The sequence below is a fragment of the Bos taurus genome, chromosome 7 (assembly GCF_002263795.3).
Source record: "Bos taurus isolate L1 Dominette 01449 registration number 42190680 breed Hereford chromosome 7, ARS-UCD2.0, whole genome shotgun sequence".
In the NCBI taxonomy this organism is placed as follows: domain Eukaryota; kingdom Metazoa; phylum Chordata; class Mammalia; order Artiodactyla; family Bovidae; genus Bos; species Bos taurus.
In genome coordinates this window covers 68,279,994-68,346,483 of record NC_037334.1, presented here as the reverse complement: position 1 = coordinate 68,346,483, position 66,490 = coordinate 68,279,994, and the positions used below count along the sequence as shown (strand labels likewise).

Sequence of the window (66,490 nt, the reverse complement as noted above, 5' to 3'; positions counted from 1 at the left end):
GGTTAATGAGCATGTTTGATGGACTGTATGGTAAGTGTTTAGTTTTGTGAGAAATTACAAAAGTGTCTTCCAAAATCGCTAAATAGCAAAATAGCATTTTTTCTTCCTGTGAACAATGAATGAGAGCTCCTGTTACTTCACATCCTTGACAGCAATTGGTGGTGGATTATAATGATTCTAATAGGTTTGGCCACCTGATATGAAGAGGCTACTCATAGGAAAAGACCCTGACGCTGGGATAGACTGAAGGCAGGAAGAGAAGGGAGCAACAGAGGATGAGATGGTTGGACAGCCTCACGGACTCACTGGACATGAGTTTGAGCAAACTCTGTGAGATAGTGAAGGACAGGGAAATGTGGCATGCTGCAGTCCATGTGATCACAAAAAGTCGGACATGACTTGGTGACTGAATAATAGCAATAGGTATGTAGTGGTGTCTCGTTTTTGTTGTTTTGTTTGTTTGTGTTTATTTATTAGCTGTGCTGGGTCTTTGTTGCTGTGTGCAGGCTTTCCCTATTTGCAGCGAGTGGGGGCTATGCTCTAGCTGCAGTTCATGAACTTATCGTGGTGACTTGTTGCAGAGCATGCCTCTACAGCATGCAGACTTCAGTAGTTGTGGACATGAGTTTAGTTGCCCCATGGCTTGTGGAATCTTTCTGGACCAGGGATCAAACCTGTGTCTCTACACTGGCAGGTGGGTTCTAACCACTGCACCCCCAGGGTTGTCCTCTCGTTGTTTTAATTAGCATTCCCAATAACACATGATATTAAACATGTTTCTCTATGTTTATTTGCCTTCTTTTTATCTTCTTTGGTGACATGTCTATTTTGATCTTTTGACCATTTTTTAATGAGGTTGTTCATTTTCTTTTTGTTAAGTTTTAAGCATTCTTGTATATTTTACATTACAGAGATAGAGATGTGTGTGCTCAGTCATGTCTAATTCTTTGCAGCCCCATGGACTATAGAGCTTGCTAGGCTTCTCTGTGGAATTTTCCAGGCAATAATAATTGAGTGGGGTGCCATGGCATACTCCAAGGGATCTTCTTGACCCAGAGATCAAAACCAAAGTCTCTTGTATCTTGGAAATTGGCAGGTGGATTCTTTACCACTGGCACTGCCTGGGAAGCCCAATATTTTACATTATAGTCCTTTATCAGATATGTTTTTTGCAAGTGTTTTATCCTAATCTCTGGCTTGTCTTCTCATTCTCTTGACAGTGTCTTTCACAGAGTAGAAGTCTTTAATTTTAATGAAGTCCAGCTTACCATTTTTTCTTTCATTGGTCATGTCTTTGGTGTTGTACCTAAAAAGCCATTGTCATATACAAGATCATCTAGATTTTCTCCTGTGTTATAATCTAGGTTTTACATTTGGGAGTATGATCCATGTCAGGTGTAGGGTCTGCATCTAGATTCTTTTTTTTTCAATGTAGAGATCCAGTTATTCCAGCACCATTATTGAAAAAACAGTCATTTGTCCATTGAATTCCCTTTGCTCCTTTGTCAAAGATAATTTGACTTTATTTGTGTTTTTCTCTTTCTTGGCTCTCTATTCTATCCCAATGATGTATTTTTCTATTCTCTGGCCAGCAGCATACTGTCTTGATTCCTGTAGCTTTATAATACATCTTAAAGTTGGGTAAGTCCAATCTTCTGACTTTGTTCTTCAATATTGTGTTATCATAATAAAGGACATAAATGGTATAGACCTAACAGAGGCAGAGATATTAAGAAGAGATGGCAACAGTACACAGAACTATATGAAAAAGATCTTCATGACCCAGATAACCACGATGGTGTGATCACTCACCTAGAGACAGACATCCTGGAATGTGAAGTCAAGTGGGCCTTAGAAAGCATCACTACAAACAAAGCTAGTGGAGGTGATGGAATTCCAGTTGAGCTATTTCATATCCTAAAAGATGATACTGTGAAAGTGCTACACTCAATATGCCAGCAAATTTGGAAAACTCAACAGTGGCCACAGGACTGGAAAAGGTCAGTTTTCATTTCAATCCCAAAGTAAAGCAATGCCAAAGATTGCTCAAACTACCACACAATTGCACTCATCTCACACGCTAACAAAGAAATGCTCAAAATTCTCCAAGCTAGGCTTCAACAGTAGATGAACCATGACTTCCAGATGTTCAAGCTGGATTTAAAAAAGCCAGAGGAACCAGAGATCAAATTGCCAACATCCACTGGATCATCGAAAAAGTAAGAGAGTTTCAGAAAAGCATCTATTTCTGTTTTATTGACTCTGTCAAAGCCTTTGACTGTGTAGATCACAACAAACTGTGGAAAACTCTTCAAGAGATGGGCATACCAGACCACCTTACCTGCATCCTGGGAAATCTGTACGCAGGTCAAGAAGCAACAGTTAGAACCGGGCATGGAACAACAGACTGGTTCCAAATTGGGAAAGGAGTACATAAAGGCTGTATATTATCACCCTCTTATTTAACTTATACACAGAATACATCATGAGAAATGCTGGACTGGATGAAGTACAAGGTGGAATCAAGATTGTTGGGAGAAATATCAGAAACCTCAGATATGCAGATGACACCACTCTTAGGGCAGAAAGCGAAGAACTAAAGAGCCTCTTGATGAAAGTGAAAGAGGAGAGTGAAAAAGTTGGCTTGAAACTCAACATTCAAAAAAACTAAGATCATGGCATCCAGTCCCATCACTTCATGGCAAATAGATGGGGAAACAGTGGAAACTGTGGCAGACTTTATTTTGGGGGGCTCCAAAATCACTGCAGATGGTGACGGCAACCGTGAAGTTAAAAGACATTTACTCCTTGGAAGGAAAGTTATGACCAAACTAGCATACTAAAAAGCAGAGACATTACTTTGCCAACAAAGGTCTGTCTAATCAAGGCTATGATTTTTCCAGTGGTCATGTATGGATGTGAGAGTTAGACTGTGAAGAAAGCTGAGCACTGAAGAATTGATGCTTTTGAACTGTGGTGTTGGAGAAGACTCTTGAGAGTCCCTTGGACTGCAAGGAGATCCAACCAGTCCATCCTAAAGGAAATCAGTCCTGGGTGTTCATTGTAAGGACTGATGCTGAAGCTGAAACTCCAATACTTTGGCCACCTGATGTGAAGAGCTGACTCATTGGAAAAGACCCCGATGCTGGGAGGGATTGGGGGCAGGAGGAGAAGAGGACGACAGAGAATGAGATAGTTGGATGGCATCACTGACTCAATGGACATGAGTTTGAGTGAGCTCCAGGAGTTGGTGATGGACAGGGAAGCCAGGTGTGCTGCAGTCCATGGGATCACAGTCAGAGATGACTGAGCAACTGAACTGAACTGATTCTGAGTCTTTTACATTTCCATATACACTTTGGATTCAGTTTGTTATTATCAATAAAATAACTTTCTGGGATTTGTGTTGAAATTGCATTGAGTCTAAAGCAAGTTGAGAGGAACTGACATCTTAACAGTATTGGGCTTCCTAATCCATGAACATGGAACAGATCTCTGTTTATATAATTCTTTGATTTCTTTTCAGAGTATCGTAGCCTTCCTCATGTTGATCTTATACATATTTTGTTAGGTTTATGCCTAAGTGTTTCTGTGTTTGTTAATATAAGTGGTGTTGTATTTTTTATTTCAATTCTTAATTTTTCATTGCAGTTATGTAGGAAAGCAACAGACTTCGGACGTTAACGTTGTATCCTATAACCTTGATTTAATTGCTTATTAGTTTCAGGAATTATTTGATCACTTCTTTGGAATTTTCTATATGGGCTATCATATTATATGTGAACAGAGAGAGATTTGCTTTTCTTTTGAATCTGTATACCCTTTATTTTATCTTTTTGTCTTTCTGCATTAGTGTGAATATCCAGTATGATGTTGAAAAGAAGAGCGGATAACTTTACCTTGTTTCTTAACTTAATGGAAAAGCACCTTGTTCAGGTTTTGAACAAAAGCCATGACTATGAGAACTTTATAAGATATCTTCATATGTGCACAATCCAGTCTCATGTGTATCTCTAGCCTTCTGCATTTTATTGGAATCATCCCCTCTGCCTGTGAGCATGACAAAGGCTCTTAACAATTTTCCCTTGACCATTCGATGCTTTAACCATATCTAGCTACCCCCCTTCCTCTTTCCTTTATATCTGAGCCAACTTTTCTGTTCCAAATGTCCACTTTCCTGCCTCCCATTTACTTTTAAGCTAATGCACCTGGCTTCTGGCTCTACTCCTCCACTGAAGCCATCAAGCACAAGTTCAGTGTAAGTGCAGTGGTTATGTCTCAATTCTTCCCATTTCTGACCTCTTTGTAGCATTTGACTCCACTGACCAAGCCATGCTTCTCACATGTTTCTCCTCCCTTTTGCTTTCAGGAAGTGGTGCCATTTATCCTGATTTTCTTCCTACCCTTATGCATTTGGTGTTACTACCTGTGGCTGGATCCTCTTTCTCTAATTCGGAAAGTGTTAGTATCCCCAGAACTCAATCCATTGCTTGCTTCTTTCTTGTTATCATCTCCCTCTTTACTGGAGATCTCTGAATCTCCATTACAGTCATATCTCTCTCCTGAGCTTTAGGCCCGCTTGTGAACTGCTGACTGGTCTTTTCCAGCTCTATTGGGCTTATCCGTGTGTGTCTATTTCTAGGTCTTCTATTTTTTAATTGAGATAATGTTAACTTATCATTATATTAACTCCAGGTGTACAAGACAATGACTTAATATTTCTATATATTGCAAAATGGCATACACAGTTAGAAAAGATTTTTTTCTTGTGATGAGGACTTTTAGGATCTACTCTCTTAACAGTTTTCAAATATGCTGTACAATATTATTAACTGTAACCACTATGCTTTACTTTATATCCCCATAGCTTAATTATTTTGCAACTGGAAGTTTATATTGTATCTTTTTCACTTTTACCCATTTCTTCTGTCCCCTATCCCCCATATCTGGTAACCACCAATCTTCTCTGTATCTATGAGCTTTCCTGTTGTTTAATTTGATGTTGTTTAATTTGTTGTTTAATTTGAGATCATACTTTGTCTTTCTCTGTCTGACTTATTTCACTTATCATAATACCTCTAAGTTCTATCCATATTGTTCTAAATGTCAAGATTTATTTATTTTTTATGGTTGAATACTATTCCAGTGTGTTTCTGTGTGTATGTGTGTGTAGTATAAATCACATAGATAGATAGATAGATCACTTATTTTTTAGGTGACTTTATTTATCTAATATTTATTTATTTGGTTGCACCTGGTCTTAGTTGTGGCATATGGAATCTTTGATCTTCATTGCAGCACGAAGGTTCTTTTAGTTGTGGCATGAGAATTCAAAGTTGCTGCATGTGGAATCTAGTTCCTGTACCAGGGATCTAGTTCTTGGACCAGGGATCTCCCCCTACCTTGGGAGCATGGATTCTTAGCCACTGGATCATATCTTTTTATATATTCTTCCACAGATAGACTCTTAGGTTGTTCCATACTTTAGCTATTGAAAATGATGCTGCAGTGAATACTGGGCTGCATATATCTTTTCAAATTGGTGTTTTAATTTTCTTCAAATAATTTCCCAGAGTGGAATTGCTGGATCATATGGTAGTTTTATTATTTTTAATTTTTTTGAGGAACCTCCACAGTGTTTTCCATAGTGGCTACACCAATTTACATTCCCACCAATGATACTCAAGATTTTCCTTTTCTCCACATCCTCTCCAAGACTTGTTATTTCTTATCTTTTCCATAATAAGGTGTGATGAGATATCTCACTGTGGTTTTGACTTGCATTACTCTGATAATCAGTAATGTTAATCCTCTTTGCTCTGCTTGTTGGCCATTTGGGTGTTTTTGAAAAAAATGTCAAGATCCTCTGCTGTTTTAAAATGTTTTTTTGCTATTGAGTTTTATGTGTCCTTTATCTGTTTTGGATATTAACCCCTTATCAGATATCTGAGGCCTCTGTTTGTCCCAGTGGTCTGTGTTTCAATAGAAACACATTGATCAACATTGCACAATCTTGATCACTGTAGCTTTGTAATTAATCCTGAGATTGGATAGACTGATTCCACCCACTTTGTTCTACTTTTCCAAAATTGTTTCAACTGTTCTAGTTGAGCATTACTTTCCTAGCATGTGAGATGAGTGCAATTGTGCAGTAGTTTGAGCATTCTTTGGCATTGCCTTTCTTTGGGATTGGAATGAAAACTGACCTTTTCCAGTCCTGTGGCCACTGCTGAGTTTTCCAAATTTGCTGGCATATTGAGTGCAGCACTTCCGCAGCATCATCTTTCAGGATTTGAAATAGCTCAACTGGAATTCCATCACCTCCACTAGCTTTGTTCGTAGTGATGCTTTCTAAGGCCCGCTTAACTTCACATTCCAGGATGTCTGGCTCTAGATGAGTGAGTTATTCTTAGTATTTTCGCATTATCATTTTGGTGGTTGTAGGGTCTATAGTGACATCCCTGGTTTCGTTTGTGTTATTGGTAATTTGTCTTTTCTGTTATTTATTTATTTATTTTGGTTAGTCTTACTAGAAGTTTATCAACTTTGTTGATCTTTCAAAAAAACAACTCTTTCTTTCCCTGATTTCCTATATTGTTTTTCTGTTTTAAATTTCATTGATTTCAACTCCTATCTTTATTATTTTCTTCCTTCTTTTGGCGTGGTTTCTGTCTGCTTCCTTTGGGTTTCTTTTCTCAACTTTTTCAAAGGTTCTTGAGGTTAGAGTTTAGATTACTAATATGAGTATTTTTCCTCTTTTCTAATGTATGCATAAAATTCCTATAAATTTCCATCTCCGTGTAGTTTTAGCTGTGTTCCACAAATTCTGATATAATTTTTATTCAGCTCAATATATTTTTAATATCTTTGATCCATGAATTATTTAGAAATGTATTGTTCAGTTTCTGTGTTTGAAGATTTTCCTGTTATTTTTGTCTTGGGCATTGTCTGTCTTGATATGTGTTTTGTGGTAACTTGATGAGAATGTATTCTGTATGTGTTTTATAAATGTTGATTACATCCTCTTGGATGATAGTGTTGTTGAATTCTCCTATATCCTTAATGACTTTATGTCTAGATATCCTTTCAGTTATTGAGAGGAGGTGTTGAAGTTTTCAACTAGAATTGTGAGATTTTCTTTTTCTTTTTTTTCAGTCAGTTTTTGCTTCACGTATTTTGCAGCTGTTATTTGATGCTTATGCATTTATGATTTTTATGTCTTGCTGGGCTGGTCTTCTCATCTTTATATAGGGCCCTTTTTGTGTGTCTGGTAATATTCTTTGAAAGTCTGCTTATATAATGGTAATATAGGCATTTGTGCTTTCTCTCTTGATTAACATTTAGATTGGTGTTTGCTTGATACATATCATTATTTATTTGCTACAGCTATCATAACAAAATGCCATAGGCTGGGTGGCTTAAAAAATATAAATTTATTTATTTTTTCACAATTCTGGAGTCTAGAAGTCTAGGACAAGACATCACCAGCTTTGTTTTTTCTGAGGTCTCTACTGATTATAGATGACTGCCAAATCTCACTGCGTCTTCACTCCATCTCCCCTCTGTGAATTTTTGCGTCCTAATTCCTCCTTTTGGGATAGCAGCCATATTGAGTGAGGGTCAATCCTGCTGCTGCTGCTGCTGCTGCTGCTAAGTCACTTCAATCATGTCGGACTCCTAGCGACCCCATGGACTGCAGCCAACCAGGCTCCTCCATCCATGGGATTTTCCAGGCAAGAGTACCGGAGTGCGATGCCATTGCCTTCAATCCTAAAGATCCTCTTAACTTAGTTTTCTTCTTTAATGGCCTTATCTCCAAATACTGTTACATTCTGAGATTCTGGGGATTAAAACATCAACATTAACTTGGGTGGTAATACAATGTAGCAAATAACAGTGTATTTTTCTTATCCTTTTATTTTCAACCTGCTTATATTTGTATATTTGAAGTATAGACAGCATATAAAAAGAAAATCTTTCTTTTTGGCAGGGGTCAGGGCTATGTTGGGTTGTATCATGTGGGATCTTTTCATTTTGGTGCATGGACTCTAATCGTGGCACATGGGCTCAGTAGTTGTGGTGCTCAGGCTTAGTTGTTCCTCGGCATGCAGTGTCCTAGCTCCCTGACCAGGGATCTCACCCATGTCCCTTGCATTGCAAGGCAGATTCTTAACCCCTAGACCACCAGGGAAGTCTCCAAACTGGTCTTGCTTTTTAAATCTACTCTCTTCTCATCTTTCTTTTTTAAAATACATATTTAGGCCATTTTTACTTAGTGTTATTATTGATATGTTAAAGCCTAAATCTCCCATTTTGTATTTGTTTTCCTTCTCTTCTCTTTTTTTCTTTCTATTTTCTTTTTTTGCCTTCTTGTGGATTACTTGAACGTGGTCTAGAATTGATTTTTCTATAGCATTTTTGAGTGCATCTCTTTGTATAAAGCTTTACTGGTTTCTCTATGTATTGCATTATGCATGCATAACTTATAGCAGTCTACTCTTGTCATTATTTTATCAATTTGAGTGAAGTATAGAAACCTGAACTTCCTTAACCTTCTATTTCTAATATGGTTGTCTGAAATATTTCCTTTACATTAACTAAGAGCCTCAGCAGATAGTGTTATAAATTTGATTCAATAAATTGTAAAACAACAGAATATTCATCAATATTTTTGGTTAATATCTTTCTTCTCTCTGGTTTTCCTTCATTTGTTATTTCCTTTTTGATAGATAACTTCCTAAGTCATTCTGTTAAAGTAGATCTGCTAGCAACAGATTTTCTTTCATTTTAGAGTGTATTTCTTTTCCCTTTTGTTCCTTTAAGTATTTTTGCCAGATACAGAATTCATGTTTGACAGTTGCTTTTTTATCACTTCAAAATGTCTCATTTTTTTTGGTCTGCATGATATCAGATGAGAAATTCACTGCCACTAAAATTTGTGTTTCCCCATAAATAAACATCATATCTCTTTAGCTGCTTTCAAGATCTTTTCTTCATAATTTTAGAAATTTGAGTTGATTTTTCTTGGTGTTGAATTATTTATTTCTCTCCTTTGAGGCTTTCTCAGTTACTGGAATCTGCAAGGTTATGTTCTCGCCCAGTTGGACCATTACTTTATTTTTGGCTGCTCTAGGTGTTTGTTGCAGCACACAGGCTTCTCTAGCTGTGGCCCTCAGTCTCTAGAGTGCACAGGCTTAGTAACTGCAGCACACAGGCTTCTCTAGTTGCAGCAAGTGGGCCTAGTTCCCTAGGCATAGAGGATCCTAGCTCCTGGACCAGGGATAGAACCCTTGCACTGGAAGACAGATTCTTAACTGCTGGACCACCAGGGAAGTGACTGGGTCCTTACTTCAGTCCATTATTTCAGTTCCACTCTTTCTGTCCTATCCTTTTGAAATTCCACAGAAGTGATTGTTGTGATCAATCAAGTCATTGCTGCTGCTGCTGCTAGGTCGCTTCAGTCATGCCCGACTCTGTGCGACCCCATAGACAGCAGCCCACCAGGCTCCCCTGTCCCTGGGATTCTCCAGGCAAGAACACTGGAGTGGGTTGCCATTTCCTTCTCCAATGCATGAAAGTGAAAAGTAAAAGTGAAGTCACTCAGTCGCATCCAACTCTCAGCGACCCCATGGACTGCAGCCTACCAGGCTCCTCCATCCATGGATTGTCCAGGCAAGAGTACTGGAGTGGGTTGCCATTGCCTTCTCCACGAGTCATTGAGTCTCTGTTATTTTTTTTTATTTTCTCTGTGTTACTTGGACTGGGTAAATTAATCTCTTCTCAAGTTCTCTGCTTCTCTCCTCTATTATCTCCATTCTAATATTGGGTTCATTCACATGGCTTTTATTTCAGCTATTTTGTCATATTTTTCAATCCCATGGTTGTCATTTGGTTCAATTATGTAATTTCCATTTATTTGTTCTTAATTCTAGACATTTTTAGGGACAAGGATACTTCTTTAAATGATGGCATTTACTTATTATTGGTATTTCAGTACACATCTCTAAAATATTAAATAAAATTTGTGTGCAGTTACCACTACTGCACCTAAAATATTAGTGGTAACACTTTAATATCAGCCCATATTTCTTTAATTTTTTCTCCCAAGTATCTGTTTATGATTGAGTGATTCAAATCAGTATTCAAATAAGACCCTCAGATTGCATGTTGTTTAATCTTTTAAGTGTCTTGTCATCGAGAGCAGTGACTCTCCCTTTTTTTATGCCTCTGATCTGTTGAAAAACTAGATGAGTTCTGTAAAATGTCCTACCTTGTGGGCTCTTCAGATTGTTTCATTCCCTTTAAATTGTAAGTTAGAGCTAAATGCTTGATTAGATCCAATTTCAATATTTTTGTTAAAAGTATTTCAAAAGTGGTGTTATTAAAATGTTATATCTAATAACTAAAAATTTGAAGGCATTGACTAACTATCCAGTAAATAAGGCTTATTTGTTATTTAAATAAGTTATAACATATCCTTACAGTGTGCAACTAATCCTGAAGATATTAAAAACATGAAGTAAAAGATGATTTAAAATTAAAAGTTCAGACTATGAAACATGTAATTTAAAAAGCTGGTCACTAGAGCATAGGTACTGGTTATGAGTGGCAGGAGCTGCATCACAACACTATCAGTTAGTGGTGGGATCATTGGCTATTTGTCCTGTATTACTTTGTAGGAAATAAAAAGAGAGACATAATGATCATACATTACTTTATAATAATCCTAATATTAAACCAATGCAAATTATGTTTAAACAGCATCCCCAGAAACAGAATGGTATAAAAAGAGTATAAACCTTGGCTTCCTGCAGGTTCCTCAGCTCCTGCAGAATAACTTCTTCAAATGCAGAATGTCTGGCTAGCTTTAGGCTGTTCTAACATTAGGAGCCCAGAAACCTGGGAAAGGAGACAAAAGATGAGTGAGAAATGACATGTAAAACAACACGTAACTTCTCCTTTTAACCCAGAGATTTAGGGAGCCTTCAGCACACAAATGCCCACCTCTCCCCACCATGATTGAGACACGCTGGGCGGTCACCACACGCTAGGCACAGTTCAGACTGTGTCACATGGGCACCCCCCTCATGCCTAGGTTAAGGGACACGCACGGCCAGCCAAGACACAGCTGTGAAAGGAGGACCTGACTGCTGGAGCCTTGCCATTTGCCCTCTGGGCTACTTTTCCCTGTGTGGCAATCCCACCTTTCCAACTTCTTATTTCCAAAGAACTTCCTCCTCACCGTCCCCTCTTTGGTTCTTTGTCGTTGTTGTTGTTCAGTCACTAAGCTGTGTCTGACTCTTTGCGACCCTATGAACTGCTGCCTGCCGGCTTCCTCTGTCCTCCACTATTTCCCAGAGTTTGCTCACATTCATGTCCATTGAGTTGGTGATGACATCCAACCCTCTCATCTTCTGTCACCCTCTTCTCCTCCTACTCTCAATCTTTCCCCACATCAGGGTCTTTTCCAACACGTCAGCTCTTTGCATCAGGTGGTCAAACTATTGGAGCTTCAGTTTCAGCATGAGTTCTTCCAATGAATACTGGAGGTTTTCATTACAAAGGTTGATTTCCTTTGTGATTGACTAATTTGATTTCCTTGCAGTCCAAGAGATTCCCAAGAGTCTTCTCCAGCACCACAATTTGAAAAGTATCAATTCTTTGATGCTCAGCCTTCTTTATGGTCCAACTTTCACATCTATACATGACTACAGCAAAAACCATGGCTTTGATGGCAGAGTGATAGCTCTGCTTTTTAATTTGGTCTCTAGGTTTGTCATAGTTTTCCTTCCAAGCAGCAAGTGTTTTTTAATTTCATGGCTGCAGTCACTGTTCACAGTGATTTTGGAGCCCAGGAAAATAAAATCTGCCACTGTTTCTACTTTATCCCCATCTAGTTGCCATAAAGTAGTAGGACCAGATGACATGATCTTAGTTTTTGAATGTTGGTTTTTAAACCAGCTTTTTCACTCTCCTCTTTCACCCTCAACAAGGCTCTCTTTAATTACTCTTCACTTTCTGCTTACATTAGAGTGGTATCATTTGCATATCTGAGGTTGTTGATATTTCTCCTGGCAATCTTGATTCCAGCTATTTCATCCAGCCCAACATTTCACATAATGTACTCTGCATTGAAGCTAAATAAGCAGGGTAACAATATACAACCTTGAGGTACCCCTTTCCCAATTTTGAACTAGTCATTTGTTCCATGTCTGGTTCTGTTGCTTCTTGATCTGCTGTTTTTCAAGAGACAGGTAAGGTGGTGTGGTACTCTCATCTCTTTAAGGATTTTCCGCAATTTGTTGTGAACCACATAGTCAGAGGCTTTAGTGGAGCCAATGAAGCAGAAGTAGATGTTTCTCCGGAATTCCCTTGATTTCTCCATGATCCAAGGAAAGTTGGCAGTTTGATCTCTGGTTCCTCTGACTCTTCTGCCTCTTTGAAACCCAGCTTGTACATCTGGAAGTTCTCAGTTCATGTACTGCTAAAGCCTAGCTTGAAGGATTTTGAACATGACCTTAATAGCATGTGAAATGACTGCAACTGTATGGTAGTTTGAGCATTCTTTGGCATTGCCTTTCTTTGAGATTGGAATGAAAACTGACATTTTCTACTCCCGTGGCCATTACTGAGCTTTCCAAATTTGCTGGCATATTGAGTGCAGCACTTTAACAGCATCATCTTTTAGGATTTAGCTAAATCCTCAAATAGCTCAAATGTAGTTTCATCATCTCCACTAGCTTTGCTCATAGTGATGCTTCCTAAGGCTCACTTGACTTCACTCTCCGGGATGTCTGGCTCTAGGTAAGTGATCACATCATTGTGGTTATCTGGGTCATTAAGATCTTTCTTGTATAGTTTTTCTTTATATCCTTGCCACCTCTTTTTGATATCTTCTGCTTCTATTAGGTCTGTACCACTTCTTTCCTTTATTGTGCCCATCTGTGGCTCAGCTGGTAAAGAATCCACCTGCAATGCAGGAGACCTGGGTTCGATCCCTGGGTTGGGAAGATCCCCTAGAGAAAGGGAAGGCTACCCACTCCAGTATTCTGGCCTGGAAAATTCCATGGACTGTATAGTCCATGGGGTTGCAAAGAGTTGGACATGACTGAGTGACTTGCACTTCACTTCACTTAGCTTGAAATATTCCCTTGATATCTCCAATTTACTTGGAGAGATCACCAGTCTTTCTAAAAATATTGTTGTTTCCCTCTAGTTCTTTGCATTGTTCATTTAAAAAGACTGTCATGTGGCTACCCTCCCCCATGCTCATGGTAAAGGGCACCCAAGGCTAGTCATGACACAGCTGTGAAAGGAGGACCTGACTTCTGGCACCTTGCCTTTTGCCATTCGAGTCCTTCTCCTTGTGTGGCTATCCCACCTTTCCCATTTCTTACTTCCAAAGGACGTCCTCCTCAAGGTCCCCTCGTTGGTTCTAACTGTATATTTACTTGGCGCATTGTTTGAGGGGGAATGCGGTAGTGACCAAGTGCCCAGGCTAAAGCCAGACGGTAAAGTCTAGCTCCATCACTTGTTGGCATGTGTCTTAAGGCAAATAATTAATTCTCAGACCCAGTTTCTCCAAAGTATCATTAGAAATGGAAAATGTGGACTTAAAAGCTTTCTAAATATTTAATATGCTAGTTTCCAATGGTAGGATTTGGGGCTGAAACTGATGAATTTTGTTCTCCTCTCCTTTCTCCTCTCTACTCTCCAAGAATTTAACAGAGAACTGTATTAGAGTAATTTAGAAGGTATATGTTTTCCTTAAACTGCTAGGTAAAGTTTAACACAGCTAAAAGAAATCAAAGAATAAATAGCAATTCTTTTTGTCTTTGCTTACACCCAATCCCCAATTTATCCAAGGGATAAATTGCTGAATAAATAAATAAATTGTCATTAGCTGAATGCATTCCAAAGCTGTTTCTTTGTACTTTGTTTCATTTTAAAAGAAATATTTCTTACATTCTATAGAGCTTTACATTTTAAAATATATTTTCACATACTTTATTAGACAGTGATTTTTTTAAGTTTGCTGTTTGCTTTATTGGGGTAAAATTTACACACAATAAGATTCACCAATTTGAAGCATTGGTCATATTGGCAAAATGCATACAATTATGTAAATACCGCAAAATGCAGACATGCCCAGCGCTCCAGCAAGTTCCCTTGTCCCTCTATGCAGACAATCCCCACCCCCTCCCCTTACTTCCCTCCTCAACCAAGCCACTACTGATCTAATAATCTTCTGTCTCTGCTGTCACACGATTTTGCAATCTGGTTTTTCACCCAGCATAATATTTTTGAGATTCAAGTTGCACATACTGGTAATATGTTCTCTTTTATTTTTTTGCTGATTAGAATTTTAGAATATGTGAACAGTCCAGTTTTTGGCTACTCAGAATAATGGTACAGACATTGATGTATTCATGGACATGTTTGTGGACATGTTTGTGGACATGTTTTCATTTCTGTTGGGTAAATACCTAAGAGTGAAATTGCTGAACCTCACAGCAAGGGTATGTTTAACTTATTACTAACTGTTCATGGGAGAATGTTTTGATATTATGAAAACTCTGTGCCAGAGGAAAGCAGCTCTTCCAGTTTTACAGAAAAGGAAACTGAGGCATGAAAAAAAGAATGGGGATTTACTCAAACTTTTCCACTCAGAATTGTGACATCCTAAGACTGGGCCATTTGAAAGACATACCCATTTGAATGCAGAGTTCCAAAGAATAGCAAGAAGAGATAAGAAAGCCTTCCTCAGGGATCAATCTAAAGAAATAGAGGAAAGAAATAGAATGGATAAGACCAGAGATCTCTTCAAGAAAATTAGAGATACCAAGGGAACACTTCATGCAAAGATGGGCACAATAAAGGACAGAAATGGTAGGGACCTAACAGAAGCAGAAGATATTAAGAAGTGGTGGCAAGAATACACAGAACTATATGAAAAAGATCTTCATGACCCAGATAACAACGATGGTGTGATTACTCACCTAGAGACAGACATCTTGGAATGTGAAGTCAAGTGGGCCTTAGGAAGCATCACTATGAACAAAGTTAGTGGAGGTGATGGAATTCCAGGTGCGCTATGTCAGATCCTAAAAAACAATGCTGTTAAAGTGCTGCACTCAATATGCCAGCAAATTTGGAAAACTCAGCAGTGGCCACAGGACTGGAAAAGGTCAGTTTTCATTCCAATCCCAAAGAAAGGCAATGCCAAAGAATGTTTAAACTACCGTACAATTGCACTCATCTCACATGCTAGCAAAGTAATGCTCAACATTCTCCAAACCAGGCTTCAAGAGTATGTGAACCATGAACTTCCAGATGTTCAAGTTGGATTTAGAAAAGCCAGAGGAACCAGAGATCAAATTGCCAACATCCACTGGATCATTGAAAAGGCAAGAGAGTTCCAGAAAAACATTTACTTCTGCTTTATTGACTACACCAAAGCCTTTGACTGTGTAGATCACAACAAACTGTGGGAAATTCTTCAAAAGATGGGAATACCAGACCACCTTACCTGCCTTTTCTGAGAAATCTGTATGTAGGTCAAGAAGCAACAGTTAGAACTGAACATGGAACAACAGACTGGTTCCAAATCAGGAAAGGAGTACATCAAGGCTGTATATTGTCACCCTGCTTATTTAACTTATATGCAGAGTACATCATGAGAAATGCCAGGCTGGATGAAGTACAAGGTGGAATCAACATTGCCGGGAGGAAATATCAGTAACTTCAGATATGCAGATGACACCACTCTTATGGCAGAAAGTAAAGAAGAACTAAGGAGTCTCTTGATGAAAGTGAAAGAAGAGAGTGAAAAAGTTGTCTTAAAACTCAATACTCATAGAAAACTAAGATCATAGCATCTGGTTCCATCACTTCATTGCAAATAGATGGGGAAACAGTGACAAACTTTATTTTCTTGGGCTCCAAAATCACTGTAGATGGTGACTGCAGCCATGAAATTAAAAGACACGTGCACCTTGGAAGAAAAGCTATGATCAACCTAGACAGCATATTAAAAAGCAGAGACATTACTTTGCCAACAAAGGTCCATCTAGTCAAAGCTAAGGTTTTTCCAGTAGTCACGTATGGATGTGAGAGTTGGACTATAAAGAAAGCTGAGTGCCGAAGAATTGATGCTTTTGAACTGTGGTATTGGAGAAGACTCTTGAGAGTGCCTTGGACTGCAAAGAGATCCAAGCAGTCCATCCTAAAGGAAATCATTTCAGAATATTCATTGGAAGGACCCATGCTGAAGTTGAAGTTCCAATACTTTGACTATCTGATGCAAAGAACTGACTCATTGGAAGAGACCCTGATGCTGGGAAAGATTGAAGGTGGGAGAAAAAGGGGGCGACAGAGGATGAGATGGTTGGATGGCATCACCAACTCAATGGACATGAGTTTGAGTAAGTGCCGGGAGTTGGTGATGGACAGGGAAGCCTAACCTGCTGCAGTCCATGAGGTCACAAAGAATTGTACATGACTGAGCAACTGAACTGAACAGAAGACTGGGCCATGTATTTCTAGTATTCATTTGTCTTCAGTTTATTTTCTGTTTTCTTTAAAAACTTTTGCTAATGTAAGAATATAAGCTAAATATTATAGAAAATTTTAAAATATAGATTATAAAGAAATAAGGAACCACAAATCACCTGTTTTCTCTGTTCACAGAAGGGCATTGTTAACATCTTTTATATGACATTGCCTGGGAAATCTCATGGACAGAGGAGCCTGGCAGAATACAGTCTATGGGGTTGCAAAGAGTTGGACATGACTGAGCAACTAACACTTTATATGACTTCAGGCTTGTATCTGGGTGTGTGTTTTTCTTCTTACAAAATGATTGTGCACAATCATTTGTATCTTTAATGTCATACTCAATCACAAATCATTTTTCTCACTTCTTTCAAGGAAATCTTTTTACCTCAATAAGGGTACACCTGTAACATCCTTTTAAATTGTTGCTGAATCTCTATGTAGATGATTCAGTCTAACTCTTCATATCTATGGCACATGACACTCACCTTATTTTCAGTTTTGTGATATTATTAACCATAGTCTTGTATTTGTTTTTAATAATTTATTTGTATCACCACCTTTTTCTAAACCATACTTTTGTGTTTTGAAATGGTCATTTGATTGAAGAGTTGGTGTTCTTCAAAAGTGTAACTTTGGTTTCTTTCCAAGTTACCCTGGAGATGTTGGTAAGGTGTTTAGATTTGCTATTTTAGATGGAGGAATGGAAAGATGGAGCTTATTTAATTGAAAATATATTTATCTGTTATTCAAGACACTCCAGTGATGGGTTTTGTACTTGTCACAAATATTTTTTTTGTTTGGATATGAACAAAAAGTTTTGCCTCACAAAAGAGGAACTTTGAGTAAAAACTTGGCAGCCAAGTTCTGAAAGAACAAGCTTTCTTTAGCAATGCAACTCCAGAAGTTTCACTTCTTCCTCTTCCTCTTCTCTTCCCAAACTAGAAAACTCTTAAAATATAAGGACCCTGTTGAAAAGACCTTCAATGTTAGAGTGAGGGTAGAGCTGATGACAGGGAAGGAGCCAGTTCAGTAGTCACAATGACAGTGATAAAAATAATCCAGTTCCTCTCCCAAAGCATCCATTCTCAATTGTCTCTGTGAGGTCATATGCACTAAACTTACTCTTCTTGAGTTCCCACAAAGAATAACTCCTCTCAAAGCCTCTTTGCTAAAAACTCAATAGAACTGGAAAGTCAATGGAAGAGATTAATTTACACTTAGAATTTTTTTTCACTCCTACTTTTTCATTTTCTAAAAGGAATATCTTCAGAGACTTGAGGTAGAAGGAAGTTTAGGTAACATTTAGTACAGTCTCCTCATTTTATAGATGAGGAAGTAGGTGGAGAATATATTATTTAGTTTCCATTATGATCTTTGTTTTCTTTTTCACTCTTAAGTTTTAGTTTTTCAGTTCTTATATTATATATCTCTTCTTGAAAGGAGTTGTTGCCCTAGTAACTCTGACTCACAATGACTGACTTGGGTTTTTCTAATAGAAAAGCATTTTCATTCTCAAGAGATGATGTTCAAACCCATCATAAATTTTCATAAAATTTTTAAATAAATGTAATCCATTTTAATTGAATACAAAATATAAGGTAGTTAAGATGCCAACAGCAATCACTCTCTCAGCAATAATTGTCGAGAAAATATGAGATAGAAATCATGTTAGCTATAGGAAACATAAAATATGTAGTAAGTAACCTAAGCAAGGAGACACAAAAGCTTTATGAAGAAAAAATTTAAAGTATGTTATAGAACAGAGGAAAACCTGATGTACTAAGTTCATAGACTGAATGACAACATTTGTAAAGATATCATTTCTTTCTTAATCCATCAGACTTAGCATTTGTAAATATATCAGCTTCCTTAATGAATCAGATCACAAAAGCTAATTTAATAGAAACATAACAGGATCTTTTTTCCTCCAGTATTATTGAGAGATAATTAACTTATAATATTATATCTAGATATTTATATACATTGTAAAATGATCACCACAATAAGTCTAGCTAACCTTCATCATCTTACAGTTACAGTTTATCCTTGTGATGAGAACTTATAAAGATTTACTCCCTTATAGAAACTGTCACATATACGATATGAGATTATTAACTTTTGTCACCATGTTGTATATTATATCCTCAGAACTGATTTATCTTATAACTGAAAGTTTTGACCTTCTGACCACCTTTACAGATTTTGCCTACCATCTGTCCTAACAGGATCTTTTAAAGCACTCAAGAATTGAATCTAGAATTTTCATAAATTTATAAAATCTAAATAGCTTTAAATTTTTTAAAAAGAGAACCAAAGGAAGTGGAAGAGTTTAGAGTCACCCTTCTTAATATTAAGTCCTGATGCAAAGCTGTTATAATAAATAATGTACAAGAACAACAAGAGTCCCCAGCATACCAGAGTAAACAACATAGAACACACATACATTCACAAACTTTATCTGTCTAATATTTTACATAGCATATGTTAGAGATGGCATCACCAATGAATGAAGAAAGAACAGACTTTTAGCAAAAAGTAGTAAGAAAACTAGCTTCAGTTCACTTAAGTTCAGTTGCTCAGTCATGTCCAACTCTTTGCAACCCCATGGACTGCAGCATACCAGGCTTCCTTGCCCGTCACCAACTCCTGAAACTTGCTCAAATTCATGTCCATTGAGTCGGTGATGCCATCCAATTGTCTCATTCTCTGTCATCCCCTTCTTCTCCTGCCTTCAATCTTTCCCAACATCAGGATCTTCTCCAATAAGTCAGTTCTTTTCATCAGGTGGCCAAAGTATTGGAGCTTCAGCTTCAGCATCAGTCCTTCCAATGAATATACAGGGCTGATTTCTTTTAGGATTGACTAAATCTAGCTTACTATATATAAAAAATAAACTTTAATCCCTACCTCATACCATATATATGATGAAATCCAGAGGAATTAAAGACAAATTTCAAAAGTAAAACTATAAACAATAGAAAAAAAAAACAGGCAAATATAGTAGTAACTTTGGAAAAGGAACTCTCAAATAAGACCTTCAAAGCAGAAGTCTTGAAGATAAAGTTTGGTGGATTTTAATACATCGTTATTAAGTATTTCAGTTCATTGAAGTAGTCAATGGACAATGCCGGCAGAGGAATGACGTAGCAGAAGAAATTACTTGTAAATTTCAGATATGACATTACAAACACACACACTCAGATTGAGAGACAGAAAGGAAACAATTTGAAAAATGGGCAAAGATAAGAGAAGTCAGTTCACTGAAAGGGAAACGCAAGCAAATGCTGGTAGGTGAGGAGACTATTAAAGTCAAAAGTAGGCAGAGAAATCCAAATGGAACAAATACATTTGTCAGCTTGGCAAAAATTATAGAGGGATTATATTGCTAACAAGATAATAGAGAAACCACTTTCATACACAGCTGGTATAAGTGAAACTATGAGTCATTACAGAGAGAGCTTCATCAATACATGTTGAAATTAAGTGTGGTACTGCTGCTGCTGCTGCTAAGTCGCTTCAGTCGTGTCCGACTCTGTGCGACCCCATAGAAGGCAGCCCACTAGTCTATAATTTAACAATTCTTTGTCTGGTTACCTACCTCTAAGAAGCTATTTCTCAAGTCCATGTCAGGCCATATATGAGTTTGTTTATTGAAATTTTTTTTGTGTTGCAGGGAGTTGGAGGTAAACTATGTGTTCCATCATTAAGAAAATTGATGGCTCTAATATGGAATATACTATAATGATATACAGCAGTTAGAAACAATGAGGAAAATGTACATATGATAACATAGTTATAGCTCAAGAACATCAGACTGAGTAAGCAAAGAAGCTGAATGAGATCTATGGCAAAATATTTTGTGGGTTTAAAACATAATATACAAAGAAATACTATATATCTTTCAAGGATACTTATATGTCCAATGACATTTACACAATGCATTAAATAAAAACTGGGATCCATGTGGAGATAAAAGGGAGGAGCTGACTCATTGGCTAAGACCCTGATGCTGGGAAAGATTGAAGGCAGGAGGAGGAGTGGGCGACAAACAATGAATGATTGGATGGCATCACTGCCTCAATGGAGATGAGTTTGAGCAAACTCTGGGAGAAGCCTGGTGTGCTGCAATCTATAGGATCACAAAGAGTCATACACGACTTAGCAACTGAACAATAACAACAGCAGACCTAAGATGATATTATGCCTTAAACTGTACTATGAAATCAACTCTGTGGCAGTGGGAACCATACACACATTTACTCACACAGAGAACACTTATTCATTCAACAGCACTTACTGAGCACCTATTTGAAGACAAAATCACCAAATCTCACCACATAAAATTAACCATGTTTAACATTTTGTATACCTGTGCTTTTTTCTCCACCTCCTTCTCCTATTTCTGAATTCTTGACTAACAAAGATTATACTATTCTGCTGAAACACATTTTTTCCTATTGAGTGATATCATTCCCAATGCTACAAAACTAGCTTTATTCCCATCCTGAAAAATGACCCATTCTCTTGACCACTATCATCTGCCTTTCTACTTCTGGTATCAAGACAACATTTTCAAATAACTTACTTTCACATTCACTTCTCAAGTTAGGACAGTTGCTACTTCTTCCAAACTTCCATGAAAGCTGTTTTTTTCAGAAGTTGCCAATTTTTTTTTAATTTTAATAAAGCGGTATTTTCTCTGTTTAAATAGACACAGTTTATATATACCCTGGTATATAGCATGATAGCAGGATCTAGGTACTAGGGCTACCGGAAGATTTTAGTACAGTCCTTGTGTTCTGGGAGATCACACTCTGGTTGAAAAGTAGACATGGAAATGGATACTTCTATGTGATGTTCTTATTAGAGAAATCAAATGTGACCAGGTGCTCCTGGAACTCACCTGGTAACTTTGGATTCAGGAGGACATTTTGGAGCCTCTCTCAGTCTGAGCATTGAAGGTGAACCCCTTAAATAACATTAAAAAATTCTAAACAAGTAGCTTTCAAACTTAGTTGCACATCTGGCTTAACAAATACTAATACCTAGGCCCTACCCAAGACCAGTGAAATCACAATGTCTGGGATAGAACCTGGGCATGTATTGGAAGTTCCCCTTGAGATTCGAAGGTGCAGCCAGATCTGAGAAGCACGGATCTAGGCTGATAGACAAACATGAGTGAGGTTAAAGGGTGCAGAGTGGTAAGCCATGTGGATAGTAAGTGTCAGAGCCTCCAATCCTGGACTTTCTCATTTCAAAGAATGTTTTCAACCCCTCCTGTTGCTGCTTCCACACGACTGCAGTGTTTTTAGGACACGTGACATCATGTTGCAGTGAAGCAGTTCAGTGGTTTAGAACAATACAGTGCTGTTTGTGTTTCTGTTTGCTTCCATGGAGGGTCATAGTGGAGGAGTTCATGCTTGATGTCATTCTCACCCTGGGACCCAGGCTTGTGGAGCTTCCACTGTTTGGAGCCAGTTCCTCTGTCAGGGGAGGGAGGATAGTGAATTGTACACCAGTTCTCACACTTCTACCTGCATGTGACTCATGACACTTCTGCCTACATGCACAGGCCAGATCAAGCCTGGTGGCCATCTGACATCATGGGGGTGGGGAATGCTCCTTCACCATGAGCCTAAAGTTAGCTGAAACATTTGTAAAGGCAACTATCACCAAGTTCTCTGATATCAAGTTGCGCTTAATTGCCACAGGCAACCAGTTACATTCATCTGCCATTCCACAATTTAATATATCCTGGAAGTAGTGATCTCACTACATTTGGGCCAATTAGGATATCCCCAGGGGAACTGAATGCTGTACTTTTTCTTTCTTACGTCTAATACTTGCACTTTCAAGTTTTTAATCCAAGTTATGAACTTGCCAGAGTTGTGTTTCCAAGATTTCAGCACTTCCTGTATTATTCAGATGGAAACCATCTTAAATCTACAGAGGGTAAGTTTAGACTAACAATGACTCTTTGAAATAACCAGAACATGTATCCACACAGGCTCCATTTCTCCTTTTCTATTTGTGGATTGCCCCCACCCCTCAACCCACCCTAGCCAAGGACAATTTCCAAGGCCTATTGACTCATGCCTATTTCCTCCCATTTTTATTTCCTTTGCTTGTAAATTGAAACAGTGTTTCCTAATTCTTTATGGTTTCAAATAATTTACCCATTAGTAGTTTCATTTAATCCTCCCCAAGTCAAATTTATAGTGAATGGTTTATTCTTTTTTTTTTTTTTTTTTAACAGATGAAAAAAATGAGGTTTAGAGAGGTGAGATAAGATCTCAGGAGATTAGTTTCTCTTTTTCATGAACCAAAACATTCTTTCATTTATTCACTCAGCAAAAAATTATTATCTATTGGAAGTATTTGGCCAGCTGCAGAGAGAGCATATTCAGGGTCTCTTGTCTTAGAGGAGCGCTCTACTAAAGAAAGTGTTGTGTATATTCTGCATAGTGGGGTCTTTCTTCTCATGGTCATGACTGATCCTAAGGTTCTAACCACAGACCTGCTGCTGCTGCTGCTGCTAAGTCGCTTCAGTCGTGTCCAACTCTGTGTGACTCCATAGACGGTAGCCCACCAGGCTCCCCCGTCCCTGGGATTCTCCAGGAAAGAACACTGGAGTGGGTTGCCATTTCTTTCTCCAATGCGTGAAAGTGAAAAAATAAAGTGAAGTCGCTCAGTCGTGTCTGAATCCTAGCGACCCCATGGACTGCAGCCCACCAGGCCGTTCCATCCATGGGATTTTCCAGGCAAGAGTACTGGAGTGGGGTGCCATTGCCTTCTCCGACAGACCTGCTAGTAAACTACAAACTAAGGTCTGACATGGGAAATAAGAACTGGGGGGGACTGGAGTCCTCTTTCAGGGCTACGGAATTTATAATTGAGAGAATGGGTCACTGAGCTTGGAGAGCTGAGGTGAGGTTCACAGAGAGGGGCTGGAATGTGTGATGTGGACCAGTAGCAAGCTGAGGTTATGAGGAAGATGATGAGGAGTGGTTCAGAGAGGTACAGGAAGAGAAGAGCAGAGCAAGTGATGCCTTGGAGGTGCCTGATGGGGCAGTGATTCCTGACCATAAGGGCCCTCGTCAAAAGTCACCTTTTTCCTGGGACAGTATGAGTGACCCACTGTCCTTGTCCTCAAGTAAGCTGTAACTTACTCTCTAGTACACTAGAGAGAAAAAGTTATATTGTGAGTTATATTTTTACCATACCCCCCTTTCTTTGCATACATAATGTAAAAGATAATACTTCTGTACAGGTTTGTAGTTGGGATTATATGTGAACAACACAGTACTTGGCACATAGTGGCAGCTGAGTATTACTTCCTTCCCATTTCTCTAACAAGCAGGGCTCTATGGAGCTAGAGAAGACTACTTGGAAGAAAGATGTAACAGAGGCTTGACCATGATGGATGGTAAATTAAGTGATCTTTCTCTTGACTTTCATTTCCAAGATTCATGATTCCCCGTGTCTCTGAACTAGCCTCTCCCAGTTAACCAATTTTCTTTACCTTGTACCAGTCTCTACAAAAGAATGGTTTAAATGACTGGCTGTACCCATCAACTCAGATGCTGGACTGGATCCACACAGGAAGGGATGGTTCCACAAAGGAAAGGCTGTTGAGTAGGCAGGGACAAGACACACCGTGCAACAGGTCTCTGTGTCTTCTGCTCTCCTCAACACTACCTAAATAGCAGCTACTTGAATAATAATTAACATTTGTTAGGTGTTCACTGTTTACCTGGTACTATGCTAAATGGTTTCCATGGATCATGTTGTTTAATATTCACAGCAGTCCAAGATGTAGGTACTATTATCTCCATTTTAGAGAGATGTAGTCGTGCTAAGGACTTCCCTGTAGCCCAAATGGTTAAGAATCTGCCTGTAGGGAAGGAGATCAGGGTTCAATCCCTGGGTTGGGAAGATCCTCTGGAGAAGGAAATGGCAGCCCACTCCAGTATTCTTGCCTGGAGAATCCCAGGGACAGAGCAGCCTGGCGGGCTACAGTCCACGGGGTCACAAAGAATTGGACACGACTGAGCAACTAGCGCATCCACATTCATCATTCACAGTTGTGCACAGAGAGGTTAAGTAAACTGCTCATAGCCACACAGCTGGTTGTGGTTGAGAAGGAATCCAGGCAGTCTGAATTTCCATCCCACAGAAAATCACAGAAAGTATGGAGGCTAATGCAAGGGTGATAAATGAGAGGAAGCTTGCTGAGGGGGGATCCTCATTGTTGACAATAAGCAGAAGCTACCCTTTTCCTCCCACTAAGAGAGTCCATAAAAATAGCTCCCTTTTCAGGCTAAAATCATTTCCTGATTTCAAGAGTCATAGACTGTATAAGTTAGAGGAAATTTAGAGACCTTACAACTAGTTAGCTCTTAAAAATATTTCCCAGTTATGAGTTTTTTTTATAAGTTTTACTTTCAGGTTCCATGATCATACACAAAAGATAGAAATCAACTATATTTCAGTTAAAAAAAGAAAGACAGTGAGTTCCTCTTCGCCCTCATGACTCCTTCATGTGGCTTTTCAGGTCCTTGGTGATCTGACCCCAGCCTGTGTTTCAGCATGCTAACTGGTGCTTCCACTTCTTTCCTCTGATTCAAGTTCAGACATAGTGAAATACACCATCCCCCGCCTCATCCCCCTCCCAACATAAATCAATAATACTTGGATCACTCCATGATCTCATTGTTAGTCTACAAAGCCCTGTGTGGTGGTGGTGGTTGTTTTTTTTTTTTTTTTTCCCATCTTTTTTTTTTTTGGAGAGAATGTTTAAGTTCTACCTTTTCTTTAAAATATTATAATATGCATGTTTAAGTGTTAGTAGCTCAGTCATTGGAGAAGGCAATGGCACCCCACTCCAGTACTCTTGCCTGGAAAATCCCATGGACAGAGGAGCCTGGTGGGCTGCAGTCCATGGGGTTGCTAAGAGTTGGACACAACTGCGCGACTTCACTTTCACTTCTCACTTTCATGCATTGGAGAAGGAAATGGCAACCTACTCCAGTGTTCTTGCCTGGAGAATCCCAGGGATGGTGGAGCCTGGTGGGCTGCCGTCTATGGGGTCCCACAGAGTCAGACATGACTGAAGCGACTTAGCAGCAGCAGCAGTAGCAGCAGCAGCTCAGTCACGTCAACTATTTGAGACCACATGGACTTTAGCCCGCCAGGCCCCACTGTACATAGGATTCTCTAGGCAAGAATACTGGAGTGGATTGCCATTCCTTTCTCCAAATATACATCTTTAGATAGCTTAAATAATATAATAAACACTTTAATACCTGAAATTCTTTAGTTAGGCTGAAATGCCTTGCAGCTATCACCACTGGTAGGCTCCTTCCTCTGCCTGAAATCCTTCTACTCTACCCCAGTCCTCTCCAATGTCCTTTGGGTCTAGGCTTAGAAAGTGTCCTTGACTGTCTTCTTCCACCTAAAACTTGGGCTAGGAATCTTTTCCTAACACTCCTTTCCCTGTCACATCTTATCACAGTGTTCTCTGTTGTCTGTTAATTTGCTCGTCTCCCATTAGGAAGCACCAGCCTCTGAGCTTGTTAAGGACAAGATTGGCTGGGCTAACATTGCAACCTGACACACAGCGAGAACTCAGTATATAATTTAGAGGTTGACAGTTCTTTACTGTGAAGACCAGATAGTAAACATTTCTGGGTGTGTGGACCATACCGTATCTGTCCCATTCACTCAGTTCTGCCACTGCAGCATGAAAGCAGCCAGATAAAATAAGTAAATGCATGAACATGGTTGTGTTGCAGTAAGACTTTTTTTTGCATGGGCTGGATGTGGTCCGTGGGCCATAGTCTGCTGACTCCCACTATAACTGATGAAGAAATGAACACATTAAAATGAATGAGTGGGATTACATTTAACCAGAGAGGAATTACCACAAGGAGCCCTTTATCAGAAAACGTGGACTCTATTTTCTTTCTGTTACTTGAAAGATTTGTATCCTCTGTGGCTTCCAAGGCCTTGTCTTAAAATGGCGCCTGAAGATACCACCTCTCCTTTAAGATTTGAAACTATCAGGTCCTTAAGAGTAATCTATGTCTTATTTGTCCTTACTCCCAGAGCCCAGAGTCTAGCAGAATTCCCACATGCCTAGAGTAAAATAGGTGACAATCACTAGTTGGGGCAAAGCAGATGATTGGTAAAGCAGATAGTTGGGCTAGATAATAGTATAAACTCCTAAAACTAAGTGTTAGTTAGTCCTCCAGACAAATAACTGCTATGCAGAGGTCCTTTTAGGTTTAAACTTGGGGTCTTTTGGTTCCAAATGATGGAAGACTCAACACAAACTGGTTGAAGCCCAAAGGGAATTTACTGGCACATTGATGTGCCTTGTTTCAGAGGGTCAAACCTTGTCAGAAATCCACTCTAGGGCTCCACTTGCCTTCTGCTTGATTGGTTCTCTTATCAGACAGGCTTCAGCCATTGGTGGCATGATGACTAATATTGGCTTCATTCTTTTGTCCACACAGTTCAAAGCCAGGTGGAAAACAGGAAAGTCCCTATTCTCAAGAGCTCCAGTAAATGTGACAAGACTGTGTGTCCTTGGCTTTGTTTGGGTTGCCTCTCCATCCTTGAGCCAATCACCACAAATGAAATCAATGCCAGCTGAACTTTGTTGACTGAGAAAGAGGGAGAGCTTATTCTCCAGAGGCAAATTGCATGCACATGAAGTGAATACACTGCGTACGTAGAGAAGGTGGCAAACACATGAAGCGTCCAGAACTGCTATGGCACCCCTCCCCAAAACAGTATGCTTTCATACGATGATACAAGCTGCTGCTGCTGCTGCTGCTAAGTCGCTTCAGTCATGTCCAACTCTATGCGACCCCATAGACAGCAGCCCACCAGGCTCTGCCATCCCTGGGATTCTCCAGGCAAGAACACTGGAGTGGGTTGCCATTTCCTTCTCCAATGCATGAACGTGAAAAGTGAAAGTCAAGTCGTTCAGTCACGTCTGACTCTTAGTGACCCCACAGACTGCAGCCTACCAGGCTTCTCTGTCCATGGGACTTTCCAGGCAAGAGTACTGGAGTGCGGTGTCATCGCCTTCTCCAATGATACAAGTTAACTATCCAGAATTAGGATGTTTATGAATTCCTGACGTCTGTCCACTGAAGCTATCTTAGGAAGAGAAAACATTCAAGCTTATTCACATTTTCTAATGTGGGCACTTCTAAATACCTAATTACTATTAACATTTTCACTTATAAAATAAAGGTACATGTACTTCTTTAAAAATACACTTAATATATTTTAGAACAGCTTTAGAGTTATAGAAAAATTCTGAAGAGTGTGCAGGGAGTTCCCATATAGCCAATATTTAGTTTCCCCTATTGTTAACATCTTCCGTAAGTGTGGTATATTCATGACAGCTACTGAGTGAACATTGATAATTATTATTACCCAAAGTCCAAAGATTTCCTTAGTTTTTATGTAATGGCCTTTCTCTCTTCCAGGATTCCATTCAGGATACCACATTACTTTCAGTCGCTGTGTCCCATTGGCTCCTCTTAGCTCTAAGTTTTTTTAGACTCTCCTTATTTTTGGTGACCTTCACAGTTTTCAGAAACACTTGTCAGCCCCTTATTTAATTGTGTCTGATGGTTTTCTTGTGTCTAGACTTAGGTTGCGGAGAAGGCAATGGCATCCCACTCCAGTACTCTTGCCTGGAAAATCCCATGGACGGAGGAGCCTGGTAGGCTGCAGTCCATGGGGTTGCACAGAGTCGGACACGACTGAGCGACTTCACTTTCACTTTTCACTTTCATGCGTTGGAGAAGGAAATGGTAACCCACTCCAGTGTTCTTGCCTGGAGAATCCCAGGGACGGTGGAGCCTGATGGGCTGCTGTCTATGGGGTTGCACAGAGTCAGACTCGACTGAAGTGACTTAGCAGCAGAAGCAAACTTAGGTTGTGAGTTCTTGGGAGGAGACCACAGAGGTAAATTGTGTCCCATTTACCTCGCATCTCTTAAACTGTCAACATAATTGATCTCTCTTGACATTTATCTTGACCTCCTGCCTCTGGCAGTGTTTGCCAGGTTTCTCCACTGGAAAGTTGGTCTTTTTCTCTCCCTCTCCGTTCTGTATTTTCAGGGAGGAAAATCACCGTGTCCTGCCCACACTCGAGGAGGGGAGTTTTGCTTCACCTCCTTGAGGGGTGAGTATCTACATCAATTATTTGGAATTCTTCTGTGAAGATTTGTCTCTTCTCCCCCACAAACATATTGATTATTTACTATATCAGTATGGACTCACAGGTTTTTATCGTTTACTACTTTGGGTTATAAAACAGTACTACTTCTGTTCAGATTGTTCCAGCTCTGGTCATTGTGAACTCGCTCAGTTGTCTCCTCTGTCCTTTTTTAATTATCCTATTTTAAATTAATGGATTTTTTCTCCTGAGCATTCTCTACTTCCTAGCACTGCAAGAAGCTCCAAACAGATCTTAAATATTTCCTGCCTCACTCCCAGAATCAGCCATTTTCCCAAGATGCTCTAGTTCCTTTTGTTGGAGAGCAATGTTGAAAACTAAGTCTGGGTGCTAATTGTGCTCAATATGTACATTTAAGAAAATATATTCTAAATGCCATAGAGTATGTTAAATTATTTAGAAGAATCTAGTTATTTTAAAAGACTTATTACTAAAAATATAGTCAATTCCATAATTTCCTTTGCATAAAATTTTAACTTCTTGAGATCTTTCTTTTCTTCTTGAAATATTGTTTTTACATCTGTATTACTATTACTATGCTTATGCTGATAGTGTTTGGTTAATTTAGACATTAAATATTGACCTCATATAAGTGCAAATAGTATTTGCCTCTCTTCCACCACCACCCTACTTTCTGTCTGCCCATCTTCCCATGATGCCATATGACAATTTTCTGTCAAATCAGTAGCAAGATTTTCTGTTATTGTGACCATCATTTCCCCCTCTGACTTTTGGAAGCATTCCTGCATTATTTTCTAGATTATCTATTTAGAAGACCAATGCCTTTCTGATACTAAACACTTTCAATACAATATGTATTTCTTTGTTTTCACTCTGGAGCCTTTTAATATCTTCTTCTTATGTCTAATATTCTCATATTTCATGATAACATACTATTTTTGTGGGGATCTTTTTTCATGAAATTTAAGATTTGGTTGGCCCTCCCAATGAAGACTCATTTTTGTTCGTTACAAAAATTAAGAAAGCTATTTCTTTAATAATTTCCTCCTCTCTGTTTTCTGTTTTAATATTCTGAAACATCCCTAACCATTAGACTTTATAAGTAAGGTTATGTTTTCTAGAAGACTTAAGTTTATTTTTCAAACCTTCCATAACATTTTGGTGTGAGTATAGTCTTTTTAATTTCTAAGATATCTTTCTCTTCTCTGATGTTTTCTTTTTTATAGTTTCTCTGTCCCTTCTCCTTTTTCCTTGAAAGATACTTGTAACTTTTTTTGTTTGTTTGCTTGCTTGTTTTCTTCTGCTTTCTTTGATGTCTATGTATCCTTTTCATATGGAAGACTTTCCTGAAATGTCTGGAGATGGAAATGGCAACCCACTCCAGTACTCATGCCTGGAAAATCCCACGGACAGAGGAGCCTGGTAGGCTGCAGTCCATGGGGTCACTAAGAGTCGGACACAACTGAGCGACTTCACTTTCACTTTTCACTTTCATGCATTGGAGAAGGAAATGGCAACCCACTCCAGTATTCTTGCCTGGAGAATCCCAGGGACAGAGGAGCCTGGTGGGCTGCCGTCTATGGGGTCGCGCAGAGTCAGCCATGACTGAAGCGACTTAGCAGCAGCTGGAGATCCTCAGATGTCTATTTATACCTAAAAGTGAAGGCCTAAACACTAATTAGGAGAGGTGCATACAGGACTTAAACTCATGCTCTGATGGATGGCTTTATTGAAGGGAGGTTGGGTGATATTGTTGGGACAATGAAACTCTCAGTATCTTTGAGTGTTTTATTTGGACCATTCAGTTTATTCAGATTTTATATCCCCCAGGTACCTGGGAATGAGGTGAGAAAGAATTCCACAGTTTAGTGAGCATTGGTCGAAAGGACTTTCTCTGAATCCCTCTATGTTCATCCCTTCCTCCCTGTTCTGCCTTCTCTGAGTCCAGTGTTTCCCCAATATTTGTATATTCATTAATCCTTCAGTGTGAGAAATGTGAAGGTTTAAGGCTCATTTGGTTGGTTACAGTTAAATGAGATATATATATATATATATTTTAATTCCAGAACATTTGTGCACCCTTAAATTCCCTCTCTGGGGCTAGATAGGAGCTAGACACTGATATACTTGGTCTTATGGTGTATTGCCCTAAGGGTCACAGATCAAAGGAGTGTGCAGTGATTAAGATCAGGGGCTTTGGAGTCAGAAAGTCTTGGCTTGAGTTCTGTTTCTACTATATTTTTGCTGTGAATGTCATTTCTTTAGCTCCCTTTAGCCTCAGTTTCCTCATCTGTTAAATAGGAAAAATATCTATTTCTCAGGGTTGTGAGGATTAAATATAATACATCTACATCATTAGCATTAGCAGAGTGCCTATCATTTAAGCATCCAGTAACTAATGAAATAAATCTATTTTAGAAAACACATCTGATAGGTGAGCATTGATTTTATTCCTCATCTAACTGATTCTGCAGTCCTGGATATATTGCTGAATCCATAGAGTCCAGAAGCGCCATAAGTATCACGAGATTCAAGCCCTGAAATCTGGTTCGTGAATTGTCTTGTGTGCTCTTCCCCATCAAGTGGTTTCACTACAAGTGGTGGAATTGGGCCCAGACGTGGACTTTTTTGTTATCTGAGCCTGTCTGGTATTTATCACCATATGCTTCCTCTATTGAATCTCTTCTTTCCTTGCCCAGTAAACTTTAATGGTATTTTTGGCTCATGTGATGGTTGATGGCAGCCCTGCTTTTATTTCTTTATTTTTTTAATTTAATATTTTTTCTTTAAACTTTTAAATTTATTTTTGGCTGCACTGGGTCTTCACTGCTGCACATGGGCTTTCTTTAGTTGAGGTGAGTAGGGGCTACTCTCTATTGTAGTGTGAAGGTGTCTCACTGTGGTGATTTCTTGCATTGCAGAGATCAGGCTCTAGGGGTGGGTGGGCTTCGGTAGTTGTGGCACGTGGGCTTAGGGGCTCTGTGGCATATGGAATCTTCCTGGACCAGGGATCAAGCCTGTGTCCCCAGTACTGGCAGGCAGAAGCTCAACTACTGGGCCACTAGGGGAGTTCGACCCTGGTTTTACTTCTCCATTATTAGGGCAAGGGGGCTAAGGTTCTGGGAGAGGGAGAAACCAGAATGGCAGCAGAGCCAAATTCCCAAGTTCCCACAGTTTATGAGTGTGCATGTACATAAAATTGGTGCTCATGTACATGTAGGAAACCCCCTGTATAAGTGGACAACGGAGTCCATGCATGTCCACACCATCACTCCATGTGTCTGCACACACACTAATGGCCAGGAGAAATGTACTCAGCACATTTCATCATACATCCCAGATTGAGAGAGGCCATTCAGGAGAAAGAAAGGGAAGATTATGAGGCAAAAAGAGAAATGAAACCTAAAGGTCCCACCCTGTCAGCATTAACTGGAGTATAAGAAATGGAATTCGGACAGACAGACAGACAGACTCCTGACATCTGCAAACAGCCAAAATGTCCAAAGGGCCTCTGATTCTCTGGCTGGTGATTGAACTTGGGCGGCTTTGTCTGAGTAAGTGTTCTCAGTCCTTCCATCCAGGAGTCCCTGTGATGGATTCCCATGGCTGATCTATAAAACAGAAATCCATTGCATTCCTGCATCCACTCAGCTTCTCTTCTTGGAAGGTCTCTCTCCCTTTCTGTGACACAGGGTTTATCCTGAGATTGCTTTGGATGTTTTAGGGTGGGGGTATTTATGTTAATACCAGAAATGGCAATTTAAGAAGAAATATAGATAAGGGATGGGATAACATGGGGAAAAGAAATGTCCTTTACAGGCGTTACTAGCACAGTAAATGCCAGGGGGATTTGTTCTGCTAAGAGCTATTATTATAAATCATATTTTATCTTTATTTTTAGGATTTTTTATTTGCTTCTTGGTTTATTTTGCGGGGTGTCAAGTGTCCAGATAAGATTTACATTGTCCACACATCATCTCCGGCTTTTGGACGATGCAAATGTACACACTTGGTGTGGATTGGTGCAGACACTCACATCCTGAGTTATAGGACGGGATACTGTGGGCTGAGTTGAAGTCACATCTTGGTTATTATCCTTTGACACTGAAGACTATGGCCCTTTCATGTAAGAAAGGAGGGACCTGGATAAGACCAGTTTCCACAGTCTATGACTCTAGGACTAGACAACATCTAGCGACAGGGAGGCCTGGCATGCTGCGATTCATGGGGTCGCAAAGAGTCGGACACGACTGAGCGACTGATCTGATCTGAATGTCCCTTACAGTTTAAACAGTTCCTAGTTTCTGCACATGAGTCTTTCAGATGTGCTGCATGAGAAAACACCTGTATTTCAAGAAAACAAGCCTTTGTCTTATTGCTCTTTGCTTATTATTTTCCTCTATAACTCCATGCATTCTCAGGTCTCCACCTAAATCAGGCTTTTTTCTGACCACTGGTAGCCTCCAAACTGGTTTCAGTGAGTCTGCTATGAGTTCCTGTCCTCCCTGAAATCTCCCCATTAAAGAACTCATTACCCTGACCCTATAGTAGTTGTTCATTTAACCACCTCTCTCTCCAGATACATGTGGGAGTTAATGGAATGAAAGCAGTTCCTGTCGCTTTCTTTATCACTGTTTTTGCCTGGCCTTATCTTGTCCTGTGGGCTGGCAGTGTGGAGGGTTTGGTGATGGTTGCTATGGTCACCTTTCCAGCTACTGGCTGGACACTGAGTGAGTGAGCTTCTCCAACCCTACTTGAAGAAGACAGTGCCTGGTGGATGATTTCTTTTGTTTTTTCAATTTGTGCCTTTTCTAAAATGACCCTTTAGAAGACACTGACTACTCAGACTCATTAAGGATCAGAGCTGAATCGCTCTTTAGAGATGCCAAATCAAACCCTTCACTCTGTCAATGATACAATTGAGCCCCAGATTGAGGAAACACCTTGGATAAGGCCACCAGCTAGAGAAGGAACCCAGCTGGTGCCAGAACCTAGACTGTACCCACCATTCTGGGTAATTGCTGAAAAGAGAAATTGATTTAATTTCTTTGTTTCAGGGTAATTTTGGAGCTGGAAAGAACAGTCTCTTTTCTATTTCTACATTCTGATATGCTTGGTGATTTGTTTTAATAGCTTATTTGTTTCATGTGGGCTTTAATGCTCCACCTCATGTGGACCTGAGAACTATTTCTGAGGTGAGCACGATCTCTCCCCTTTGCCGCATGAAGATAATGAGGTCAGGATTATTGTGGCTTTCCTCCAGAGAACACAAAAGCAGTAACTGGCAGAATGAGGTTTTCATTGTAAGCATAATGGGTGTTTTTCTGCCATGCCTGCTTCCTTTTTTTAACATTAATTTTTGACAAATAAGTAATACAGAAATACCCTTGGTGAAACAACTAAATTGTTATAAAGCTAATATCCCCTTTGACACTACTACCCTCAACCCCAGTCTCCGATCAAGGCAATGCTGACTCAGTGAGTTGGATGTGTGTCCTGTCAGCCACTTTTCTATGCATTTACTTTCATATGTCTGTGCCCGCAAATCCTGCAAACATTTTTTTTCAATGGTTTTGTATTTTAAATGTCATTTTGAAATGTCCACTTTTTGTGCATTAATAAGCCTTGGAGTTTTCACACCATTAGTTATCAATCTGTCTCATCCTATTAATCTTGTACGTGTGGCTCAATGGAAGGACGGCGCCATAGGTTAGCCGCTACCCACGTACACATGTTCATTCCGTCGCACACATATGACCTGGCAGTAAACATTTTCAAATTGCCTTCCTTGTGCATGTGTGCTTTTCTGCAGCAGAAAACACACCATGAAATTTTTCAGGCTTAGTTCCATTTGAGTGTTAACCAAAACTGCAAAATTGCCCCAGAGTGTGGCTGTACCAATTCACATCCCATTTCACTCCAGGTTACTCCAGTCATTTGCTTGATCCCTGACTGGGCAACACTTGATATCATCAGTGTTCTAAATTTTTGCCAGTCTGATAGGGGAAATTTACTGGCCACTCATATTTCCTCATCTGTCTATGAATTGCCTGTTTTGTCCTTTGCCAGTTTGTTTCTATCTGGAAAAGGCTTTCCTTAGTGAATATGGGGTGCCTCCTTCTGTACTGTGATAGTTGGGAAAACAAGCTGTTGGATCTCCAGTGGAAATAATTCTGTCACATATTTTAAAAATTAATTTACCAACTAGTTCTGAGAACAAGCTCATATTTTAGAAATTATTGGTCTTTGGTGCACATGTTCTGCACTGCTATGACAGTTGAGGATGATGACAATTATTCCCCGCCCCGCCCCCCACCCCCCACCCCCTGGCTTCATGGGGTGGGGCAAAATGGGCTTCTACAGCATTTACAATGTGTGGAATATCTACTGTGGCGAGGTAAAGAGACGACAGGTTCAGAGAAGGTCCCAGGCAGGTCTGAATTTACAACGACCTTTCATCCTGAGAGCAAACTTTGGAAAACCCAGCATGCACATTCTCTGGCTTTCTACCTGGGCCACTGTTAGGACTCATGCTCATCTTCTCTCAGATAAGGATAGCTGGAAGTTGCTGACTGCTGTGCCAGGGAGGAACACAGTGCTGCTGGCCACGTCTTACACAATTCAGCCGTTGGGGTTAACAGAGTTAGTGAATGGAGAGTCTTACAGGAGGGCACCTTGAAGAAAATAATGAGCAGAGATCAAGGTACCCAAGAAGGAGCAGGATGTCATCCTGACGATCTGGAGCTATGGCCTGCCTGGCTGTCCCTTCAATAGCTTGGTTTGATTGAGAACAATCACTGATGATCAATTAAACCAAAGGGCTTAATATTTGCAGCAGTGGAAAAGTTTCGTAGATTCTCACAGATGGAAGTTATCTTAGAAAAGGCACAGAGTGAGTGTTCAGTGACCTTGGTTGTCATTTGACCTTGACCTTGGTTGTACATTACCACGGGCCTCAGTCTTGAGATTCTGACTCAGGTTGGGCAAGATAACAAGTATTTTTAACAAGCTCCGCAGGCCATGCTGATGATCAGTTGAAATTGGGAAACACAGATATTGCATTTCTAAAATGGTAATATATTCCATTGCATATAGCTAACATGATCAACATAATCTTCTAGCACCTTTAAGTCACATTTGCCATTCTAAAGAATTCCTATGATTCCTCTCCAGTTCTAACTTAAAAAAAAAAATCCACAAACTTCCACCTTATTTCATATTCTCTAACAACAAACACATGGTCTAGAGCAATTAATTTCTGAGCAAACTCTAGGAGATAGTGAAAGACAAGGAAGCCTGGCATGCTGCAGTCCATGGGGTCACAAAGAGTTAAACACAACTTAGTGACCAAACAACAACAGCCTGTCTCCCTGCCATAGTACACTCTGGGGTCAAAGACAGCGGGAGACCCATTTGAGGCATTCATGTCAGTAGTACATGATCACTGCCTATTGACATACACTGGGTAGAATGCTGCTTACACCTGTTTATATGAGAGTACTGTTAGATTGACTTTACTTTCACTTTTCACTTTCATGCATCGGAGAAGGAAATGGCAACCCACTCCAGTGTTGCCTGGAGAATCCCAGGGACAGAAGAGCCTGGTGGGCTGCCATCTATGGGGTCGAACAGAGTTGGACATGACTGAAGCGACTTAGCAGCAGCAGCAGTTAGATTGAAGGGTCAGAATTTTCCACTGGAGAATTTATTTTATTGAATGGTACTCAAGGTCAGCAAATCTGCAAATTAGCAAATTAATCAGCAAATCTGCAGCAGAAATGGGTTCAGACTCATGTAGTCAGCTGCTCCCACTTGAGGGATAGCAGAGTGTGAAGTTAGGAGCTTAGTGGCAGCAAAGGACAGGCCAGAATTTGGGCTAAAGAAACATACAATACAACCTTCTTCATCTTCCTGGAAGCATCTGCATGCATGATCCCTGTGGAGCATATTTGAGAGATTTCAATACCTCACAACTTAATTTTCTCATCTTTCCTCACAGCTCCGGCAGCATCACAGACTGTTGTGAGAGCATTTTTGGGTCAGCCAGTGACTTTGCCGTGTACATACTCATCCTGGTCTCCGAATAGTAATAGCATGTGCTGGGGCAGAGGCCAGTGTCCCAAGTCCAAATGCAATGACGAGCTTCTCTACACTGATGGGACAAAGGTGGTCTCAAGCAAGTCACCAAAATACCAACTTCGGGGGATTATCCAGAGAGGGGATGTCTCCTTGACCATCATGGACACCAATGAAGGTGACCAGAATGTGTACTGCTGTCGCATAGAGGTGCCTGGCTGGTTCAATGATGTGAAGAGGAACATCCGCCTGGATCTGAGGAGAGGTGAGCACACAGAGGTTGTGTCTGTGGGTGGAGAAGTTCGTGTTGGGTCATGGAGTCAGAGGGTGGTGGCAGAGAGACTAAGCTGCTTAAGCAGTGAGTGGACAGATTAAACCTGAGATGTGTTTGTGTCTAGAGGAGCCACAGTCTGGAGCAATTGCCTGTGGGAGCTGAGGAACCCACAGAAATGAATGAAAGGGTAGAGGGTGAGGAGTAGGGCGTGGGGAAAAGAACCAGTGAAATTCAAGGTCAATATGAAGAGGGCAGCTGCTTCTTGCCTAGGGAACTGAAGAAATTTGGGCCCAGGGCTTTCAGAGCTGCCAGTTTTTATGTGAACTGTATTGATTTTTGCATGTTGGCAAAGATCACAAAACTTTTACAAACACTGAGTGAACAAAATACAATGTTTTGTTCATGCATTGCTGTTGCTGCTAAGTCGCTTCAGTCGTGTCTGACTCTGTGCGACCCCATAGACGGCAGCCCACCAGGCTCCCCCGTCCCTGGGATTCTCCAGGCAAGAACACTGGAGTGGGTTGCCATTTCCTTCTCCAATGCATGAGAGTGAAAAGTGAAAGTGAAGTTGCTCAGTTGTGTCCGACTCCCAGTGACCCCATGGACTGCAGCCTACCAGGCTCCTCCATCCATGGAATTTTCCAGGCAAGAATACTGTGTTTATGCATTAGCTTCATCCATAAACCAACAGTGGGCTACTTCCAGTGAGGGGAAAGGGCAGGAGATTTGGAGACAATCATAAATAGCAGTTTTCAGCTGGTTTTTCCTTCTGCTACTATCAGCTGCTTTTGATGAAATTTGAAATATGGCAAAACTCCTAAAGATTTGAGCTGCATGCATGCATGCAGGGTCTATGGTTCAATTACATAAACAATAATCACCATTTCTGCTAGTCTGGAATGGAGCCTCTCAAAGGCAGCTCTGTGCTCAGCCCGCACCAAGGACCAAGGATTCTTGGGCTCTGTTCTTAATTGGACTGGCATCTCAGAAGGCAAGGTCTCACTAGCCATATGCATAAGAAGCTTCTCAGGTGACTCTCATGGGTTCTAAAATTTGAGAAGAACTGATGTGGATGCTTCTAGTTAGAGAAATTTGATAAGCATTAGTGTATTTTTCTCCCAAAGCAACTTTGTGAGATAGAAGGTATTATTTGGATTTGTTGAAGATAAATGATGCCAATCCAAGTCTTTGCTTTTCAAACCTGATATAACCAGGTATTAATATTATTTTATAAAATACTGGTTGACCTCAATACTCTACGACATCATTTCTCAGCTCACTTGAAACTAATGATGTCTTTCTGGTCCATTAGAGTTAATGGAAATTTGGCATATTTAAGAAAGGGTGGTATGTGTAGAATATCTGTTGCTAATGAACCCAAATTCAGATGTTTAGCAGGTGAGCAGTTTTGGCATGAATCAATCTTTACACTCTGAAATCATTTGTTTTAGATCTTGAGTTTTATTGTGGAAAGAACACCTAGAATAAGGTCTGTTCCCTTCACAGATTTTCAAGTGTACCATAAACAATTGTTAACGTGGGTACAATGTGTGCAGCAAATTTCTAGAGCTTATTCACCTTGCTTGACTGAAATGTTATACTTGGGTTTCCTTTTGATGCAATCATTTATGCCATATTTTTGCAACATCTACTAGGTAGATCTACTGTAGATCTACTAGGAACATCTACTAATACCATGATAGGTATTAGATTTGTAGAAGAGAACAACATAAATTCCAACTTTTCTCTTGTGGAGATTACAATGTACTAGGAGAAGCAGACATTATACAACAATCAACAAATAAATGTGTCTTTAGGAAACGCTACAAAGTCTGTGGTCAAGTCAGTCAGTTCAGTTCAGTTGCTCAGTCATGTCTGACTCTTTGCAACCCCGTGAATCTTAGCACGCCAGGCCTCCCTGTCCATCACCAACACCCAGAGTTCACTCAGACTCACGTCCATTGAGTTGGTGATGCCATCCAGCCATCTCATCCTCTGTTGTCCCCTTCTCCTCCTGCCCCCAATCCCTCCCAGCATCACAGTCTTTTCCAATGAGTCAACTCTTCACATGAGGTGGCCAAAGTATTGGAGTTTCAGCTTTAGCATCATTCCTTCCAAAGAAATCACAGGGCCAATCTCCTTCAGAATGGACTGGTTGGATCTCCTTCCAGTCCAAAGGACTCTCAAGAGTCTTCTCCAACACCACAGTTCAAAAGCATCAATTCTTTAGCATTCAGCTTTCTTCACAGTCCAACTCTCACATCCATACATGACCACTGGAAAAACCATAGCCTTGACTAGACTAACCTTTGTTGGCAAAGTAATGTCTCTGCTTTTCAATATGCTATCTAGGTTGGTCATAACTTTTCTTCCAAGGAGTAAGCGTCTTTTAATTTCATGGCTGCAGTCACCATCTGCAGTGATTTTGGAGCCCCAAAAATAAAGTCTGATACTGTTTCCCTATCTATTTCCCATGAAGTGATGGGACCAGATGTGGTCAAGTATGAGTGTGCAAAAAACATTGTTATTGTAGACTGCGGATGACCTCTTTGCAGAAGTGACCTTTTAGCTGAGACATGAGCTTTAAAGAAGAGTCAGTCTAAGGAAGAGAGGGACTAGGAAGCAGTCAGTACAAAGTTCCTCCAGAGGGAAGGTCAGTAATATAGTTTAAGAACCGAAGAAAGGCCTGTGGGCAAGGGAATGTGAGAATAGAGTGGAGGCATGGGGTTGGAAAGAAAGATCCAGATCAAGTGGGACCCTGTGGGTGGGGTTAGGGATTGGATCTTCACCAGAAGGGCAAGGAGAACCCAGTTAAAACAAAGTTTTAAGTTGGAGACTGACATAATTTGGTTTGTCATTGTCAAAGATTACTCTAGCTAGGGTGTAAAAAATAGGTTGGAAAGGCCAAGCGTAGAGTTTAGAATCCCAGTTTTCCTAGGCATTTTGATGGTCCAGGCTCATGGACCAGGTGAGGCTATAGAAACACAGACAAAGGGATGGATGCCAGCAACACCTGTGGCGTTTCCCTCTTCCTCCGTCTCCACTTGGTACCAGACATATCGTGTATTGGTTACAGCCCCCACAACTACGCCCTCGACAACCACCCGCCGCCCAACCACAACCACCACCACCACCGTCGCCACCACCACTGCCATGACAACAGCCACAGCCATGCTTCCAACAACAGTCGTGACCACCTCTGACCTCACGTCCACACCACCACTTCAGATGAGAACTACAGCTGCGCTCACAACCACGGCCTCCATGTGCCCTCTGACAACACTGAGCTCCCTTCTGGAGGAAGACACGATACTGCTGACCCTTGAGCCTTCCACTGAGGGGCCCACCCTCACGGCAGGTACTTGGCTCACCTGGCCATTCTTTCCCTTCTGCTGCTCAGGTGTACCTTGGGTCCCTTGGCAAAGGGTTCTCCTACTGAATGGGGCAGCTCAGCAACTTGCTCTAGAGTCTGTGAGTATGTGTGTGTGTGTGTGCGTGCGCGTGCGTGTGTGTGCGTGTGCATGTGTGTGCACGCATGTGTGTGCATGTGTGTGTGCACGTGCATGTGTATGTGCGTGTGTGTGTACATATGTGTGTGCGTGTGCGTGTGCGTGTGTGTGTGTGTGTGTGTGTGTGAGTTTGTCAGGGCTGGGCACCACAGACTGGGCATTTTAAACAACAAAAGTTTATTTCTCACAATTCTGGAGGCTAGAAGTCTGAGACTAAGGGGTCAGCAGGGTTGGTTTCTTCCGAGGTCTTTCTCCCTGATGGCTGTCTTCTCGCTTGGTACTCACATCCTCTTTCTCCTTTGTGTATCTGTGTCCTGATCTCCTCTTTATGTGAGAACATCAGTCATATTTGAGTAGGGCTGTCCACATAGTATCACTTTTACTTGTTTAAAGGCTCTATCTCCAAATATAGTCATGTTCTGAGTTACTGGAAATTAGGGCTTTAAATATGAATTTACAAGCAGGGGTGGGAGTGAGGCGGAGGTCAGAATTCATCCCATAACTCTGTGTGTGCATGTGTGTGTGTGTGTGGGGGGGGTGTAGTTTCATTAAATTGTTCCTTTTCATTGTTTTATGGTTTCCTTTTTTGTTCCTATTTTTTTCCTTTGTGTTTTTGAAAAATCATCATTTTTAGTTCTCAACTTGACCTTCTAGGAGTACAGATACTTAGGAAAGAACCAGGAAATGTCACTCTGGGTCAAAGACCAGTTCCATCCTGCCAGGGCTCAACTGTCTACTTAGGCATTAGAGGAAAGACCTCCAGATGCCTTAAAATATTCCTTGATGGTGAACTTCCTTCCTTCCTTCCTTTCTTTCTCTCTTCTGTCCTCTCCTCCCCTCTTTCTCCCTTTCTCTTCCTCCCTCCCACCCTCCCTCCTGAATCCTTATTGATCCGACACCTTGGAATTCTTACTGAGTTACTAGCTCCATTAATTATGGGTCCTTGTCAAAGCTTTCACCATGTTTCAAACTCTAATTCTGAGGTAAAGATATTAGAAAACAATCATGAGATATCTCGAAGGCTTAGGCATTTCAGCTGCCTCAATAAGGCCTGGATTAATTTAAACAACTTTACAGTAATGAATTGGCTAATTCCATTACACTGTGAGTACCGACCTAAGGTTCATGAACCCTAAGCAAATTTGTATGTTTTATTCCTTTAGTCCTTAAAATAATCATCTTCAAATACATTTACAGTTCCCTTAGATTCTAAAAATTACTTACAATCCTTGAAAAAAAAAAACTTGAAATATATATGTGTTAGTCGCTCCGTCATGTTTGACTCTTTGCAACCCCATAGACTGTAGTCCACCAGGCTTCTCTGTCTATGGAATTGTCCAGGTAAGAATACTGGAGTGGGTAGCCAATATGTCCCTTCTCTAGGGGATATTTCTGACCCAGGTCTCTGGCATTGTAGGCAGATTCTTTGCCATCTGAGCCAGCAGGAAAGCCTCAAAATATACATAGGGATCAGGATCATTTTTATAGTTGTCTTTGTACTTGCCTAAAATAAACGTAGAAAACTACAAAGACAACTGTAAAAATTGCTTGGCACAAGCACCAACTTTTAGCTGTCTTTTATCAAACTTTTTTTTCTCTTCCAGAATTAGAGCCTGCCCTGCTCCCTAGGACCTCTCAGAGAAGCGTTGAGGAGACTTCTCACCGCAGCACTGCCTTACTCACATCCAAGAGTACGTGTGTGTGGTTCTCTCTTCTTCTTCCCTTGCCCCTTAGGTTGAGGGGAAACACTGAACAGAGTGTCATGGAGTCCGATGACTAGAGACGACTTTTGGGTCCTGTGAGCCATGAAGCCCTCCTAGGACACACTGGTGTCAAGACTGCATTTGTGGCTTGTTCCTTCCTATGGATTTTAGAGAGTAAGGGATACCATTGACCTTGATTCATTGGTTCAGTACTTCATGGTAGATCATCTCTAGAATACTTGCTTGTCTACTCTAGGCTGGGTGGAGCTCTGCTATCTCATCCTATTTCCAAACACACTCATCTTCTTCCTTGAAGCCGCAGATGGTTTACTCACTTGACCCCATGGCTCTGTATAGTGGAAGGAGTATTCTTTTGTTCATTTGTCCTTTCTTCCTCCTGCCTGACTCCTTTAGGTATCTATTAATATTAGGGCCCAGGGATAGAAAAAGGGCTCCTTGGGTGTCTCAGTGGTAAAGAATCCACCTGCCAAGCAGGAGATGTGGGTTCGATTCCTGGGTCAAGAAGATTCCCCTGGAGAAGGAAATGGCAACCCACTTCAATATTCTTGTCTGGAAATCCCACAGACAGAGAAGCCTGGTGGGCTATAGTCCATGAGGTCGCAAAGAGTCAGACACAGTTTAGAGACTAATAGCCACAGCAACAGCAGCAAGGGCAGAGAATACCCGGAAATTAATCCACAGCCTTGGAGGTGCTAGAAGGGACTGCTTGGGCTTGATTATCAGCTGCACTACTTTTTCCTGGGGGTCTCTGGCCTTCGTTGTATAACCTCATGCATATAAAAATTTAGATGAGTGTCTGGCTAGCTAGTAAGCATGCAAAAGGTGGCTGTTATCTTAGTAGGTAACAGGAGGATTCTTTACCACTGATTCACTTTTTCTTAGCCCTAAGGTGAATCATTATGCTCATGAACAGCATGAAGTCTAAGCAGTAAAATCATTTCAAATTTCAAGCACCCAAATATGCATGAGGACTTATCTGTGAACCCAGGAAAACTGGGGAAAAAATTACACCCTCCTCTGGTAATCATCACATTTTCCTTTCTTTGAGATTTTTACAGTAGCTATTTCTTGGTCCCAGGGTTGGATGGTGGGGGTGTGAGGATGAGGGACTTTTACGAGCATTTGTTCTCTTACTGTATTTCTCTGTTTAATAAACCAGCTCAAGCTTCACAGTCCAGAACAAGCTGGCTTTTCCAGCAAATCCAAGGATTCTCAGAGGGAAAAGTGGTTGGAGATGAGATTTTATATCTTTATCTTGGCACTTCATTTGGATATATAGAAATATATAGCATGATACTTTGGAGAAGGCAATGACACCCCACTCTAGTACTCTTGCCTGGAAAATCCCATGGACGGAGGAGCCTGGTAGGCTGCAGTCCATGGGGTTGCTAAGAGTCAGGCACGACTGAGCGACTTCACCTTCACTTTTCACTTTGATGCATTGGAGAAGGAAATGGCAACCCACTCCAGTGTTCTTACCTGGAGAATCCCAGGGACGGGGGAGCCTAGTGAGCTGCCGTCTCTGGGGTCACACAGAGTCGGACACGACTGAAGTGACTTAGCAGCATGCAGCAGCAGCAGCATGATACTTGGTAAAGGCCTTTCAAATCTGTCATTCATTAAACATGGCTTACCAGGTTACTTCTCTGCCTGCTGCTGCTGCTGCTGAGTCGCTTCAGTCGTGTCCGACTCTGTGTGACCAGATGGATGGCAGCCCAACAGGCTTCCCTGTCCCTGGGATTCTCCAGGCAAGAACACTGGAGTGGGTTGCCATTTCCTTCTCCATTGCATCAAAGTGAAAAGTGAAAGTGAAGTCGCTGAGTCATGTCCGACTCTTCGAGATCCCATGGACTGCAGCCTACCAGGCTCCTCCACCTATGGGATTTTCCAGGCAAGAGTACGGGAGTGGGGTGCCATTGCCTGCTCCGACTTCTCTGCCTAGAACATATCAAAATGATGAAGTCTTGACCTCTGTCCTTAAAGGAGTGGGAGAGACAAGCTTATGTGGAACAAACCACCATCCAGTGGGCTTTGTTTTGGGGTAGAAGTATGAGGAGGTGCCCTGGGGACCCAAAGAGGGGAGAGAAGGATTCTAACTGGGAAAGGAGGGCCAGCATGATTTCTCTCAAAGATCCTTGAATTGGTTCTTCATGGATGAGAACATTACATTGAGCAGAGTGAACAGGCAGGGAGAACAGCCTGAGCAGAGATAGGAGGACTTACAGGAGCATGGAATCTCTGATTATTTAAGAGTCTAGTTTAGTCTAGTGGAAACTGGAAGCTAGGAGTGGCCTAGGTTCTTAAAGGACTGATTAATGGGCTGAAGAATTTAGATTTTATTCCAGGGTTCCAAGGAACCAATTCATGTGTTTGGAGTAGAGAATGGCATTTTCAGCTCTGTTTTGGGAAAACTCAGTCTGTAAAAAGTTTTTGATGTACAGGAGAGGAGTAAACCTGGAGGCAGAGAAGCTCCCCAGGAGGCTCCTGCTGTTATTCAGACAGGAAGGAGTGTCTCGACTAGAATGATGGCAGCAGTAACAGCAGAGAAGGGACAGTCAGAGCCATTTAGGGTTGGAATTGAGAGGACTTGGTGGGTAGAGTAAGAAGGAAGGATGATTGAGTCTCTGTACTTGGGAGATTAGCTGATGTGATGGGCTCACTGGTAAAGGAACCCCAGGAGGAAGAGTGAAAATTGTTTTGGTGATCTTGAGTTTGAAGTGTCCCTGAGAGATGTCTAACAGGAAGTTGGAAATGTGGGGCTGGGCAACCTACAGATGCCTCGGTGGGGATTGGTGTCTGATGACTGGCACCTCCCTCTGGTCAAATATCATTACTGTGATGATACAGTGTAAGTGCTGAATAGGAACTTGCCACTATACCAAAACTTTCATACATACCATCTCATAGGGGAGAGTTCAGGATTGTCGATATAATTTTGGAAGTCATTGGTAACAAATGACAGTTACTGAGTGCTTTTAGGAGAAGGCTGGGCTTGATGCCATCAGTGCATTATCTCATAGTCAGGCATTGTCCAGATATGTGAGGAAGATTGTACTGTTACATTCGTTATAAAGGAGAAGAAATTGAGGTATGGAGAGCTTGAGACATTTGCCAGAGTTTGAACTCCAGGTCTCCTGGCTGTTGAAACTAAGCTCTTAAACCCTTCATCTATTGTCTCATTAGCAGAGGGGATAACTGAAGATCCTTTGGCATTGTCTAAATGCACTACAGGAATGGAAGGATGAAGGCAGACACCCCACCTCCTTACAGGAACAAGTACCATGAGAGAGGATGTAGTGAAGGCAGAAAAGCCAGCTGAGGATGCAGAGAGAGCCAGCAAAGGTAGAAAGGAGTCCAGGAGACAAAGGTTATGGAGTGTGTAGGTAAATATGAGGGGATTCTAAATGCTGGTTAGTAGGATGAGGTGTTTAGACAGTGACCATGAAGGAAACAGGGTAAGCTTGTGGGTGGACACCCTAAAGTCCAAAGCTGAGCAATTGTCAGAGAAGAAATATTAGATGTTCTTTCAAGGAGTTGGAGGGTGAATATTTAGAGAGGAGGCAGGACGAGAGAGAAGGCTTGTCCTGGTATAGGAGAAAGAGAGGCAGTCAAAAATGGGAGAGGCAAGGTTTGTGTCTTGATGTGGAGACGGGAGACAAGGGAGTCAGGTTGGTATAAATGAAAGGGGAAGCACAATCAGATCTCACATTGACCTCCCAGGGAGGTAGGAAAAGACTGGGAAATCTTGAACTTTGGGCTCATCCAGCCCATCTATACCAGGCCAGGCCATGGGCTGGAACCACAGGGAATCTATTCAAAATATAGATGGCCCTACTCTGTCTAAGACTTGCAGAGCAAAGTAAGTCAGAAAGAGAAAAACAAATATTGTATACTAACACATACACGTGGAATCTAGAAAAATAGTACTGATGAACCTATTTGCAGGGCAGGAATAGAGACACAGACATAGAGACTGGACTTGCAGACACAGTGGGGTCCGAGAGGGTGGGATGAATTGAGGAAGTAGCACTGACATATATATATATATACACACTACCATGTGTAAAATACATAACTAGTGGGAAGCTGCTATATAACAGGGAGCCCAGCCCGGCGCTCTGTGATGGCCTAGAGGTGGGGGATGGAAAGGGGGAGAGAGGCTCAGAAGGGAGGAGATACATATATATATAATGTGACTGGCTCACATTGCTGTAAGGCAGAAACCAACACAACACTGTAAAGCAATTATGCTCCCATTAAAGACAAAGCAAGCCAGAACAACAAAAGATGCGAAGAATGAGGACCTCTAAGAGTCTAGGGGCAGGTCCAAGGACCTGAAGCCCAGCCCTGGCCCCAGAGGGCATACAGGAACTGCCAGTGTGGTAGACTCTTTATCCTGCATGGAAGGAAACAGGCACAGAGGCACAAAAAAGATCAAATAGAAGACGAAGTAGGTCACACATAGGACTCTCTTCTGGCTCCTGAATCAGAGCTGTCCCGCCTTCGCTGCACTATTTCCTTGAAGCCAAAATTGAGCCCTGTCAGAACTTGACACTCTTTGGGCCCTCAGTTTATCAAGGGCATAAAGGACTTGTGGGAGGAATTGGCAGCAAGTTCAGCAGAAGGAAGAAACGAAGACAGGGGATGAAGCAAAGCTCATTTTCACTCACAAATGCCGGTGTCAAGAGGGAAGAAATTGGATGCAGCTGATTTCAAAGGCAACATCTTTTGCGAAGCATTAGCTGATTTGTTTTATCTCTCAGGCCCAGTGCTGTTCGTGTGCTGGAATCAGTTAGGAGGCCGGCAGTCTGGGGATAAAGGAAAAAGGACAAAAAGTGGATTCTCAGGATGCTTTTCTCAATAGTGTTACATTCTACCAACCATACAAATGTTTTTTTCTTTCGTTAATAAACTTGGAATTGAATCGTGCAATTCTAGCACGTAACAGTTCGCCTTCAGAAAGGCCAACCATATAAGATGTGTCTTATTTGGAGAGGCATGTCTGTGGTAAGGCAATCAGAGAGTGAAAATGAAATTACATACCAGCCACTGGAACTAGAACTTGGAGCTGGCTCTAAGAGGGTCCTCACCCATGGTTAGCCAGGTGAGCTGGGTGATCACTGCAGACCACAGTGTCCCTTGGACACCAAGTCAGGCACTGGAGACATCCCTGGTTTCACAGGAGGGTGGGATCAGTGGATAAACCACAGCGAGCTCTGTGAAGAGGTGAGGAATCCGTTCTCCCACTGTGAACAAGTCAATGAACAAAGGTACCAATGGTCCTTGGGGAGAACCTCCCCACACTTGTGGAATCTTAACTCCTGTGATACCCAGAAGCAGAAGAGGAGAATGAAGTGGAATTTGTAATCAGACACCATTGTGCTACCTTTAGTAGCATTGGGCACTAGCTTTGCACCTTTGGGCAAAATACGAGACCTCTCTGGGCTTCAGTTTCCTTCTCTTTCAATAATTCTGCCCAAGTTTACTTACCTCATAGATTCATTTTGAAGTCCAAATATGAAAATAAATGTGAAAGTGCTTTGTGCATTTTCAGCTACTTCCCTTATTGTATCAGCAGCAGCAGCAATATCAATAATAATTTTTAGAATCTCTTTCCAGAAACTGCACCCATCTAGACAGCAGTGGGCTAGGGTTCCATTCCAACTGGACCACTTCCCACTGTGCCATGAAACAGCATGGTCAGTCACCCTCCAGCACTGATCTTTTCAGAGCAAGTGTGTATGAGCTCTTGCTATATATTCCGAAGGCAACAGAACCCAGAGCACAAGAGCTTGGGCTCTGCAGGTGGAAAATCCTGGCTCTGAAGTTGCTTTCTGCCTTCCTAGCTGTCAGTTGAGCCAGTCGTCTGACATCTCGAGGCCACAGGACTCCCGCTGTGAGATGAGGACAGTCCTGGTGCCTAGCACAGAACACTCTGAGATCAATCGTGGAAAACACACTGAGCTGGGCGTGAAGTGAGCACTTGGTGCCTGGCACCCACTTATTACTGCTGTTGCTAATAATCCAGAGGGCTCTCTGTGAAATGTGCACCTTGCCCGCAGTGAAGATTTATTGATCAGCTGGTGGGGGCAGAGCAGGGATAGGCATTGCCCTACAGAGAGGAGTCCAGGGATGACGTCTTGTCTGTGTTTCACTGAGACGTGCAGATACCAGCACATGAAAGCAGGAGCCTGAGGTGGTGACTCTGGGCTCTCCCAAGGATGAGGGTGTTTGTGTTGCTGGGGCATCCTGGGAGGCAATGGAAGTTTGAGGCACAGTTTGGAACTGGGTGACTCTTAAATAATGATGTTCTAGAATCTCTGGTGTCCTTCTGTTACCTCACCTGTGTGGAATGCAAAGTCATCGTTTCTCCCCTTTATGAACCACTTTGGGCACTGATACTAAATTTTCTCTCTGTTTCCTTTCAAAATTAAGTAGATCCTACCCAATTTTGCCCTTGGATGTAAGGAACGCCAGATTCACGTAGGTGATGCTCTGTTGATTGATTGAAGTTCATAGTACTCTTGTTGATCATTCAGAGGTCTCCCAAATTTAAAGAGAGCATGTGAATTCAGTAAATGACTCTTTCTATTTTCAAAATGTGTTTTGAAATTCCAGATCTGTCTTAGTGCTGCCAAGTGAGGCCAGAAAATATGGGTTGTGGTCACTCACTTTCATTGTTACTCATCACTGTGAAACCCTGAACGAGTGAAACTGTCTCTCTAGATTTAAATTTTTCTCTTGATTAAAACAAGGGAACCAGAGGAGATAATTTTGAATTTCTTTCAAATCTGAAATATTCAGACTTTGGATCCTTTTGCTGTCCTTTGGATTTTTAAGGCCATACCACAACTAATCCACAGGGGGGCAGCATAAGCCAGCTGCTACCTATGAAAGGTAAGAAACTTTTCCGAAGCCTTGAAGTTGTCTCTTTTAAAATTCTGCTGCTGCGGCAGCTGCTGCTGCTGCTGCTGCTAAGTCGCTTCAGTTGTGTCTGACTCTGTGCGACCCCAAAGAGGGCAGCCCACCAGGCTCCCCATCCCTGGGATTCTCCAGGCAAGAACACTGGAGTGGGTTGCCATTTCCTTCTCCAATGCATGAAAGTGCAAAGTGAGTGAAGTCACTCAGTGGTGTCCGACTCTTATCAACCCCATGGACTGCAGCCTACCAGGTGCCTCCATCCATGGGATTTTTCAGGCAAGAGTACTGGAGTGGGTTGCCATTGCCTTCTCCTTTAAAGTTCTAGGGGTGTGTTAAGATTGTATCATGGAACTGACTTATTTCAGAGTTAAATTTGTTTTAAAAGTAGAGACAGATGAGTCCCAGTGTCTATGAATTCAGTAATGAGTCTGCATATGTAATATATGCACTGAGAAGATAGTGCCAGGTAATTTCTGGTATGAAATTCAATGGTTAGAGCATTCATGTTTTCGAATAAGATTTTAATATGCCCTTATTCTTTTCTATTAGAGTGGTTACCATCAGGATTTTTTGAGTCATTCAGCGTTGGGTTCAAATTTCCTTTTATTGTCTGTGTTACCTGAGGTAGAGTGATTTAAATGTTAAGCCTCAGTTTATACATCTGTGAAATGGGTTTTATAAGCACCAAAATGAAATAAGTTACATGAAGTGCTCATCCCTACGCTAGGCCTGCTAAGGTGCTCAGTAACTGATTCTGAGAGAAAGGTTCTAGGAATTTTGAATCACATTTCTGCTAAAAGACTAGAAATAGGGGCAATTTTCAGAATGGATTCTCAAAAATTTTTCTAGCCTAAAAATTCAGTGCCATTCCAGAACTGCACAAAGCACATGATTTTATTTTAGTGAGAAAGTGGGGTCTAGTCTACCCCCTCAGACATAAAACCACCTTGAAAGGAACTCTCTCGTCATCTTAGGGTCTGAAAGGCTTTCAAAATTGTACTCAAAACTCATGGCATTCCCTGCTTCCACAGACACTGTTTCTGGACTGGTAGATTCGCTTACCAGTAGTCAGCAAACTTTTCTCTGAATGGCCAGCTAGGACATCTTCAGGCCTCACAAGCCTCCGTGCTGTCCTCTGCCTCAGCTACTTACCCCTGCCCTAGCACTGCAGGAGCACTTGGAGACAGCACATATGCAAATGATGCCTCCAGGCTTCCACAGCACCGTATCAATGGACAATGAAATATAAATTGCCTGCAGTTTTCATGTGTTATGAGTTCTTCTTTTGATTTTTTCCCCCCAACCATTAAAAAATATAAAAAGGATGCTTGACTCTGAGGCTGTGCAAAAACAGGTGGCAGGGGGATCTGGCCCTTAGGCCACCCTTGCAGGGCTCAATCTAGACTGTCCAGATAGTAGATGCATTTCTCAGAAAGGGCAGCTGTGAGTTTATTTCCATAGGTTCATTTTCCAGAGCGTGCACTGAACATCACCCGCTACCCTAATAGATGAGAAGTCCTCTGAAGGGAAAGGCTGTTTCCATGCCATACTGTTAAAGTTTAAACTTTATTTTTCATGTTACAAAAATAAATACATGCTCTTGTAAAAGAAAAAGTTAAAACTATAAAATGGAAGTTTCTTGTTTTTCAAATATTTCCCCCAATCCTCGCCCTAGTGATTGAGATCAAGGGATAATTACTGTAACAGTTTGTGCTATGTCCTCTCAGATCATTTTTTTTTTTCCTTAACAACATAGTATAACAGCAATTAAAAAAAAATTCAAATTGTTTTCAGAATCATTCTCTCTATATTCTTTTAAATCATGCTTTAAAGTTCATTCAACATTTTTTTTCAGTAAGTCTTTACTGCCAGGCTACTACATATCATGCATAGATCACATAGACCTATATAAAATGGCTGGTATTTAAGCCATTAAAAAAAAAAAAAAAAAACTTTATTTTGAAATAATTTTGGACTCCCACAGACTTGCAGAAAACAGTACAGAGAGATCTATACGTTCCTCCAGCTTCCCCTAGTGGTAAGATCTTACATTACAGTGAATTATCAAAAAGAAGAAATTTACATTGTTGCAATACGATTAACTTGACTACAAATTCTACTTGGATTTCACCAGTTTTTATATGAACCCACTATTATAAAAAGCATATTTGACCTGTAAAAGCAACTAATATGTACATCCTATTTCATCTTTCTATTCCTCAGTACTCAGATCTTGAGAGGTACCTTTTTTCTAATAGCACCACAAACCCTTTCTTTGGCTGCGGGTGAATGAGTTTCTAACAGCTATCTTCAAAGTTTCACTTAGAATGTCACTGTGGTCTGGCTTCAAATAAATGACACACACCCCAACAGTTTTCCCTTAACTCAGGCATTTTGCAAGGTTTCTAGTAATTAACACAAGATACATAGACTATTTTGAGCTTCCCTGGTAGCTCAGTAGTAAAAAATCCATCTGCCAATGCAGGACACAAGAGTTCAATCCCTGGGTTGGGAAGATCCCCTGGAGAAGGAAATGGCAACCCATTCCAGTGCTCTTGCCTGGGAAATCCCATGGACAGAGGAGTCTGGCGGGCTACAGTCCACGGGGTCGCAAAGAGTCAGATAGGACTTAGCGACTGAACAACACAGAACATTTTATAAAGTTTTCACATTTGAGAAAGTTTAGAAATCATTTAAAGTATTAATTTTAAAAATTGAATTGCCTACAATATCTCCACTCACAGTCAGCTGTAGTTAGCCTTTTGGATTTCTTTTTAGGTTTCTTTGGGGAACAAGAGGTATGTATGTGTTTGTATATATATTTTGAAGTATTTATGTACTCATTCCCTATACTAAGTATAGCTTTATATCCTTGAAAAAATTAGTATGTAATGATAATTTTCTCAGGTCATTCAAATACTTTGTAAAAAATTATCCAGAGATATAAAGGTTAAATGGGACATAACAAAATCAGTTGGCGAAATAGCAGCATTTTCAGATGAATAAACTGTGGCTTAGAGAGAGAAAATATCTTGCCCAAGGTCACAGAGCCAGGAAGCCTGGGGGAAATATTTAGTGGTGGTAAAGCGTAAGGGAGGCTGATTGGCAGTCTCACTGTGCTCTGAGGTCTAGGGTTGATTTTTTAACAGAAATTCCATTTTATCAGAGTACCCATGCATACCCAGAACTTAAGAGCCTAAAATTAAACCAGCTGCGACAGCTGCTGCTGCTAAGTCGCTTCAGTCGTGTCCAACTCTGTGCGACCCCATAGACTGCAGCCCACCAGGCTCCCCCGTCCCTGGGATTCTCTAGGCAAGAACACTGGAGTGGGTTGCCATTTCCTTCTCCAATGCATGAAAGTGAAAAGTGAAAGTGAAGTCGCTCAGTCGTGTCCAACTCCCAGCGACCCCATGGACTGCAGCCTACCAGGCTCCTCTGTCCATGGGATTTTCCAGGCAAGAGTACTGGAGTGGGGTGCCATTGCCTTCTCCAAATTAAACCAGCAAACCATACTAACTTACAGTGAGAATCAAGCTGCCAAGGGGTCCCAATTATGGTATTTTTTTGTGTAAATACGTTCTCACCTTGTAGGAAAATCAGGTATTAATCAGAAGCATCGGTGAGTACATTGACCTGGGAAAAGCATGGTTAATTTTTAAGATTCTTTTGTTGTTGTTATTACAATTTTACTAATTTAAGATAGATACTACACATATGTGGCCAAAGCACAAAGAACTTGTAAATAAAAAGTAACTTTCCTTTCATCCCTTGTGCAGACCCACTCTTGTCTAGGAAGATCTTAGAGGCCAGTGTCTCTGTCTTAGTTTTCTGTTGCTGTTATAAGAATTTACCAGAATGGTAGTCCCACGGACAGAGGAGCCTGGTAGGCTGCAGTCCATAGGATGGCAAAGAGCTGGACATGACTGAGTGACTGAGCATGAGTGGCTTAAAACAGCACAGATTTTGTTTACAGCTCTGGGAGGTCAGAACCTAAAATCTCGATTGGGCTACTTGGCTTCTGAATTCTCTAGGGGAGAATCGAATTCCTTGTCTTTTCCAGCTTTTAGATGACACTTGCTTTCTTTGGCTTTGGACCCATTCCTCCATCTGTAAGTCAACAACATAACACCTCCAAATCTTTCTCTCTGACCTTTTCCCATCATCACGTAACCCAATTTTGGCATTTTGACTTTCCTCTTATAAGGATACTTGTGATTGCACTGGGACCACTGGCTAACCCAGGATAATCTTCCCATCTCAAGATCCTTCACTTACTTGTATTGCGAAGTCTCTTTTGCCATGTGCATATCACAAATTTCAAAGATTAGAACATGATAACTTTGGGTGTCGTTACTCTGCCTACCATAGTCTCCAAGCAACTCATTCTTTCCCTCTTGACCAGAATAACAATGTATTACAAGCGGTAAAACATTTATTGACAATTTGTTCAACATACCTCCACCTAGCATGTACATGCTGAAATATATCCCTCCCGGATAAATGTTGCAACGATTCAATTTAATTAAATACAAACAGGAGCTCTCAATTTCCCCACTCCCAGTGGATGGCCTTGCACAGCCCAGGTGAGCACCGAGCTCTCTCTGGAGACCACTGTTCTGGCCCATCCCTTTTCTAGATTGAATGCAAATCATTATACTGAGCATTCCTTCTTGCCTCAGCGCAACATGCAGTTTACATGGTCCAGTTGTGCTTGAACTCCACTGTAATAAGGTTGTTAAGAGCATAGATGTTGGTGTCCATCTGACAGGTTCAAATTCCAGCCCCACCACCTTCGACCTGTCTGACCTTGGTCACGTTGCTCAACCCTTGGAACCTCAGTTTTTTCACTGGCAATATGTGACAACGTCTTCCCTGCAGGGTTGTTCCTGATGATTAAATTTTCAGTGGAATGCTAGTAATAATATGATATTAGATTAATGCTCTTTTGAGCTTAAATGCCAGGCCTTTCAATTCCATTTAGTCTTCTCACATGTGCTCAGCACCCATTTCCTGATTCCTTCTTAGGCTCTCTCATCCTTTGTATGTCGGTTCCCTTTCATTCCTGCATCAGGTTCCCAGGACTATGGTAATAGTATCACAAACCACGTGGCTTAAAACGACAGAAATCTATTCACTCACAGTCCTGGAAGCCAGCTGTCTGAAATCCAGGTGTCAGCAGAGCCCTGTCCTCTCTGAATTCAGGCTCTAGAGGAGAATATTTCCTTGCCTCTTCCAGCTTCTGGTGCTGTAGGGATTCCTTGATTGATGGCAGCATCACTCCCATCTCTGCTTCCGTAGTCACGTGACCTTCTCTGCCTGTGTCTCCCTGTGTCCTCTTCTCTTCCTAGAAAGATACCAGCCATTGGTATCTTTGAGGGCCGCTCCTCAATCTCGGATGACTTCATCTGAAAATCCTTAACTAATTACATCTGTAAAGACCCTCTTTCTAGATAAGGTTGCAAGATGAGGTTCAGCTTGCACATGATTGTTGAGGCAGTCAGGTCTGCCCACTGTGTTCGCAGTGCCCTGTTATCTCTGCTCTTGGTTCTTAAAGAACTCACTCCCTTCTGAAATGCCCCAGATCTGAAAATGTGGGCACTGCCAGCATAGTGGGCCAACCTGACCGTTTTAATGGGTTAATAGCCGATTGTTATAGTCTCAAGACAAAGAAAATTCCTGCTGGAAGGTTGGAGTTAGGTGATTGGTTGGGGCACTAAAGGATGTTTACTGGAGTGTGCATCTTTGCCTACCTGAAAGTCAGGAAGCTTGTTAGTGATGATCAGGGGTGCTTTCGGCAATGGTTACAAAGGGGCTTAGTCAGTTTCAGAGGTCACCTTGGTCTGGGCTCTGCTTCTGTGGCCTTGGTGCAACGCCTTGCACCTGTGGCCTGGGGCAGGACTCAACAAGATTTTGGGAGGTGTGGGGACAATATTCCACCTACTACAGTTGCCCCCTGACAGAATTGCTTTTCTGGCAAGTTCTGGGAGTCCCCTGCCTTCGCCTGAATGTGCTCGTGGCAGGATTCAGGGCCTTGAGAATGTAAAGCCAGCATAACACAGAAGACAAGAAACATCTGTTTAAATTTGGTTGTCTGTCCTAAGTTATAAGGGACTTACTAAAGAGCCTTTACTGGTGGCTCAAAGATAAAGAATCCACCTGCCAATGCAGGACACAAGGGTTTGATCCCTGGGTCAGGAAGATCCCTTGGGGAAGGAAATGGCAACCCACTCCAGTATTCTCGACTGGAATTCCCATGAACAGAGGAGCCTGGCGGGCTGCAGTCCATAGGATCACAAAAGAGTCAGACAAGACTTAACAACTAAATAACAACTAAGTTGTAAATTCCATTGAGAAGGTCGATAGTATGGCTAGAATAGTGCATGGCCTATTATAAACGCTTAATAAAAATTTGTTAACCGACAGACTGAAAAATTTTCTTTCAGGATAAAAGTCCTGAATTTACTACTGGTGGTTAAAGAAAATTTGGATTCAATTGCCTGGTGACTAATTGCCTAGTGACTCACTCTACCCATCTATAAAATGGAGATGCTCCTGGGGGATAATATTAGACAGCAGATGAGCTTTAGATAGAAACACATCAAAATAAAAATGGCTGTGATGGGTAAAATAAAATTAAAAAAAAAAGGAAAAAAAAACTATACCATAAGTATTTGTTAATGTCATTAAAGATAATTTGAAAATAAAAAAATAATAAAAATAAAAATGGATAAATAAATTAAGCAAAAAAGGAAAACCAGGATTAAAAGATTAAGCACATCAACTAAATTGTTTCAGGATGTAGCATTTTATTCTCCCATACAAAATATAAGCATTATTTTCTCTTTCTCCTCAGCACCTGAGACATCATTTCTTGTGCAAAATGAAGTCGAACCAGAACAGGTAAAACTTTGTGTGAAGTATTTTGAAGCATATGACTTAGAGTTTTAAAATCCACAATAAACGTTTGCAGAAATGGATTAGGGGGAGCATATCTATCCAAGGGCAAAATGCATTACAACTGTTATGAAATAGTGGAGGATTTGTAGACACTCATGGCAGAAATTACATTGATATCATCACTTCTATATGTATAGATGCTTTGAAAAGAAAAAAAGAATTATATATATATATGTATGTATTTATATATATACATATATATATAAACATTGAAACTATTATGTGGTCCCTCTGGTGGCCCAGGATTAAGGACATCCTACAGCATCAACACCTGTTACCAGCATTCCTCTTATTTTCTGAGCTTATTCGTCATTCATTTTTATTATTACAAAAGTGATTCACCACAGCTTCATGGGAATCCTTCAGGCAGTAAAAACAGCCTATAAAGGAAAAGTGAAGGTCTCATCCCTTCTTCCTTCTTCCCTTTCTCTCTCCTCAAAGAGAGGTGATTGTGCCACGTTTACTGCCTTGTAAGAGAAGGGACTGGAAGTAGAAGGGATGCAGCCTGGCCTGGCCAATGGGACATGGTGTAGCCCCCAGGGAACTGGATGCTGCCCATAGAGTGGTGCTTCTCAGACTATTTGGTGTCAGGACCCCTTTATATTCCTAGAAATTAGAACTGAGAAATTAAAAACAATATGAATTCATTAAAAGGGATAACAAATATGTTAATGCAAATAATATTTTATGAAAAATAAGGACATTTTCTCAGGACTTCCCTGGTGGTAGAGGCATTACGACACTGTGCTTCCAATGCAGAGGGCATTAAGTTTGATCCTTGGTTGGGGAACTAAGATCCCACATGCTTTGTGGTGTGGCCAAGAAAACAAAAACAAATAACCTAGTTTTTCCTGAATGAAAAAAAAATATTAGTGAGGAAAGTGGCATTGTTTTACAAATTTACAAGTCTTATTAATGTCTGGCTCAGTAAGGGATAGAGGATCTCATGTCTGCTTTCATATTACATCATCAGAGCCTCAACACCTTCACATCACAGATCATGCGATTGAAACCTCCGGGAAACTGCAATGCAGGTCTCATGAAAGAATGACAGTAAAAATAGCAAATAATGTGTCCTGAAAATCATTTTGATCTCATGGAGGGATCCCCTGGCTATACTTTGAGAATCACTGCTGCAGAAAATTTGAAATCGAGTTCCACTTTCTCTTTTACCTGGTTACCTCTAGAAGTCTAAGTCAGCCAGGAGAAGAACTGAACAGGGTAGGTTGAACTGAAAGGATTTAGGCGATGGCCGGCCAAGTGATTCGACAGTGGAGAGCACAGCTCACAGCAGTCTGCCTGATGCTTAAGAGTTAGGAAAATTTGGGGGCTCTGGGTAAAACATTTCAGATTCTCCAAGATTTTTTTTTTAAGTTTAACTTTTGTAAGGCTGGCTTTGTTCTTGAAATGCACTGGGCAAAATGTGGTGGGCTGCAGTGAGAGGGTGACTGACAGGCATGCTGGTGATGGCAAACAGGGAGGATGATGTTGGGAAATGAGTGGCCAAGGGGCTTCCCTGTGTCTCACCAGATAAGAATGACCAGCAACTACGATCTGCTCATCATCATTGCTCCGTCCCTGGGATTCGTGCTGTTGGCATTGCTTCTGGCGTTTTTTCTTCGAGGTAAGGAGGGCAGGACCAGGTGGGGTAAAGCCTTTCAGAGTTTTGGAAACTCCAGGAGAATCTAAGAGCGGATGGATTTTGCTTCCTGCCCCTGTCTGCTCTCCCCCGCCCCATTCCTTAGAGCCCCACTTCTATCATTGCCCTCACCTATCAAGGAGGATAACAGGTAAACTCATTCTCCCTGAGATGCCAAAGGCTTTGAACATCATCTGATAATGTTTATGTTTTGAGAAAGAAAAACAACATAAAATAAGAGCACCTTTGTTTACTAGACACTTACTCTGTTTGTTTTCTGATGCTGTATTTTTGACATCTCCTAATTCATTTCATCCTCCTGACTCCCTTAAGTGGCAAGTACTGTCTTATCACTGTCTTGGGGTGGAGGACTCTTCTGGTTGGGAATGCCTCCAGGTAGAGAGCCATGAGTCATCCTAGTCTTATTTGTTTGCTTAAAGTAAAACTTCCTCACCTAAGATCCAGAGAGAGAACTCCAGGGAATCAGTAAAATCCTCGAAATGTTCACATCTTTATTTTTCAGGGGGTAGGGGCCATGATTGTCATTAGATTCTCCAGCTGGTCCACAACCTTGTATCTGCCCTCCCCCATCTTCAAAAAAAAAGTTTTAAAGCAACGCATGAGGAAGTCATGAACCAGGGTTTATCGTTTCATGCAAAGTACAGGCACATAAAATGGTCCTGTAAAAATGGGGGAAAAAATTTCTCTATAGTCATTAATAGAAGCTGGTAATGAGGATCTCTGACTAGCAATAATCATCTCAGCCTGTTTGAACAACAATAGTGAAATTTACGTGTCTCTACACCTATCCCTAGTGAACATTGCAAAAGGAAATTTGGAGCTTAGTGGACATTTGCCATTAACCGTCATACAAAGTCATGTTACAGTTTGGGAAATTCTGGGTGTATGTCCTAAGGAAGTGTTTTAACACCCAAGTGAGTAATTGAATTTAAGTAACTTAAGAATAAATCAGCTTAGGGAATTCCCTGATGATCCAGTGGTTAAGACTCTGCACTTCCAATGCAGAGTGCACAGGTTCAAACCCTGGTCAGGGAACTAAGATCCCATAAGCCATGCTGCATGGCCAAAAATAAGGAACTTAAAACTATTGTCTATAATGTTGGAACAATCTTGTAACTGGTGGGAAGTAATGAGAGGCCAAAAGAAGCAATCATCTGATCTGGGAAGGGAGTGGCTTTCTCTGCCAAGTCCAATTCCTAAGTTTCCACCTCTGGACCACCTCTGCTCTTCATAAGGTTGCTTTGTGCTTCCCCAGCATTTCATTCACATAAGTACAGCTGCTCTGCTTCTAACATGGCCTTGTCTTTTCAGGGAAATTCGTGAAAGCCAATTGTTTCCAGAAACACACCAGGTAATTCATCTTGCATGACTGATTGCTGTAATGATTGTACAAGCTGTTGCAAATGATCAGATACTACTCAGTGGTTTAATGCCTTGGGCTTGCATTCTGATTAAATATAGAGCTGGAGAGATGTGGCCTTAGAGGTAAAAAAGTTGTGGGGATTCAGCTTGCATTAACCTCCGTCTTGGATAACACTGTGGTATTTGTCCAATATGCAAATATACTAGCAGCTTGCATTAGCAGAAGTACGTCACACAAAAGAAGGAAAGTGATACGCCATTCTACCCATTACTTGCTCAACTCTGGGTGACTCACTTCAAAAGGTCATTGTTAAACTGGAGCTCATTGAAGGAGTGTTGGCAGCATGGAAAATGACAAAAACATAAACAGTTTCATTCCTGGGATTTAATTCCTCTACCAAATTTGGCCACAGGACCAGTTTTTTGTTTTGTCTTTTTGTTTCTGTTTTTTTTTTTTTTAAATTTTATTTTATTTTTAAACTTTACAATATTGTTTTGTCTTTTTAAAAAAACAGTTTGAAGAGTCTCTGGAAAGTGATTTTGCATATCTGTCCTGTTACATAGATTTTTTGGAAAAGAAATGAAAGGATTTTGTGTAAACTGTGATTAAGAACTGGTTTTCACTTAATAATTGTATCATTACTACAATATCTATAAATAAGTAAATATTAGTAAGTTGGAAAATTGAGGGTTTAGCAAGGTAATTCTAAGTCATACTTGGAGATCCTCCTGGTAAACAAACACATTTAGATAATGTTTTTATGTTTTGCTAACACAAGAATTTTAAATCTCCTTATTATAATAGATAGGCAAAGAGCCTTTTATCTCCTGTGGCCTCAGTTTTCCCATCTGTGAAATAAGAGGCTTGGACTGGATGGACTCTGGGCCATTTTAACTGCTTGGTTAGTCATTTTGTAATTTAGCAGCATCCATTGGTTGCTGGTCTTGGTGTTCTCATCAGCAGGCTCTCTTCTCTCTTTATAGGCTAGACAATGTTGGAGAAGGTAAAGATGTCCTCAGTGGAACAGAAGATGAAGATGGTCTTTTCACACTGTGATGTGCCCCTTTTTCTTAGGACTGACGATGTGGGTATGACACGTGAATCATCAAAATAAGTCTTAGAGTTTTTTTCGAATCCGTCTATTGCACTGGTGTCACTGACGCGTCTTGCTTTAGTTTCACAAGTGACAGTTATCTTAGAGACCACACTGTCTCTGTCTCATGGTTTAACCTCTGTAGTGTCACTGCTGTCGTAGTGACACTGTGGACTTGCTGTGTCACAAGTCCACAACATACTTGAATGCCTTCAGTGACAGTGAACTCACTATTGCACCTAAGGAAGTCCATTCAATCTCAGGGCACTTCTGAGACTTAAAAACATTTAAAACAAAGTCTGTGGAATCACACCATCATTCTGATGTACCTCTAAAAGGCCCAGATTTTCTATTATTTTCCATTCACAATTATGTATCTTTAAAGATGGTGGCTCAGAGGTTAAAGCGTCTGCCTGCGTCTGCCTGCAATGCGAGAGACCTGGGTTCGATTCCTGGGTCGGGAAGATCCCCTGGAGAAGGAAATGGCAGCCCACTCCAGTATTCTTGCCTGGAGAATCCCATGGACAGAGGAGCCTGGTGGGCTGCAGTCCACGGGGTCGTGAAGAGTCGGACACGACTGAGCGACTTCACTCGCTCAAAGATGACCATAGTGTCACATCTTAATTCTTGCTTGGGGAATTTGATTTTGGAAACAGGCAAGAGTTCATCACAGTAAGGTAAGGTGAATAACGTGGATGTTCAAACAGGGCCAGTCCCTGGATGATGTGACTGAGGCAGTCCAGATCAGTTTCTCTAAGTACATAGTCCATAGGAACTGGCTCCTCAGTAAGAACAGGTTTATTTAAACACTTTCAGAGCAGTAGCATGAGGAACCATGGAGAGAGGTTAAAACAAGCAGTCATTGACTGAAAGAAAGAATGTGCACCTCAGTGAGAGGCCTCTGGCTGGGAAGAAATGTGGAAAGTCAGCTGGGGCTGAAAGAAATTTGCCGGAAATACTTCCTGGTATGTTTGGGGCAGTAGACACACTCATGAAACAGGTGCACAGTCTTTCCAGGTAGCCATGCTTTATATTTTGACTCTCTTGACATTACTTTAAGAGAGGGAAAAAGTACCAGTCTTATCACTTGACCACTACAGCCTCTAGATCCCTCCATTGTTAGTTCACACAAATAGAGCAGTTAATAAAAGCACCCCCTCTCACCCAAGCACTTGGAGAACCACCTGCCCAGGGCGGCCAGCCCTCTGCCTGGCTCACCTGGTGCCAAGAGGAGAGGCAGGGTTGGACTAGTAAGGAAGGAAGGAAGGAAATAACTAGCAGCACACGGGTTGCTTCTTTATTAGGCTTGGCTTTCCGCTCTGTGTTAACTCAAAATACTGGAAATGACCAGCAGGCTCAATTGAGATTTAGAACCTGGGGATGGGTAGGTGGGGGGCGATGGATCTAGAATCAGGTACAGGGCTTCAGTGTCTCCATCTGGAAAATGGGGTGGGACTAGATGACCTTGTACAGATGGTCAGGTTTTAATATTTTCTGGGTTAATGAGACACCCCATCCTAACTTAGCTCATGCTCCCTACCCACCTTCCCAAACCACCACCAATACCACCACCGACTTGGGTCTGACTAGAAAAGATGACAGCAAATACCATGCTCCCTAAACCTAATATCTCACCTCAGTGAGTATATTTGTGTCTTGCCAGGAGCCATCTACTATCTTTTCCCAAGTATGTTTCTGACCTTTGATCAGATTCAGAAACACTTAAATGAGTAATCACAGTATTTTACAAATGATAATGTCCTCCAGGAGCCTCTAGATAGTAGCATTCAACCCTATCTGAACACTGCAATTATCTGGGGAATTTTTATGTTGATTCCTGGGTTCCACCCTTTAGGAGGTTTCTTGGTAATTGATCTGGGGTGTGTGACCTGGGCATCTGATTTTATTTTTTATTTATTTATTTTTAATGCTCCGAGTGGTTGGTGAGAACCACTGCTCTCGCTCTGTGGTTCTGAAACTGGGCACTTCAGACCAGCAACCTAAGCATCTCCTGGAACCTGTTAATCCCACGCATTCTCCTCCCCACCTCACACCTACTGATTCAGAAACCTCAGAGAGGAGCCCAGACATCTGTGTTTTAATTTGCTGTAAGTTAAGATGTGCCCTAGACTTTGAGAACTATAGTAGTAGTAAAAGTCGATCAGTCGTGTCCGACTCTTTGCAACCCCGTGGACTGTAGCCTACCAGGCTTCTCCGTCCATGGGATTCTCCAGGCAAGAATACTGGAATGGGTTACCATTTCCTTCTCCAGGGGATCTTCCCAACCCAGGGATCGAACCCGGTCTCCTGCATTGGAGGCCGACACTTTAACCTCTAAGCCACCAGAGAACTATGGCAGCATATAATTTCTAACAGCAAGGTGGAGATTTTAAGAAAAGACTCTTCTGTAACCAGGGCCCAGTGATGACTGGCATGGCCACAGAGGTGGGGTGGGGTGGGGTGTTAGTTTCCAGCAGCCAATGGCCAAGGTCCCAGTGGAGTCATCAGCCCTCAGTCAAGCTAGCATTACTTTCTGCTGGATTCTTAGGGTAGCTTCTAACTACACTCACCACCTAAGCTCCTTTCCCTCTCCAATTTGTCCTCCATGCTGTGGCTGAGGAATCTTCCAAATGCAGAGGTGAGATTCCTGTCTCCTATTTTCCACTCAAGGGCACTTAGAGGAAACACCCTTAGGCTCTGCCCCAGGCTGCAGTGGGGAGCTCAGAGGCCAGGCAGCTGATAGGAGGAATGAAGAGGAGTGAAGTAGCCTAAACTGACAAGGAATGTTGTGTGTCCACTTGCAGGCACTCACACCACACTTAGTAAATAACATCCTCGAACTGGATGGCCACGAACTGAAACAAGGCAGCCAGTGTGAGATTCAAAGGTCTAGGGGGTGGAGGATGGGAGTCACAGGATAAAGAATGAATACATCCAGAATTCTTACCCTGAGACTCATTGATCAGAGCAGGCGGTTGGGGTACTGGTTCCTCTTTCCCTCTCTGTGCCATCAGGATGAATTGGTAGCATCTACAAACAACCCCCTAGTATCTACTGTGTGGTTGGCCCAGAGGAGAGAATCACTTCCCTCAAGAAGCCTAAAAATTTTAATGTGACAAAACCCACATAGGAACCATGTGTCATGTTTGCGTTTCCACAAGGAAAGACTTTAGTGGAGACAGAGCTCTGACAGCTGTTTTTACACGGTAGGACCACAGTCAGACCTTGAGGATTTAGAGCAGCCTAATTCTGCAACCTGGACCTTGGCCTTTCTAGGCTAAGTGAAAGAGATCACATCTCATCCTTAGAAGCATTTGCTGTGTTCCAGGGTCTCTACCACATTGAAACATATACATTACCGTGTGTAAAATAGATAACTAGGAGGAAGTTGCTGTATAACACAGGGAGATAAACCCTTAGTCTGTGTCAACCTTGACAATCAAGAGGGGACATATGTGTGCTTATAGCTGATTCTCTTGTTCTATGGCAGAAACCAACACAACATTGTAAAGCAATTATCCTCCAATTAAAAAAATGAAGGCAAGATCACTGGATCCTCACAGCCACCCAGTGAAACAGGTATATTATTCTCGAGAAAACAGAAAAACAAAAAGAGCTGAAAGACTTTGCTCATAGTCTACCCCTGTGACAGAGCTGGTCTGGAACCAGGCCTGAAGGACTCCATGCTCTAACCACTACCCCATCCTTCACCATGACAGCCCTTGTAAGATTTCACACATTTAAAACTGAGGCATTGACCGGAGTTGGTCTGAATTAGACTTTAGTTGACTCAGATCCAGGGCAACCTGAGAGTTATGATGGTTCTCCAGTGCCAACCCCTTTATAGCTCAGTCTTCCCCAGTCCCCATATTATTTACTCAGAGTCTATTTGCATTTGTGGAGGAAGCTGCTAGTGGAGAAGCTGGCAGGAACCTTAATGAAGCCAGGTGGGACCCATTGAAATGGGAATGTGTCGAACTAAGTTATGAAGAAATGAAGCCAGCTGTCAGCAGGCTTAATGAAAGGTTAACAGAAATCCTGCAATGGGTGGCTGGGGAGACTCTGTCTCTCTAAAGAAAACAAAAAGTTGAGAAGTGGGTTCCCTGCTTGGAGGCAAGAGCAGAAGGAGGAAGCCGCTTGTAACCCGAAAGGCTGGGTCTGAGATAGAGTTTCATTTAGATTTGTAAACATGTTACAGTCTCAAGAAAAAAAAAGAAATAAAGAACTGTGAGTTCTCAGCTCTCTGAGCATCAAAGGCCAGCAAAGGGAAGTGTTCCTGAATATGAGGAAGCTAACGCTGCTGAGCAGTATCCTGGGAAGCCTTGGAGATGGCTGCTCCCAAAGCAGAAGGTGGGTTCACTGTCTGTGCTGTTAATGTGTACTTCTGCAGAGGTAGCTTTATTCATGTTGCATAAGTCATCGGGGGACGGGGAAGCAGGAAAAGCCCTTCACATCCTTCGATTGAACTCCCATTTCTTAGTTGCTGAACCTGAGGCCCAGAGAGGAGGAACTGGTTACCAACGGGGCTATATAGAAAGCCAGTGCTAGAACAGAGAGCTAAACCACAAACCCCAGATTCATCTGTACATACTGCGTGCTGTGCTCACTCATGTCTGACTCTTGCAACCCCATGAACTGTAGCCCATCAGGCTCCTCTGTACATGGGATTCTCCAGACAAGAATACTGGAGTGGGTTGCCATTTCCTTCTCCAAGGGATCCTCCTGACCCAGAGATCAAACTGTGTCTCCTGAGTCTCCTGCATTAGCAGGCAGATTATTTACCACTGGGGAGCCCCAGGTGATAGGATAAGAGTATCTATGGCCATATGATAATCTTCTCAGAATTTTCTAATTCCACTTGGATCTGCTTGCTTCTTTACTCTTTTGAAGTCACATTCTTTAAGCTCTTATTGGGCCTACAACTCACATTTCTTTCCCTTATGCTTGTCTTTCCCAGCACACACTTGACCCTGCTGGACTCCCTCCTGTTCCTAGAAAGGAGGAATCGGATGCTGAAGTGCAAAGCTTGACTGTTGCTTTCTTAGAGCTGCTGCCATTAACTAGAGTGACCAATTTGTCCCAGTTTTAAGACTGAAAATTCTGGCACACAAGAACCTTACCACCTCGGTGTCCGACAAACTGGGATGGTTGGTCAGCCCAAGTACAAGCAACACTCCTTTGAGTTCCTTAATATAGTGTCCCTGCACTTGGCTTTACTTCAGGCATTATTTATTTTTTTTTTTTCCTGTGACTTTGCAATTGGACTCAAGGGGAGTTTAATTTCGGAATGGTGGCCCAGACTGTAAAGAATATGCCTGCAAGGCAGGAGATCCTTTGTCAGGAAGATCCCCTGGAGGAGGGAATTGCTCCCCACTCCAGTGTTCTTGCCTGGAGAACTCCATGGACAGAGGAGCCTGACAAGCTATAGTCCATGGGGTCTCAAAGAGTTGGACATGACTGAGTGACTAACACTTTCACTTCCAGCGTTATAGACTACTAAATTTATATTCTAAGACCCTTGTTCTGCAAAATGTGGGCCTCAGACAGCTGTTTTCATCACCTGCGAGCTTGTTAGGAATGCAGAATATCAGTGGCACCCCAGACCTTCAGAATCTGCATTTAAACAAGACCTCTGTGTGATTCATATGCACATTAAAGATCAAGAAGTACTTGTCCAAAGCACTGATCTTCAAACGTGTCTGTACACTAGAACATTGTGGGGAACTTAAAAAAATCCTGAAGCTGGATTCCCCTCTGCTCTCCTGGTTTAATTTCCATGGGGGAGACCTGGGTTTCAGGAGTTTTGAAAGCACCTCAGGTAATTCTACTATACAGCCATGTTTGCAAAGCACTGGTCTACAGGGAGGGCAGCTTTGCACCAGAAAGCAATATTGCTAATTAATCAGGATAACTCTTGGCCTAAGTCACAAGTTAATGTGGGTCTAGTACCCCCATGTGAGTTTGCTCCAAGAAATGATCAATAAAATTTCTCAAGAAGATCTGCAATGACAAGATAATGACCTCAGTGTCCCATTTACTGTGGACAAGGCCCATTAAAGTAATTAAAAACCAAGATATAATATTTGGTCTGTGGAAAGTGATAATGAGAAAACAGCAAAGATAAATAGAGAAGG

At 41.4% G+C, this 66,490-nt stretch overlaps 1 protein-coding gene, 1 long non-coding RNA gene and 1 other non-coding gene across 3 annotated transcripts; 2 read left to right on the top strand and 1 right to left on the bottom strand.

Annotated features, from left to right (window-relative positions):
• Window positions 1–10,700: 10,700 nt before the first annotated feature.
• LOC112447467 (uncharacterized) lies at window positions 10,701–48,647 on the bottom strand. Its single transcript, XR_003035680.2, has 3 exons — window positions 47,853–48,647; window positions 47,033–47,170; window positions 10,701–10,899 (listed from the first exon to the last, which is right to left on the bottom strand). It is a non-coding gene; the product is annotated as an uncharacterized lncRNA (long non-coding RNA).
• On the top strand, window positions 32,257–60,395 carry TIMD4 (T cell immunoglobulin and mucin domain containing 4). Its single transcript, NM_001075320.1, is given in 8 exon segments — window positions 32,257–32,333; window positions 36,779–37,120; window positions 40,206–40,487; window positions 42,243–42,329; window positions 56,137–56,183; window positions 57,771–57,864; window positions 59,212–59,251; window positions 60,247–60,395. Coding segments are annotated over 8 exon segments (1,023 nt in total). The 5' UTR covers window positions 32,257–32,275; the 3' UTR covers window positions 60,320–60,395.
• On the top strand, window positions 58,863–58,935 carry TRNAG-UCC (transfer RNA glycine (anticodon UCC)). Its single transcript has one exon. It is a non-coding gene; the product is annotated as a tRNA-Gly (tRNA).
• Window positions 60,396–66,490: the final 6,095 nt, after the last annotated feature.